We start from the raw sequence: 72,089 nt of genomic DNA, 5'->3' as shown, positions 1-72,089 counted from the left end.
ATCCCCAACCCTTTTTTTATTTTTATTTCAGACAGAGTCTCACTAGGTTTCCAAGACTGGCCTCTAATTTGCCATCCTCCAGCCTTAGCCTCCAAAGTCTCTGGGATTACAGGAGCAACCACATCTGGTCCAATGTTTCTTAAATATGTTCTACAAGACTTAGAAAGCACCATGAATATTGAATCTCTAAGTCTTTAAATAAAATCAAAGTTAATTTTTAGCCTAGAAGCTGTAAATTGAATAGTTGGAATTTGTAGGGTGACTCTTCAGTGTGACAGCCACAATAATACGGCCAGCAACAAAAATACTGAAAATAATAGAACAGTAGATTAAGGTTTGACTTGGGAATCAGAAGAGCTGGGTTCCAGTGCTTCCTCTGTCAATAGCTGCCCATGTGAATTTGGGCAAGTTGCATCACCTCTCTTGGGTTTAGTTTTTTCATTCATGAATGGTGAGTAATACAGAGGGTTCATTGTAATAAAAAAGAAAATGAATGTGAAGACTTCTTTCTAGCATCTGACACATAATAGATATTTAATAATTAATTTGTTGGTGTACATCCCTGCGTTCCATTTTTCTCAGTCTTTGTGGGACTCAATTTCATCACCTATAAAATCAGAGTTCTCAAAGTGTGTGTCCTAGAGGAGTAACATCAACATCACCTGGGAACTTGTTGGAAAATTGGGAAAACCCACTGAATCAGAAACTCTAGGAACAGGTCCAGGAATCTGTGTTTCAACGAGTTGTGATAGTCAAATCCAAGATGGCCCTGTGATCCCACCTCCTTGAATTCACACTCTTGTGTACACCTTTTACTAGGGTTGTCTGTTTGATGGCTAAACTACATCAGAAGTAATGGATATCTTCTCCAAGATTAGATCATAAAATATACTATAGTTTCTTCATTCTCTTGATCTCTTTCTTGGATCACTAGCTTTGAGAAGGTCAGTGGCCAGGTAAATGGTGAGGAACACAGACCTCACCTCTAGCCATGTGAGCACATCCTTTCGGAAGTAGCTCATTCAGCTCTAGTCAAGCCTTCACAGGACTGTAGAACAACCCTTGATTACATTCTTTCTGTGACCCTGAGCCAGAGCCACTCTGCTAAGCCACTTTTAGATCCTGACGCACAGAAACTATGCAAGATAATAAATGAGTATTAATTGTAAGCTGCTGTTTGGGAGTAATTTGATACACAGCAATAGATAACTAAGGCACAAGCCCTCCAGGTGATTCTGATGCACACGTAAGTTTGAGTACCACTGGCATAGATGAATTCTAAGCTTCTTTCCGAATCAAAAATTTTGGAATTTTGCGGCTAACATTGGGAATTTAAAACCAATTATGAAATGGTTCCTCTCCTTGCATGGAAGAAAAGTGCCCCTAGAGACTGGTTGCAGGTCTGACTGTCACAATTAAGAAACATTGAAGAGAGTTGGAGAAATTCCAGAAACGGAGAGAAGATGCAACTGATTCCCCACATGCCGATGATAGTAAAACAAAGAGCACTCTGTGGTTGGAAAAACTCAGAGATGATATTGCCAAAATCTACAAAATCACAAGATACATAGGTGAGACTGTGGGTGTACCAAGCTCAGGAAAGGCAGAGTTAAGAGAAGCAGTTAATGGTCATGTGGGAAAGGACCCAGAATCCAGAACCAGATAGATTGTTCTGCTCCAAAGAAGCCACTCACCTGAGGAAAACTTGGCCATCTCTCTGAATCTCAGGTCCTTCATCTGTAGAAATGGGAATAAGAGTACAGGTGGCCAGTCAGGCAACTTAATGAGACCCTACCACAAATAAAATAGAAAGGACTGGTAATGTGGCTCAGTAGTAGAGTACTTGCTTAGCATGAACAAGGTCTTAGGTTTGATCCTCAGTATGAGGTGGGAGGGAGGGGGATAGGTTGGTCCTCCGTTTCTGTAGGTTCTACATTCATAGGTTTAAACCAACCATGAATTGAAAATAATTTTTAAAAAAAACTGTCCTGGTCATGTATAGAAATTTTTACTTGTGATTTTTTTTTCTAAACCATACAGTATAATACTACTTACATTATATTAAGTATGATGAATAATCTAGAGATGACTGAAAGTATATAGCAGGGTATGTGGAAGTCATGTAAAAATGTTATCTCATTTTCTATAAAGTACTTGAGCATCTGTGGATTTGGGTATGCCTGGGGTTGGTTCTAGAACTAACCTCCAAAAAATACAAGAGATGACAATTTGCTTGGTGAACCTAAGATGAGAACACACATTGATCTGCTTCAAAACCTGCCACAAAGCAGATTTTCAAGGAGTGTAACTATCATAGGTAATTATGCTAGAAAAGGGGGCCTTTTGTGAGTATCACTTTATGAGTACCTTTATCTGTGCTTTCCTATTATTAGAGGCAACATAATCTGAACCCACGGCTAGAGTCAACATGGGTTTGAATGGGTTTGTGAGTTAGTTTATAACAGGCTGTAAGGTAAATGACAGATGTTTGAGTAATGCCATACATTTTGGAGGTTGACATCACAGAAATTAAACATCCCAGCCTCAGGCAACTATACTTGGTACCCTCCTATCCCCCACCCATCTCCATTATGAAAGAGAGTCCTGAAGCATCAGGGTTTCTAAGGATCCATCAGACAAGAGACAGGCGGTAGGAAGGATGGGGCAATAGCCCACTAAAAACCAAAGGATGAATTTGCAGCTCTGGACCCACCTGGGTCCAGCCACTGTTCTGGATGGTAGGTTTTTCCTACCTCCCAAACTTGGGTTGGAACTGGGGAGCAACTTCTCTAATATTCTACACCCTCTTTACTGGCAACCTGAATACAAATTCCTTCTTGAATGTTAAAATGTACTCCCCCAAACCTGTCCATAGTCCCAAACAATGCACTTCCCTTTGGAGACTATTAAAGATTTAAATAAGTAATCACTCCAGAAAGAAGATAATTCATTCTACTTTCCATTGCTGCCTGCCTCACGGCTGTCCCCCTAACATGCCTTAGCTGTTTTCTGCTACAATGCTATTGTTTGGGAAAATATTCTCGTCTGCTTGCGCGACTGTTGAGACTTGCCTGTGAAATGATGAGCCATTTGCCGCACAGCCGCAGCCGAGGGAATTAGTCGCTATTAAAATCGTGTTCCAACCAGGGCGTTGTCAAGGTGCCGGCATCTGGGGAAGCTGCCTGGAGGGCTTTGGCTGCCTAACAAAGACTTGGAGATGGCAGGATCTCAGTGGGGTTTCTAAATCATGGAAGGACAGACGATTGGAGGCCAGAAGTCGCCTGGAGACCACGCCAAGCCCCTGAGTGAGCGAAACCGCCTGGGTTTTAAAAGCTTTTAATTCACAAAAGCCAGATGTGGCCCTATGTGGGCAGGGAAAGTAGAGAAGCTTCCAGCAGGAGACAGGAGGAAGAAAAGAGGTGAGAAGGAAGAAAGGTGGAGGAAAGTATGCCATTAACCCGTTTTTCACTTTCTCCATTAAAAGCAGCTGTTCGTCAACTCACAACACTTGTCTAAATGGCAATTAATACACAAACTAGCATGCTCCTGCTTGTAACTAAGAGTTGTAAATGTTGTCAAGTCAGCCGTGTGTGAATGGTGGCGTGACGTGTGTGCCACATCCCAGCACAAGACATGCCCACACTTTTCGCTTTTGTCAAGTCTGGATTGGCCTGACACAGGGGACCGGCGCCATGAATAATTCTGTTTGCCCAGGACCTGAAGTCCCTCCTGTTTAGTCTGGGATGCCTCAGAGCGCTGGCCCCAGGTTGCAGGCTGATGCTTCCCGCGGGGTTTGCCTCAGGGTAACGCTCAAGTTCCTTTGCATTCTCTGATCCCACCTGTCCTTCTCTCCAGATGGGGAAGGGCCACTAGGGCGGTGGAAAGGTTGAGTCTGTCAAGACACTCCCCAGACTTGTCCCTGGGAAAGTGGCCTCCACATTGTTCTTTCACTGACAGACCTTCTAAGATGATGTTGAATATTTTTAAATGCACATTTTAAAAGTTGACGTCTAAAATATTTCACCATTAAATAGCTGTGTGTCACGTAACGTATGGTATGTTGTCAATATTCATTTAAAAAATTGAACTGATAGAATTATTTTAAATGAGTCCAGTGGTACACTAATATCATACACCTTAATTTCCACCATCATCCACTTCAAGAAATACATCTGCTAATCTCTTTTAGCTTTCCAACAGCTAACACTGCTGTTTCCACTTCTTAAACGTGAACTTCCATTCCTTTACACTGACTGTATTTTAACTGAATAAATCATTTTATCTATGATTTTTAAACTTATCACTCAATACTTTTTCTGCAGCAAAATAATATAAATTGAAGGTTTTGTTTATTTTGTTTCCTGTGAAATAAATGTTAATTATCTACTATTTGTTTTCCCAAAGCAAACAAAAAGGAGTCTAAGCACGTGTTCAGAAAAGTATAAAAAGTTCTTATGTGTTTTTACAAAAAAAAAAAAAAAAAAAAAGTAATATTTCTTTTTGGAGATAAACAAGAAATTTGTCACCTCCTTTTCCTTGAAATGCAAAATATGTAAATGAGTCATGGATCAAGTCCAAAGGAATAAGAGTTCTTGCCAAGCTCTTTCCCTTTACCGAAAATGGAGAAATACAGAGAGGGCATAATTCCTGGGTTAGTCTTTTTCCCCAGCATGCTTTGCATGAATGTTGAATATTCTAATTCTATAGGAGGAGAGAGGGAAGGAGAGACACAGAGAGGGAGAGATCAGAGCTCTACCCTGAGTTTATTGGGTAGAGAGGAGATGAGACTCAGCTTCTTTCCTTACCTCTCTGCTGTAGTGTCACAAGTAAGGGAGCCCTTGACAATACTTGGGGGAGATCAAGGGAGGTGTGTCAATTAAACTACTACTAAGTAGTCCTTCCTACTATTACACTCTAAAATATGTCTGAATTTATAACATCCCAATGTGTTCCAAAACACACCTTTTCTAAAACCGCACTTTTTCACTTAATGGAAATGTATATTAAACAGAGGAAGATATAAAGCATATAACAAATTGATAATTAAATAACAATAACAAATAAAGATATAAAGTTCAATAACAAAACACTTGATTAAAGTAGTTTTCACAGATACTACTATTTCAAATTGTTTGGAACCCAGGAGGATTTTCACTCCAGGTCAAAGACAGGTAGTTAAACGTTGGGTTAGGGGAAACTGACAGGTGCCCCTTTCTTCTGCATAGTAACAGGAAGGTAGTTGTGGTCTCTGTTCAAATGCCAACCACAGGCCCAACTCAGATGCCTGGTGAGCATGTGTGCCAGCAGAAGCAGAAGCAGCAGGTCCAGGGCTCCACCTCACCATGCTTCACTCCTGCCTTTTGACTCTGGATAGTTTGATTGGCAGAGCCTAAATCTCATGAAGAATCCTGGCTGTATTGATATAGGATTCTTCTCCCTTCTTCTTCTTTCCAGCCTCTGCATTGTCAATATTCCTTCCTTTTTTCAATTTTTTAAAAATTTTTTACAGACTGCATTTTGAATCATTGTACACAAATGGGGTACATCATTTCGATTCTATGGTTGTGCACGATGTAGATTCATACCATTCATGTAGCCATACATGTACATAGGGTAATGATGTCTCTCTCATTCCACCATCATTCATACCTCCCCCCTCATTTCCTTCTACATGATCTAAAGTTCCTCCATTCTTCTTTCACCCCCACCTCCCCACCTCCATTATATATCGTCATCCACTTACCAGGGAAAACATTTGACCTTTGGTTTTGGGGGATTGGTTTATTTCACTTAGCATGATATTGTCCAATTCCATCCATTTATCTGTAAATGCCATAATATTATTCTTCTTTATGACCGAATAATATTCCATTGTGTATATATATCACAGTTTCTTTATCCACTCATTAATGGATATGTACAGAGACGAAGGGCACAGAGACGAACCCACATAAATACAGTTACCTCATACCAGACAAAGGAGTCAAAAACATACAATGAAGAAAGGATGGCCTGTTCAACAAATGGTGCTGGGAAAATTGGAAATTCATATGCAGTAAAATGAAATTAAACCTCTATCTCTCACCCTGCACAAAACTCAACTCAAAATGGATCAAGGATGTAGGAATTAGACCAGAGACCCTGCACCAAATAGAAGACAGAGTAGACCCGAATCTTCATCATCTTGGCTAGGACCAGACTTCCTCAACAAGACTTCCAAAGTGCAAGAATCAATGAATGGCATGAACTCAAACTAAAAAGCTTTTTCTCAGCAAAGGATACAATCAATGATTGAAAAGAACCCACAGAGTGGGAGAAAATATTCCTTCCTTAAAAAAAGAATATTGGGGAGGATATTGAGCAATCTGCTTCTCATTATCCACACAACCGGAGAAATCTATAAAGTGATGACTAAACCTTGAAGGAAGGGAAAACTCAAACGGGCACCTCAAACTCAACAAGAAACCGGTTGAACTTACCTCCACTCCTGCTTTCCCAATTCTTCACTTTGCCCTCAGCCTTCCTTCTCTGTGCTTCCTATTTTGGTGACAGCATCAGCATCTGCTCAAGAAACCTGAATGTTTGGCTAGTGTAGGTGGCATATGCCTGCAATCCCAGTGACTCGGGAGGCTGAGGCAGGAGAATCAAAAGTTCAAGGCCAGCCTCGGCAACTTAGTGAGGTCCTCAGCAACTTAGCAAGACCCTGTCTCTGAATAAAACAATAAAAATTAAAAAGGGCTGGGATGTGATTCAGTGGTTAAGCACTCCTGGGTTCATTCTCCAATGCTAAAATAAAAAAAGAAACCTGAATATCTGTTTTTGTTCCTTCTCTGTCCTCCCACCCCGTCCCACCATTTCTGCCCCTGTGATGCATTTCAAATCTGTTCCCGCCCCTCCTGCTTGTTATCAATGTCTCACTGGAAGCCTTCATCCTCTCTCACCTGCACCTTCATACTCCGTCTCTCACTTGCCTCCCTGCCATCAGTCTCTGACTATATTACTGCCAAAGTAATACTATAAAAACATAACTCAATTAAATTACTCAAGGGCTTTTCATCTCCTGGAACAATGTTTATCAGTTCTGGCTGCACATTAGAGTCACCTGGGGTGCTTTTAAAGTCCCGATGTCCAAATGGCTCAGCAGACCAATTAAATCAATGTTTTTAAAACTGCCCAACCAATGCTCAGACAAGTCTGGGAACTGCTGTTGCATGGAGACCATTCTTAGTCTAGCTCCAGACTCACAGCTGTTTCTCAAGGCACCCGGGCTCCAGCCACACCAAATACATACTGTGCCTCTCACCTGCGACTCTGCAGGCGTGTTGCCTGTGACTCGCTTCCGACTCGCTTGACCTGGAAAACTCCTACGGGCTCATGAATGTACTTCAGGGTGTGCCTTCTGGATGGGTGCGTGCTATTATTCCAGCACGTCCTCCACTGGGTGAGAGTGGGTGACCCTGGGCTGATCGAAAACAGAACTAATCCACCTCTTGCCTCCAGTGCCTCGCACACTCCCGACGAATGTGCTGGATGAGTGAGGAGCAGATGAATGTGGGAGGCATGGATTCCATGTCTCATCTGCTCCTCCAGTTCACCACGAGGTCAAAGATGTTAATTATGAAAAGGCCCAGACCCAATTTTGTCTGCATCAAATATTCCATTCACATCTCTGGGGCTTCAATGGATTATGAAAACAAATGAAAAAAAAAAGCAATTAATTAGATATTAATATCAAATACCTCATCTTTAGGGGAAAGGCATATTCCTGTTTGGGTCACAAGGGAAGGCTCATCCTCACTATCATCACTAGATAATCGTAATCCGGGTCTCTTGCATCAGAACGCACACCTCTAGAAGTGAGGACTTTCATACTACTCACAGGGGCTTCTCAGTCTCTCACCTGCGATCTTCAAGCATCTTTTCTCTGTAATCCATTAGTTCTGGCTATCCTTTGCAAGCTCCCTATGGACATCTCTGGGCAATTAGAGAGTTAAGGTTTTTCTCCTCCAAGAGCTGCTCCCTGACGCTCCTCCTGTCTTTCTTGTACCCTCTCCTTACTCTAGCTCTTCCCTCAGCTCAACCTGCTCCACCCCACCTCTCACCTGAGGACCCCATCCTCTCCCGGTATACTGCTTTGCACAGGTTAGGTGTGGAAGACAGCTTGCGCAAGCCTTCCCAACTTGCAGAAAGCATACTCTGAGCGCTCCCTTGACCTGCTCAGACCTCTGACCTGCAATAATGACCTGGGGCTTCTCTGATTAAGCATTTAGTGGCCATCAGATAAGGATGACGTTACAGGACTGTGTAAAGGCCATCTCCTGAGCTAATTTCAGGAAGTCCAGGCTCACCTTTGAAGACCCCAATAGCAGTCTCAATGTTGGCAGAGCACTTTAGAGCTTTTGGTGAATTTTTCTTGATTGCAGAAAATAATATAATCAATATTCTTCAAAACTGGAAAATGCAGGAAAGTATACAGAAGAAACTACTAAATTCAGTAATTTTTTCTATTTCTATTTTTCCTCTAAATAAATACCCATAGAGTAAATAGGGGTTTATATAGTTCTGTTTCCTGATACTTATCATTGTAATCTAAATATTTACCCGTGCCATTGACGTGTCTTCAGAAACACAAAAGAAACTGACTTACAGTCTTCCAGTAGGAGCAGACATCCTAATTTCCCACCATTCTGAGATTGATGAAAATTTATGATGTTTCCATGGTGTCTATAGGGAACTTCCTACATTATTTTTTTATACTCATTTCTCATCGTTTCCTTAGGCTAGATTTCTACAAGTAGAGCAACTGGTTCTAAGGGTGTGAATGTTTTAAGACAATGGATAAATATTGCCAAATTGATTTCTAAAACCTTCTAGCCAGTTACTAGGTAAGCTGTGTGTGAAAGTGTTCATGTCACCAAACTCTGCATCATCCATAAAACGAGCTTGTGAACACTGGTGCACATGAGTGGGTAAGAAATCGGTAGAGACTTTTAAATGGGTGGTCTGTAAAGAATCCATTCTATAAACCCTGGGGTTGGCAATGTTAAGTCCTGTCTGAACCCTGTTCGTAGGACTGGCTGTGGTAACAACAACAACAACAACAACAACCCTGTGTCACTCAGTGGTAAACAGCCCCATCACAGTGGGCCGGGTGACTCTCTCAGGCAACTCTTTTCCAAAGCATAACTTGGGAATCCAGAATGTTCTGTCTTATAACTCTGGCTTCCTTAAACCCTTTCTTTCTCCCTATGAACAGGAAAGAAAGAGCCTGAGGAAGGGGCACTTCTATTAGCTGCCCCAGACTAGATGTCACCCTTTGCTTTCCTATGCTGAACAGCAATTAATTCAAGCATCTATCTGGTGTGAAGCAAAGCCTAGTTTCTGGGAGTTTTCTTTCCCAACATTTTCTGACAATCTGCCAAGACACACTCAGACCTCTTTAAGTCCATTTTGGTGGTCAGTTGCTTGCTCGGCTCGTCACTTTGACCCAACTGTTGCTCCACTCGATATGTGGTTCCTCCTGCAGCTCAGCATCAGAATTCTTTAGGACATACGGATTCGCCCCACGTGGGCACAGGCTGTGCCTCTCCCTGGATGAGCACCTCCAGCATTGCTGGATCCAGGGATCCCTCCTGTGCAGCCTCCTTCCCTCTCTACCCTGCTTTCGTCTGTCTCTGTTTCTCGGCCTGCTCTCTCCACACGGATGCCCCTGTCAGGTAACATGCACTGGCATAGTGGCCCCGATGGTAAAGGAATGCCTCTTTTCTACTAGTTCCTAGACAGGCGGCAACTATAGATGTCTGCTGCTGTGTCCAGGCTAGTGGGAGGCATTCAAAGATAAGCTGATCTGAGCAGAGCCAGAATCAAGCAAGGGTGGAATTTTGGAAGTCACTGGACCAGAGATGGCAAATATTTGACAAACATGCTGTGAACACTGCCTTCACCCATAGCAGACATGGTGATTGATCACTACCCTCTTAACTGCAGGTCCCAGAATTCTTTCAACACAGACTCCACCAAAGAGTGGTTGAAAGGTATCTGCCATCTCTTCATTAAACGCTATTTGCAGTCAGTAGAGGGCTTAGTCCATGATGGATACTAAATATTCAATTCACAAAACTGAATCAAAGCTATATTCAAGGTGCTGGGGATATAGCTCAGTGATAGAGTACTTGCTTAGCATGTGCGAGGCCTGCATTTAATCACAAGCATTGCAAAAGGAAAAATAAAAAAGCTACATTTGACCAAGGTGTGAACTTACTAAGGAGGATAGGTCTAAAATTAAGCGTCTGAAGGTTAAAGCATTTTATAGAATTGAGTGCAGGTGCAGCACCAAATTCCAAGACGTCAAAGGGTCAAAATCCAGAAAACATGCCAACTGGCCTCCCCACCTCTGATCTTAATGCTTCCCAATCCTAACAATGCCTTCTCATGCAGAAGTCACCACTCACCCCTTTCTTTAAACTCTGACCTGACTTCCCATTGCTTTGGGGATAAAGACAAATGGCTTCCACGGTTGCCAAGCTAAGATACTGCCTCTCTCTCCAGCCTCACCTCCTCCATGTGTCCCCCTCGGTCGGAGCAGCTCCTGTGCTATCACACACAATCTCTCCTCTCATCTTCACCATCCAATCATGGACCTGGCTCCGTAGTCCAATTTTGGAGGTGAGGAATTCTTACCTGATCTTCCAGGAGATGACAGGAGATGATGTGAATTAGCCGAAGTGATGGAGCTGCCAAGTTTCTCCAGCGGCATCTGAATCCATTCCTGACCAGTTCTGAGGTCTGCATGCAGGAACACAGGAGACACTTATAAGTAACTCAGTGCTGTATGTATTAGGTTCTTTCTTTCTTTCTTTCTTTCTTTCTTTTTTTTTTTTTTTTTTGGTACCAGGGATTGAACTCCGGGGCACTTAACCATTGAGCCACATTCCCAACCCTTTTTATTTTTAATTTTTATTTTGAGACAAGGATCTCACTAGGTTGCCTACAGCCTCACTAAGTTGCTGAGTCTGGCTTTGAACCTGCACTCCTACTGCCTCAGCCTCCCCAACTGCTGGAATTACAGGTGTGCACCACCACATCTGGCTGTTTTACCAAAACAGAAACAAAACAGAACTGGCTATTGGTTCTTTGCAACTCACACACACCAAGAGAGAAAGGTAGACACAGAGATAGATGCACACACACACACACACACACACACACACACACACACACAGAAAGAGATTGAGCTTGGTGTTTTGTTCACTTTCAGCCTTTGTGTTGGCACAGTGTAGACTCCATAGTTAATGAGGGCCAACTTCCAAAGAGGAAAATGGCCAGACCTACTGCTTTCCTTTATTTTCTATTCTGTCTTTCCTAGTTGTGTGTGTGTGTGTGTGTGTGTGTGTTCATAGTTCTTCAAATCTTTATGCCTGAAAAGAAGCAACTCCAAGAAAGTGACCCCTCACTGAGCCAACCACTTCTGAGGTGTTACTGGAGAACAAATTGGAATTTTCTTCTCTCTTATGCCTGTCTCCACCCTGACCACCGGCAGGTTTGATTCTGAGTGAAATTTTGCTCCCACTGCACAGGGAGTCACAGCAAAGTCCTCTCCTGTCAGGCTGGATCCCCACTCAGAATGTGAATGCCCAGGGCTAAAAGTGCCTCTCTCCCAAAAATGTCCTAGCTGGAGGCTCTCTGGTCCTGACGGATAAGATCATCTACACATTACAGGCAGCTGCTTCTTCTTGGCACTGTTATTTGGCTGAGCTGCAAAGACTAGAGAAACCAAGCCTCAAAGGATGGACGGTGTCAGTCTGCTGGACGGAAACCAGCACTGACCACATGAAGGGCAACATTTCTTCCCGTCCAGAAGCCCACTGGGGCTCTGCAGGCCAGGACGTGACTTGAAGCAAGAAGCTGCACATTGGGTAGAAGAAACGCAAAGAGGGTGTGGAGCTCGCCCTGAGCACTCAAGGCACCAGTACCAGGTGCTGGCTGGCGGGCTCAAAGGTAAACAGCGAGCCCTTTCCCAGCAGGGGCTCAGGAGGGTTGCAACACATCGCAGCTATTAATCCCAGGGAAAGGGTGCAGCAGGTCTGCCCATTCCCTGCTCCCAGTGGAGGCACGCTTGCTTTTAGAAATTCAGTGTGACTCACAGGAAACTGGACACATTTGAGCAGGGTTCTCATTTGGGGAGATTTTTCCTGGTGCTCCTTGAGGGAGCTTAGTTTTCAACTGCGCCAGGAGGGTTCTGATCAAAAGAAAGGGCTTCTGAGTCTTTCTTAAAAATCAGTCAAGGGGGGAGTGGACAGGGCAGAGAAAGCAGATGTGGATCCCAGGGCTCTGGGTCCCAGTGCTAAGAAATGACACCAGGTCTTGGGGTCAGCCATAGTTCACCATTCCCTCTAGTTGACAAAACACCAGGAGGCCGTGACTAAGGGTTGCCAGGGCAAGAGAGCTACCCAGGAGGCCAGTGTGGGTCTGAGTCTTAAGGAAGTTCTGTGAAAGTGTTGGTCCAAGGATACGACGTTTCAGTTAAGCAGGAAGAAGCCATTGTGAGATCAATCGTGTACTTGAAACTTGCTAAGGGAGTAAATTTAAATGTTCTCAACACACACACACACACACACACACACACACACACACACATGCACACGCACACACACTATATAAAGTGCTGGATATATTATTAGCTTGATCAACTCATTTCACAAAGTATACAACTATCAAAATATTATGTTGTACTTCATACATATATATAATTTTTATTTGACTATTATGCCTTAATAAAGCTAGGGATGGGGAGAGAGAAATGAATTTGGTAGAAAAAGGAGGAAGAAGAAGAGGAGGAAGAGGAAGAGGAAGAAGAACTTGGAATGAATATCCAAATACCTGTTTTTTAATTTTCTAAAGCAAGCTGCCTTCCAGCTCTGTTCATGAGCATGAGGAATCCAAATTCCATCTGGGTCATCCTGAGGTTGTCTCTAATAAAACTCTAACTTTAAATGGGCTACAAAAAGGATTAGCTAACAATGCATAAACCTACCTAAGAAAGTATATAGGATAATTACTTAAATGTATATATTGTTTCAATTCTCAGGGGGAAAAAATCTATGAAGGAGACCTTGCACAAACCCAAGATCACCACTGTGTACTTTTGAAGGCACCATCAATAATAGGATACAGAGTGATTGGTGCTCACTGCCATGCTGGCAGGAAAACTATTCTTTTTAAAAAAATTTTATTTTTTATTTTTTACAGACTGCATTTTGATTCATTGTACACAAATGGGGTACATCATTTCGTTTCTATGGTTGTGCACAATGTAGATTCATACCATTCATGTAATCATACATGTACATAGGGTAATGATGTCTGTCTCATTCCACCATTTTTCATACTCCCCCCTCATTTCCCTCTACGTAATCTAAAGTTCCTGCATTCTTGCCTCCCTCCCACCCCCATTATGTATCGTCATCCGCTTAACAGAGAGATGATTCAGCCCTTGGTTTTTTGGGATTGGCTTATTTCACTTAGCATGATATTCTCCAACTCCATCCATTTATCTGCAAATGCCATAATATTATTATTCTCCTTTATGGCTGAATAATATTCCATTGTGTATATATATCACAGTTTCTTTGCCCATTCATCTGTTGAAGGGCATCTAGGTTGGTTCCACAATCTAACTAACTATTGTGAATTGAGCTGCTATAAACATTGATGTGGCTGTGTTACTGTAGTATGCTGATTTTAAGTCCTTTGGGTATAAACCGAGGAGTGGGATAACTGGGTCAAAGTGTGGGTCCATCCCAAGTTTTCTGAGTATTCTCCACACTGCTTTCCAGAGTGACTGTACCAATTTGCAACTCCATCAGCATTGTACAAGTGTGTCTTTTCCCCCACATCCACGCCAACACTTATTATTGCTTGTGTTTTTGATAATAGTCATTCTAATTGGAGTGAGATGAAATCTTAGGGTGGTTTTAATGTGCATTTCTCTAATTACTAGAGATGATGAGCACTTTTTCATATATTTATTAATCACCTGTATTTCTTCTTCTGTAAAGTGTCTGTCCAGTTCCTTGGTCCATTTATTGAATGGGTTCTTTATATTTTTAGTGTAAACTTTTGAAAGTTCTTTATAAATTTTGGAGATTAGTGCACTATCTGAAGACATGTGGGAAAGATTTTCTCCCACTCTATAAGCTCTCTTTTCACATTATTGATTGTATCCTTTGCTGAAAAAAAGCTTTTTAGTTTGAGTCCATCCCATTTATTGATTCTTGCTTTGATTTCTTGTGCTCTGGGAGTCTTGTTAAGGAAGTCTGATCCTAAGCCAAAATGATGAAGATTTGGGCCTACTTTGTCTTCTGTTTGGTGTAGTCTCTGCTCTAATTCCTAACTCCTTGATCCATTTTGAGTTGAGTTTGGATAGGCAGAATTACTACTGTCAAAATGGCCTTTCTACCAAAGGCACTATACATATTCAATGCAATTCCAATTAAAATCCCAATGACATTCCTCATAGAAATAGAGAAAGCAATCATGAATAAGAGACCCCGAATAGCCAAAACAATCCTGAGCAGGAAAAGCAAAGCAGAAGGTATCACAATACCAGACCTTAAACTATACTACAGAGCAATAGTAACAAAAACAGCATGGTATTGATATAGACAAGCAGATCAATGGTACAGAATAGAAGACACAGAGACGAGCCCACATAAATATAGTTACCTCATACTAGACAAAGGAATCAAAAACATACAATGGAGAAAAGATAGCCTGTTCGACAAATGGTGCTGGGAAAACTGGAAATCCATATGCAGTAACATGAAATTAAACCTCTATCTCTCATCCTGAACAAAACTCAACTCAAAAAGGAAAACTATTCTTGACTCACATAAGTAGAAAACAAGGCTCAGAGAATGATTTGAATAAGGATGCATGGGTAAAGAAAGTGCTAGAATCTGGCTCAGTCTGAACCCTTGCCTGCTGATATCCCTACCACATCTCATAGTCCCCTGGGATCTGATGCAAGGTCTTATAGGCAGGAAATACTCCATATATATCAAATAGATCTGAGGACTTTTGTAAGTTTCTGAATTTCAGATGTTTATCTCATCTCTCAGTTTTACCTGGAATTTATAGTTAAAATTTCTTTGGTCACCTTCAGAAAACTACTTTCATTTTTAAATGTTATAAATTTTTGCTGCATGCCTCCTACATGCTAAGAACGAGCTACTTACACCTAAAATACATGTCTCTTCCTGGGTCAATCTTCCAGGTAGTCAAGTTGGGAAGAGGAAATGGAAGTTCTATGTATTTAAGAAAAACAGAGAAGGCCAACACAGTCAAAGAGAAATGGCAAGGGTGGTACCAGATGAGATGATGAGGCAGGCAGGAGCCAGTTCATAGAGGGCCCTGCAGGGAACAGGTAAGAGTTGGTAGGTTATTACAAGTGCAAGGGCATCCTTTAAGAACTCTTCAGCTTTGACCTTGCCTGCAGTTTAAAATATGAGTTGGAAATATTAGAGGAGACTGGCACACACCTGTAATGCCAGGGATTGGGAGGCTGAAGCAGGAGGATTACAGGTTCAAGACCAGCCTTAGCAACTTAGCAAGACCGGCCTCAAAATTTTTAAAAAGTAAAATAAAAAAGGGAGGCTGAGGGTGTAGTTCAGTGATTAAGTGTCCCTGGTTTCAATTCTGGTACCCAAAAAGAAAAAAGAAAAATGAGAGGCCTGACTGCAGAGAACATTCAATTCTGCAGTGAAAGGTTTTGTGTTTGATAGGCAGGCTGCAAGTACAGACTGGACATACAGTTGCATAAGAGGAAGTTGGGATGATGCAATCTTTTTCATCATGGTACCCACCGATCTGTTAGAACAGGCAGCTGCAGTCATTAGCAAATATCAGCAAATATTTACTCAAATTAATATGGTAAAAGGGAAGAAGGATTGAGGTGGCTCATAAAGGAGGTGGTGATTGTGGAGTTTTGTTCTGTTTGGGGCTCCTGAGACACCATCTACCTTCATGAGAGGTAGAGAAAATGTTGGAAGGTGGAAAGGAGGGCTAATATTGGGTGTTGTGGGTGATGAAGTTCCCAGGGAGCCTGCAGACAAACTCCTGCCCCTCCAGCAGTGCCTTGGCTGAGCTGCAGCTTCTTCTACCCAGACGGAAATGTCAAGAGTGGTCTTTGGTCTTTGGGGAGCAATAGAGGGATGGCCAGATATTCCTGCAAGTCCAGAAATTTCCTATTTCCTCTTGCCCACCTACTTTCTTAAGGATGTTAAGTCAAGAGAGAAGTAGATGGGGAAGAGTTTCTATTTATTTTAGCTCAAGGAACAGCGAGTATCCTGTGGCACTTTGTCCCATGGGGCTGACCCTCCAGGTCCTTAGCAAGTACTGGCTGAGTTCTTTGCTCCTGTGGGGAGAGCAGAGAGATCTGTTTATTCTTAGAAGTGTGTCACTTGGTTGCAGTGTGACTTCTAAGACTTCAGGGAACAAAATCTTGTTCTCTTTCCGTCTCTGCATTATTCACTTATTTGCCAACTTGTTACCCTGCTTAGAAAAAGAAATAATTATACCCCTTGCATATATTTATTCATATATTAAATATATTTTATTGTGTGTCTCCTATAGAAGGCATGTGATAGACCCTGCAGGATTGACAGGCGAAATTTGCAGTCCCAGATGCAGAGTGGAGTGAGGTGGCAGCAAGAAGTTTAACTGGACACTGGATTCCCTCCAGCAAAGGGAGGCAGTTACATCCCAGGCCTTGACATTCCAAGCCCAGGGCTTCCTGAACCAAAGACAGCGGTCCCTGGGCCCAGGCACTCCCTCTGCCTGAGTGCTTGTCTCCAGCCTGCCCCTCCTCTGGCTCTGTGGGGCTTCCTGCAGGTGAGCTGCAGGGCTGCCCAGCACAGTCTCCCTTCTCCTCGGAACCCACAGTGCTCTTTTTCTAGCCCCCATCCTGGCCTCCCTGTCTGCACAGTCCCTGTCTGGGAGACTGGCAGCTCCTGGAGAGGAGGAGGCAGGGAGCAGGCCTCTGCATCTTCAGCACCTAGCCACAACAGACGGTTCATCAGCACCATTTACCCAAAGAAGAGCGGCATTTACTCTCTGAATTGCTTGGAAGCTGCTTTGATGAAGCCCAGGCCATGAATTTTCCCCTTCCCAGCTCTGGCCTCCAGGGAGGGTAGAAAACTCAGCCTCCTCCTCAAACCACCTTTGTTAATCAACTGGTCATCCTGTTTATCAGTAGAAAAGTCCAACTCTGGAACCAGCCTTATCTGCCACATTCGATTCCCCAGCAAGGCCTCGTTCTACCTCCAAAAATTCTGAACCTGCTTCTTACTTTCTTTACTGCTGCCTCCAGATCAAGCTCCCATCCCTTCTTTAGGTTACTATACCAGCCTATGGTGTGGTCTCCCCACTTCCATTCTGTCCTCTCCCCCAGCCCAGTCTCCCCGCAGCAGCCAGCATGGGCCTTCAGAGACAAAAGTTAGTTCAGGGCCTTCAACGCTCCAGCCTCTAATGCACCCGCCACCAAAAAAATAAAAAACAAAAAACAAAAAAAAACAAAAACAAAAACAGAGAACAAGCGCTAACTCCTTTCCATATTTCATTTCTTTCGAGTCACCCCAGAAAGGAAAACCCAACTTCATTTTTATTATGCAGACACCACTGGACTTACGAATGGCAGAGGGTAAGGTGTTCCATGAAGGCTAGTGATACGCAGGAGATGAGGCTAGTTTTCGGGTCAGCTGCATCTGATGCCAGGGCACTGTTCATCCCTGCTGCCTCCTCCTTCACCTAGGTGTGTCACACACAGCAACCTCGTCCTTTGACTGAGGTCAAGGTGTCTGTGGGGCGCTCATGTTAGTCATTTGACCAAGATCGCACGATGCACTCATGAGCTGGCCATGGGGTTTGGCTAAGAAATGAGCTCACTGCAGTGGGTGGTCCTTTGGTCATTAGAGATCATTAAATATAAATGATAGTTTAAAGTTGAAAATATGATGATTTTTTTAACAAAATGGATTGTACTGATTTGCTAAGGCTGCTATAACAAAGTGCCATAGACTGGTTGACTTAGATGCCAGAAATTCTTTGTTGCATAGTCCTGGAGGCTAAGTTCAGGGCAACTGCAGGGTTGGAGTCTTCTGAGAGCTGTGTGTTTTCCTAGCCTCTGGCAATATCTTAGTCCATATGCACTGCAATAGCAAAAATACCACAGACTAGGTGCATAAGCAACAAATCTGCTTTTCTTGTAGTTTTGAAGGCTGGAAATGTGAGATCGAAGTGCTGGCAGATTCAGTGCCTGGCGAGGGTCAGCTACCCGACTCAAAGGTGGCCATCATCTTGCTGTATCCTCATGTGGTAGAAGGCTCTAGGGCATTCTCTGGGGTCCCTTTTATAAGGGGACTAATTTATTCATGAGAGCTTCACCCTCATGACCTAATCACTGCTCAGAGGCCCCACCTCTTACGACATCACACTGGGAGTGAGGATTTCAGCATGAGTCTTGAGCAGACGCATTCAGTCCATGACAGGCAGTTCTCTGGCGACCTCAGGCATTCCTTGGCTTACAGATGTATCACCCTGGTCTCTGTCCTGATGTTCACATGGCATTCTCCCCATGTGCCCGTCTGTCTCCAAATTTTCTAGTCATATTGGCTTAGAACTCATCCTAATGACCTCATTTTAACTTGACTGCCTCAGTCAAGATCTTAACTCACAGTACTGTCACATTCTGAGGTACTGAGGGTTAAGAGTTTAACAGAACACAACTTACCCCATAACATAGCCTATCACAATATCATATAATCCTTGAAAACATTTTAAAAAATATGAAATATTGGTTGAAAGAGAAGGAACAGAAGAAGGCAAGGGGGAGGAGGAAGAGGAAGAGAAAGAGCAAGAAAAGGAGGAGGAAGAGCAGTGTACAATGGTACAAGTCTGTTGTGCAGATTAAATAAAATAATGCACATAAAATCTTGTTGCTTAATAGGTACTCACTATCCTTCCATATTGCCTGACGATTTTTTCTTCAGTGAAAAATGCTAAAGGGTAATTTTTTAAAAGATAAAATCATGATATACAAATATAAAATGAACATGTATTTTATTTAACCTATTAGTTAAAGAGGGACCCAGAAAGATATTACAAGTCTCCAAGAAGAATTCAAAGAATGACATATCTAGGCATAACAAATATTATTGAAATAAATTTGCAAGTGCAAAACTACTTTATCCACCTGCTTCATTTGCATTTTAAAGATAAGAATCATTTGCATTAACATCTTTACAATTTAAAAATTTGTAAAGTGATTCAAACATAATGGAAGAAAGAGTTATCCAGAAGAGTCACTAGACAGGACAGCCCATACTGGTTTGTTGTTGTTGTTTGTTTGTTTTTATCACAACAATTTTTTGACAGAAATGGCTCTTGAACAAGTAAACCTTTTTGCATTCTTCTACTTTTCAAACAAGGTAACAATTAGCAAAACTAAATTTATAAAGCTCCCAATTATACAATTGTTTAAAAATGTGTTTTGAAACCAGGCTATCATCTCAATTTGAAGGAACAAAAATGTCATTAAAAAGTTGGGAACATGCCCTGTGTGGAGGCCTCCACCTGTAATCGCAGCAACTCAGGAGGCTGCAGCAGGAGAAGTGCAAGGTCAGCTCAGAAACTTACTTAGTGAGATCCTGTCTCAAAATAAAAATAAGAAGGCCTGAGGATGTAGTTTTGTAGTAGAGCGCCTGAGGTTCAATCCTCAGTACTGAAAAAAGAGAGAGAGAGAGAGAGAGAGAGAGAGAGAGAGAGAGAGAGAGAGAGAACATATTGAGAAAAGACTCTTTTTTATAGAAACATGATAACATGATAATATTGGAGTGCCATCTAGTAATGACCCGCCCCTAGGAATGGGAATGAAAAACAGCAAAAAGTATCAAAAAAAAAAAAAAAAAAAAAAAAAAAAACCAGCCTCAATTCTCCTGGTCCTCACAAATCCCTTTGCTCCCTTGCACCTAAAATGAGAACCAGCTCGGAAGAAGATACCTTGTGTTTTCTCCCCTCCAGGATTTCTTGTAGCCTACCTCCTCCCACTCAGTGGGACTTGTGTCTGTCTCCCTCACCGAGTTCCAAGAGGGTAGAGGCTGTGTCATGGTCATTTCTGTATTCTTTGTACCTGGTACTCTGTCCAGCATCTAGCAAACCTCAGTTTGGGGAGTCAGGTTAAAGTGAAGTGAATCTACTTGAACTCCTTTCTGAGTGTCAGCCTACATGATTTGGCAGCACTGCTAAAGCAGTACAGTCTTTTAGCCTCACCCACAAACTCAGCTTCCTTTCAATTGCTAACTCCTACTTAGCAGGCAATTGTATAAACACACCTCTAGAAGAGAAAAGTCAATTGGCTCCCCTTTGACTGCACTGCAGCATGTAAAGTTTGGAAAGTCACAGAGGTACCACTTAGTGGAACAAAAGGCCTACACAATTAATCTGATTTTCAGCTACTAATTACATATTAGTGGTAAATAACAATTCCCTTTTCTCCCTGGGCATAACAGGGCATCAGGCTTTCAGGGCTTCCATAAGTGCCACCCTTTCCACGGCAGAGACCGAGAACTTTGTGGGAAAGGAACCCACACATGGATGAGTTAGAGTCCTTATAGCCCAATAATGTTAATAATTACCAGCAGTTGCAAAGTACTTTATGGTTTGCAAAGTATTATTCATACACATCATCTTGTTTAATTCCTACAATCATCCCACGAAGGGTGGATCATCTTTCCCATTTTAAATACAAAGGTGCTATTGGCCAATGAGGGGAGGCTTCATGGTTATGGGCAAGGCTTAGACTCAGACCATCCAACTGCAGAACAAATTCTCTTTTCCCTTCCTCGCTCCTCTCTAGAGAGGGGTAAAGCAGAAGGATGTGCACAGAATCATAGACACTCAAGTTAGAAAAGAACCTTGGAAGCTCTATATTTAGGACTCTGTTGAAGGGATCTACCTATGTAATAACCATACAAAATCAACTATGACCCCTTTTAGCTTTTGAACATAAATGTCACATTTCCTTAGCTATGCCAACCCTCCAGTACCTCACATATAAAATAGAGGACTGGACGAGAAACCAGCTAAAGGTCATATAGAGATTAACGCATGCCAGGCCGTCTTCATTTGAATCCTTTACAAATATTAACTAATTTAATTCTCAGAACCATCTTTTACAAACAAAAACATGGAGAAAGAACAGGAGTCAGCAAGCAACATGCAGTAGACTAAATTGGCCTACTGATTGTTTTTGAAAATAAAGCTTTATCGGAACACCTGTTCATTTACATATGTTCTATGGCTGGTTTTATAACACAATGGCAGTATTGAATAGTTGTGCCAGAGACAATTTGGCCTACAAACCCTAAAATTTTACTATCTGGCCATTTACGGAAAAAGTTTACCAAACCCTGGCTTAGATACATATCCCTATCTTAGCAAATACTTTATAAAGATATTTTATTTAAGCGTCTGACCTTCCCACAAGTCTCTTTTCATCTCTTTATATGCAGTGAGTGACCTTCTTATTCTGACAACTCAGCACTTAGCCCAGAGGCTGCCATAGAGCCGGCCTAGAAAATGAATGTTTGTTAAAATTGTGAAAGGTATCAAAATGAAAAGAAAATCACTGCATGTTCTTTCTAGCAGATCCTTAGGGATCTGCATCAATGTAGAAATAAAATCTGATGTTTAGATCATTGGCGTTTCAGCAGAACACATAATGACTGAAAACTCCCCAAATATGTTAAAGACATAAACCTACATATTCAAGAAGCTTTCCAAAAGGATGCAGCCCTTCCTCCCAAAACCCACATGAAGAAGATAACCACCTTCTCCCCTCCCCGCCCCCAAAATAACACTCCTCATGAAGATATGTAATAGTCAAACTTCTGAAAGATTTAAAAAAAAAAAAGTTTCTAAAAGCGTGTAGGGAGGAATTATCTATAGAAGAAAAACAAGGATTTGTTATTGGAAACTGCAGAGGCTGGAATGAAGTGGCACAATACTTTTCAAATGCTGAGAGAAAACTGTCAACCCAGAATTCTATACCCAGCAAAACTGACTTTCAGCAGTGGAGGGAAAACCCAAATATGATCAATTATCTAAACTAAAAGGAAACGATAAAAGAAGAAATCTTAGAACATAAGAAAGGGAAAAAGACTTTTTTTGTATTTTTGTAAGTATGTAAGCAAAATATGAGTAAACACAATGGAGTCTAAATCTCTTCTTTAGGTTTCTTAATTATATGGTTGAAGCAAAATTTTCTAGCAGTATAATATGTTTTAATATGCATTTTCTAACATTCTAAATGTACTAGAGAAATACTTAATTGATTGAACCATTAACAGTGAGGGTAAAAGAATATAAAGTAAAATAAGGTTATTACACTTTACTTGAACTTGACAAAATAATGACATTATATACAATTACAAGTTTTATATATAATGTAGTAGCTCAAGCAATAACTAAAAAAGCAATCAAAGAAGCATACTTAAGCTGGGCACAGTGGCTCACTCCTGTAATCCCAGAGGCTCAGGAGGCTAAGGCAGGAGGATCCTGAGTTCAAAGCCAGCCTCAGCAATGGCGAGGTGCTGAGCAACTCAGTGAGATCCTGTCTCTAAATAAAATACAAAATAGGGCTATAGATGTGGCTCAGTGGCCCAGGGCCCCTGAGTTAAATACCCAGTCCTCTACTCCCCCCAAAAAAGAAGCAAACTCAAAAACAGAATAGATAAACTAAAATGGCACTCTCAAAAATGTTTAAGTAACCCTCAGGAAAGCAGAGAAAATAAAGCAGAAAAAAAGAAAAAGAAAAGAAAATGGCAAACTTAAGTTTTGACCTATCAACGATGTTAAATGTTAATAGTCTAAATTCACCTACTAAAAGGTAAAAATTGGCAGAGTAGGTTAAAAAACTTGACTCAACCACATACTAACTGGAAGAAACTCACTTCAAAAACAGCAACATAGGCAGGTTGAAAGTAAAAGGATGGAGAAGATTATAATTAGTTTTCTACTGCTACTGTGACAAATACCTACAAATTCAGTAGCTTTGGACAACACAAACTTGTTATCTTACATTTCTGTAGATCAGAAATCTGACCCAGTTCTTACTGGGCTAACATTCGGGTATAGGAAGGATGCACATTCATTTCTGGAAACAGAAGAGAATTTATTTTCTTTTCGCCTTTCCAGTTTCTAGAGGTCACCATCGTTCTTTGGCTCAACGCTTCCTTCTTTCACCTGCCAAGTCTAGTCTTTCTAATAATGCGTCACTCTGATCTCCTCTTCTCCTTTTAAGATACTTGTGATTACATTGAGTCCGCTTGGATAATCCAGGACAATCCATCTATCTCAAAGTTCTTAACTTAATCACACTAGCAAAATCTCTTTTGCTGTGTAAAGTCACACATTCATTTTAGTTTGAATCCATCCCATTTATTGATTCTTGATATTACTTCTTGCACTTTAGGAGTCTTGCTAAGGAAGTCAGTTCCTAAGCTGACCTGGTGAAGATTTGAGCTTACTTTTTCTTCTAATAGGCACAGGGTCTCTGTTGTAGTGCCTAAGTCTTTGATTCACTTTGAATTCAGTTTTGTGCAGGGTGAGAGATAGGGGTTTCATTACATCTTATTACATATAGATTTCTAGATTTCTTAATACCATTTGTTGAGTAGGTTATCTTTTCTCCAATGTATGTTTATGGTGCCTTTTTCTGTTATGAGATAACTGTATTTATGTGGGTTTGTCTCTGTGTTTTCTAGTCTGTACCATTGATCTACACGTTTGTTTTGGTGCCAATACCATGCTGTTCTTATTACTATGACTCTGTAGTATAGTTTAATGTCTGGTATTGTGATACCTCCTGCTTCACTCTTCTTGCTAAGGATTGCTTTGGCTATTCTGGCTCTCTTATTTTTCCAAATGAATTTCATGATTGCTCTTTTCCTTTTCTATGAATAATTTCATTGGGATTTTAATAGGAATTGCATTAAATCTGTATAATGCTCTTAGTAGTATGACCATTTTGACAATATTGTCTGCCTAAGACAATAACATGGGAGAACATGGGAAGTCTTTTCATATTCTAAGTTCTTCTTCAACTTCTTTCTTCAGTGTTCTGCAGTTTTCATTGTAGAGGTCTTTTACCTCTTTTGTTAGGTTGACTCCCAAGTTCAATACATATTTTTTAAGTTGAATAATATAAAGTGTATTTTCTGACCACAATGGGACCAAACTTGAAACAGAAAGATAGCAGAAAAAAATCTCCACACTCAGAAACTAAATGACACACTTTTAAGTAATGTATGGGTCCAGAGGAAGTCTCTGGGAAAACTTACCAAAAAAATTGATGTAATTAAAAATGAAAACACAGCATACCAAAATTTGTGCGACAGCAGTGCTGAAAGGGAAATGTATAGCATTCTGAGCAGATACTGGGGAAAAAGAAAATCTCAAATTAATAATCTAAGCTTCTCCCTCAAGAACTTAGAAAAAGAAGAGCAAAGTAAACCCAAGGCAAATAGAAGGAAAAACTTAATAAAGATAAAAGCAAAAATCAATGAAATTGAAAACTAACAGAGAAAATCAACAAAACAGAGCTTTTTCAAAAAAGAGATTGATAAGACTCAAAATTCAACACCCACAGATAAACACAAAGAATATTAAAAAAAATTGAAAATCAATGGAAAAAACCTCTAGCAGGACTAAAAAAAATTTAAAAACAAACGAATATCAGAAGTGAACCGAGACTATCACTACAGATCAGGCAGATATGAAAAAGATAATAACAGAACTCTATAAAAACTATAGACATAAATTTGAAACTTAGATAAAATGACCAACTTCTTGAAAAATCCAAACTATTGCTGTAAATTCAAACTATTACAGACATACTGAAAACTACACCACAGTGATGAAAGAAGTCAAAGAAGATATAAATAATGAAGACAGATACTCTGCGGATAGAAGAGTCAACATAGTGAAGATTCAATTCTCCTTAAATTAATAGACAGGTTTCATATAATTCCTATAAAAATATCAGCAAAATATTTTGTATATGAGATTATTTTAGAATGTATCTGGTAAAGGAATTAAAATAATTAAAGTAATTTTGGAAAAAGAAAAAATGGGAGGAAGCAGTCTACCTGATTTTAAGACATACCATACAGTTAAGTAATCCAGACTGCATGGTATTGACAGAAGGGCAAACGCAGATCAATCTAAAAGAATAAAAAACCGGGGGGTGGGAGGGAGGCACGAATGGAGGAAGGAGGGACTGTATAGAGGGAAAAGAGGGGTGGGAGGGGTGGGGGGAAGGAAAAAATAACAGAATGAATCAAACAACATTACCCTATGTAAATGTATGATTACACAAATGGTATGCCTTTACTCCATGTACAGAGAAACAACATGTATCCCATTTTTTACAATAAAAATAAATTTTAAAAAAAAAGAGTAAAAAACCCAGAAATTGACCCACTGAATAAGCCCAGTCGATTCTGACAAAGGTGCAGAAGCAACTCAATAGAGGAAAAATTGCCTTCTCAGCAAATGATGTCCTGGAGAAATTGAACACCCATAGGCAAACAAACAAAAAGAACCTCAGGACACACTGGATCATGCAGTGTGGCAGTGACAGTGACAGTCAGAGATGGGAGCTGTGCTGCTGCAAGCCTAGGGATGCCAGGGGTTGCCAGTGACAGGGGAGCCAGGAGAGAGGCACATCTAGAGTCCGCCATGCAGTCTTGGAGAGAATATAGCCCTGCTGACACCTGGATTCTGGACTTGGGCCTCCAGAACTGTGAGAGAATACATTTCTGTTTTTCGAAGCCACCTACTGTGTAGTAATTTGTCATGTCAGCCCTGGGATATTAATATGGCAGCCTTTACTATTTCCTAAACACCCAGAAACTCCTGCTTGGCATCTTCACATAGAAGTGCTATCCAACCATTGGGAGAAGTCAAAATTCAAAACTTTCTGAGTCAAAGGAAGCGGCAATGACCTTCAACTGCCTGGGTCATCTTCATGAGCCAGGATGCTTCCAGGACTGGAGCCACGAGACCCTGCTGCCTCAGCAGACACTCAGAAGCCACTCTTAGGTGAATGACCGGGAGAGAAGTAACCACGATGTTGCCCACTGAACCCCACTCACACCTGGCACACCAGGAAGAATTGTAATGGAAGTAGTGATTGTGACATGCTCTAGACATCGTGAGAACTTACAGCCTGACAAAATAAATGTGAGTCCAGTTTCCCATTTACCTTTCATGGAGAGGCTACTGGTAGGGTGGGAAGGAAGTTTCTCATCCTACCTTTGGGTGAAGTTGGTACCTCCTGCTGTCACTAACTGCAGTGACAGGTTAAAAGTGAAAGTGAGAACCTTGCTCATAAAGAAAGAATGCAAATCAGAGCGACAAAGAATGCCATTGTTCATCTGTGAAATGGGGGAAAAGTTAAATTAAGTGTTGCTGGGGACAGAGGAGGCAGGTGGCATTTGGCATTCAATCTCATAAAGTTGGTTGGAGTGGAAATGTTTGCAGCTACTTTGGAGGATAATTTGGTTATGTCTATCAAAATATTTAATGTACATGCATGTTGACAAAAGAGTTATTACCCTGGTAGCAATTTACCCTCTGGTTAAGCTTGCAACACTTTGCTAATTATGTACAATAATATTAATGTGAGAATTTAAATTTAACTTGTAATTCCTAATTTAATAATTTGCTAATAATGTGGCATAGTAATAATAATAAATTTTGCTAATAATGTGCAAGGATGCTTATTGCAGCAGTCTTCTACAAAGCAAAATAAAGCTTTTCCGCACAACCTAGGGAGGGGTCCATAAGACACTGTTCTTGATTCCTGTTGTAACTTAAAGGGAAACTGTCACAATGTCCGGAGCCCTTGATGTCCTGCAAATGAAGGGGGAGGATGTCCTCAAATTCCTTGCAGCAGGAACCCACTTAGGTGGCACCAACCTTGATTCCAGATGGAACGATACATCTACAAAAGGAAAAGTGGTGGCGTCTACATCAGGAATCTGAAGAGGACCTGGGAGAGGCTTCTGCTGGCAGCTCGTGCCATTGTTGCCATGGAAAACCCTGCCGATGTCAGTGTCATATCCTCTTGGAATACTGGCCAGCGGGCTGTGTTGAAGTTTGCTGCTGCCACCAGAGCCACACCTAGGCTGGCCGCTTCGCTCCTGGAATGATCACTAGCCTGATCCACGTAACCTTCCAGGAGCCACATCTTCTGGTGGTTACTGATCCCGGGGCTGACCACCAACCTCTTACAGAAGCATCTTGTGTCAATCTGCCTACCATTGCTCTGTGTAACACAGACTCTCCCCTGCTCTGTGTGGATGCTGCCATTCCATGCAACAATAAGGGAGCTCATTCTGAGGGTCCCATGTGGTGGATGCTGGCCTGAGAAGTTCTGAGCATGCGTGGCACCATTTCCCGTGAACACGTATGGGCAGTGTTCCTGATCTCGACTTCTACAGAGATCCTGAAGAGGTTGCAAAGGAAGAGCAGGCTGCCGCTGAAAAAGCTGAGACCACGGAGGGATTTCAGGGTGAATGGACTGTTCCTGCTCCTGAGATCACTGCTGCTCCCTGAGGTTGCAGGCGGGTCTGAAGGTGTGCAGGTGCCCTCTGTGCCTATCCGGCAGTTCCCTACTGAAGACTGGAGTGCCCAGCCGGCCACTGAAGAGTGGTCTGCAGCTTCCACTGCTCAGGCCACTGAGTGGGTAGGAACAACCACTGAGTGTCTTGAACTGTTCTCCAGACACTTATTAAGCAAAATGGAAATAAAGTTACTGAAAATAAACACTAGTTTCTTAAAAAAAAAAAAAAAAAAAAAAAGCTAAATAAAAAAATTGTAAAACTCTGAACAACCAAAATGTTTTCCAGTAGAAGTTTGGAGAGTTTCGTGATGTACATCAATAGGATGGATACTAAAACAGACTGTGATGTGTCTTCAAGGATAGTTTTTTTGTTTTTTTTGTTTTTTTTATTAGCAGCTTTCTTTTTTTTTCTTTTTCTTTTTTTTTATTATTGTAAACAAATGGGATACATGTTGTTTCTCTATTTGTACATGGAGTCAAGGCATACCATTTGTGTAATCATAAATTTACATAGGGCAATGATGTTTGATTCATTATTTTTTCCCTTCCCCCCCACCCCTTCCACCCCTCTTTTCCCTCTACACAGTCCTTCCTTCCTCCATTCTTACCACCCTCCTTATCCCTAACCCTAAACCTAACCCTAACCCTAACGCTAACCCCTCTCAACCCCGATTATATGTCCTTATCCGCTTATCAGCGAGATCATTCGTCCTTTAGTTTTTTGAGATTGGCTTATCTCACTTAGCATGATATTCTCCAATTTCATCCATTTGCCTGCAAATGCCATCATTTATCATTCTTCATTGAGGAGTAATATTCCATTGTATATATATGCCACAGTTTCTTTATCCATTCATCAACTGAAGGGCATCTAGGTTGGTTCCACAATCTGGCTATGGTGAATTGAGCAGCAATGAACATTGATGTGGCTGTATCTCTGTAGTATGCTGATTTTAAGTCCTTTGGGTATAGGCCAAGGAGTAGGATAGCTGGGTCAAATGGTGGTTCCATTCCAAGCTTTCTGAGGAATCTCTATACTGCTTTCCAGAGTGGCTGCACTAATTTGCAACCCCCCTCCAGCAATGTATGAGTGTACCTTTTTCCCCACATCCTCGCCAACAGCTATTGTTGCTTGTGTTTTTGATAATCGCCATTCTAATTGGGGTGAGATGAAATCTTAGGGTAGTTTTGATTTGCATTTCTCTTATTTACTGGAGATGTTGAACATTTTTTCATATATCTGTTGATTGCTTGTACATCTTCTTCTATGAAGTGTCTGTTCATTTCCTTAGCCCATTTGTTGATTGGATTATTTATATTCTTGGTGTAGAGTTTTTTGAGTTCTTTATAGATTCTGGAAATTAGCGCTCTATCTGAAGTATGAGTGGCAAAGATATTCTCCCACTCTGTAGGCTCTCTCTTCACACTACTGAGAGTTTCCTTTGCTGAGAGAAAGCTTTTTAGTTTGAATCTATCCCAGTTGTTGATTCTTGCTTTTATTTCTTGTGCTATGGGAGTCCTGTTAAGGAAGTCTGATCCTAAGCCAACAGGTTGAAGGTTTGGACCTACTTTTTCTTCTATAAGATGCACGGTCTCTGGTCTGATTCCAAGGTCCTTGATCCATTTTGAGTTGAGTTTTGTGTAGGGTGAGAGATAGGGGTTTAATTTCATTCTGTTGCATATGGTTTTCCAGTTTTCCCAGCACCATTTGTTGAAGAGGCTATCTTTCCTCCATTGCATATTTTTGTCCCATTTGTCTAGTATGAGAAAATTGTATTTATTTGGGTTTGTGTCCATGTCCTCTATTCTGTACCATTGATCTACCTATTTTGGTACCAATACCATGCTGTTTTTGTTACTATTGCTTTGTAGTAGAGTTGAAGATCTGGTATTGTGATACCCCCTGCTTCGCTCTTTCTACTGAGGATTGCTTTAGCTATTCTGGATTTTTTATTCTTCCAGATGAATTTCATAATTGCTTGCTCTATTTCTGCAAGGTACATCATTGGGATTTTAATTGGAATTGCATTGAATCTGTATAACACTTTAGATAGTATGGCCATTTTGACAATATTAATTCTGCCTATCCAAGAACATGGGAGATCTTTCCATCTTCTAAGGTTTTCTTTAATTTCTTTCTTTAATGTTCGTAGTTCTCATTGTAGAGGTCTTTCACCTCTTTTGTGAGATTGATTCCCAAGTATTTTATTTTTTTCGATGCTATTGTGAATGGGGTAGTTTTCCTAATTTCTCTTTCTGAAGATTCATCACTTATGTATAAAAATGCATTGGATTTATGAGAATTGATCTTGTAACCTGCTACTTTACTGAATTCACTTATGAGTTCTAAAAGTTTTCTGGTGGAATTTCCAGGTTCCTCTAAATATATAATTATGTCATCAGTGAACAGGGATAGTTTGAGTTCCTCTTTTCCAATTCGTATCCCTTTAATTTCTTTGGTTTGTCTAATTGCTCTGGCTAGAGTCTCAAGGACGATGTTGAATTGAAGTGGTGAAAGAGGGCATCCCTGCCTTGTTCCAGTTTTTAGAGGGAATGCTTTCAGTTTTTCACCATTTAGAATGATATTGGCCATGGCTTAGCGTAGATGGCCTTTATAATGTTAAGGAATGTTCCCACTACCCCAATTTTTTTCTAGTGTTTTGAGCATGAAGGGGTGCTGTATTTTATTGAATGCTTTTTCTGCATCTATTGAAATAATCATGTGATTCTTAAGTCTGTTGATATGGTGAATGACATTTATTGATTTCCAGATGTTGAACCAAACTTGCATCCCTGGGATAAAACCCACTTGATCGTGGTGCACTATCTTTTTAATATATTTTTGTATGTGATTTGCTAAAATTTTGTTGAGAATTTTTTGTGTCGATGTTCATTAAGGATATGGTCTGAAATTTTCTTTCCTCGATGTGTCTCTGTCTGGTTTAGGTATCAGGGTGATATTGGCTTCATAGAACGAGTTTGGGAGGGTTCCCTCCTCTTCTATTTCATGGAATACTTTGAGGAGCATTGGAATGAGGTCTTCTTTAAAGGTTTTGTAGAACTCGGCTGAGAACCCATCTGGTCCTGGACTTTTCTTTGTTGGTAGGCTTTTGATGACCTCTTCTATTTCATTGCTTGAAATTGATTTATTTAAGTCGTGTATGTCCTCCTCGTTCAGTTTAGGTAATTCATATGTCTCTAGAAACTTGTTGATGTCTTCGAGGTTTTCTGTTTTGTTGGAGTATAGATTTTCAAAATAGCTTCTAATTATGTTTTGTATTTCACTCGTGTCTGTTGTGATATTTCCTAGTTCATTCTGAATTTTAGTAATTTGAGTTTTCTCCCTCTTTCTCTTTGTTAGTGTGGCTAAGGGTTTATCAATTTTGTTTATTTTTTCAAAGAAACAACTATTTATTTTGTTAATTTTTCTGATTGTTTCTTTTGTTTCAATTTTGTTGATTTTGGCTCTGATTTTAACTATTTCCTGTCTTCTACTACTTTTGGTGTTGGTCTGCTCTTCTTTTTCTAGGGCTTTGAGCTGTAGTGTTAAGTCATTTATTTGTTGATTTCTACTTCTTTTGTTGAATGCTCCCCATGAAATAAATCTTCCTCTAAGTACTGCTTTCATAGTGTCCCAGAGATTTTGATATGATGTGTCTTTGTTCTCGTTTACTTCTAAGAATTTTTTTATTTCCCTCCTGATGTCTTCTGTTATCCATTCATCATATAATAGTGTATTATTTAATCTCCAGGTCAAGGATAGTTTTAACAGTGGTTGGATTATAAATCAGTAAAGTCACTTTGGAAAACTATTGGCATCTACTAAGTCTGAACAAATGCATACCCTATAGGTTAGTGAGTCTGCTCCTATATGGACACACACCAAAGGGTATGCTATGCCTGTGATCATCAAACACCATCATAAAAATTCCCTGTATTAGGTGGAACTGTAAGCAACCTAAATATGCAAACATTGAATTGGATCAATAAATTATGGAATTGGCATACTATTGGAATATCACACACCAATGAAAATAACAAACTACTGCTCAATGCAACAATGTAGATGAATCTTACAAACCTAACATTGAGAAAAAGAGGGCAAATAGAGAAGAGAACATAATAGTATATACTATAGGATTCCAGGTGTCTAATTCCCCAAAGCAGGCAAAACTAAATGAGAATGACTGTAGTCAGGACAGGGCGACTTGTTGAGTTAAGTAATGATTGGGACAGGGCATGAGGGAACATTTTGGGGTGATGCATCTATTGATATGGGTGGTGATTATTCAAATGTGTTCACTGTGAAATTTATCAAGTTTAAATATGTACCGTTTTGAGAGAAAGTATACTTAAAATAAATATATGTAATTGAAAAATCAAAAACATTGAAAAACAATAGAATGTTAAAATTTCAATATCCTTGAGAATTATAGTGCTATATAACTCAAAGTGAATCACAGACTTAAATGTAAAATGTTAAACTATACAACTTATAAGAAAAAAAATCTATAGGACTTATGACTAGACAAAGAGTTCTTAGAATTGACACCAAAAACATAGAACCATAAAGGAAAAGCTGATAAACTCAACATCATTAAAATTGAGGACTTTCACAGCATGTTGTTGCATGCCTATTGTCCCAGTTACTCAGGAGTCTGAGTCAGGAGGATCTCAAATTCTAAGCCAGTCTCAGCAACTTAGCGAGACTCTGTTTCAGAAGTGAAAAATGAAAAGGGCTGGCAGCAGGTAGCGGGGGATGGTGGTGTGGTTCAGTGGTAGAGCACCCTTGGGTTTAATACTAGTACAACAACAACAAAATTAAGAGCTTTTGTTCTGTGAAAGACCCTGAGAAGAAGATGAAAAAGACAAGCTACCCACGTAGAAGAAAATATTTGCAAATCATCTGACAAAGTAGTAGAATCTAGAATGTGCTGTTAAAACCAGCAAAAGTATCAATATCCACAATAGCCTAGGTGAATCCCCAGCATTTATACTGAGTGGAACAAGACAATCTCAGAACTTATACAGATTGCATAATTCCATTTATATGCAATTTTGGAAGTGACAAAATTACAGAAATAGAGAATATATTAGTGGTTGATAGGAGGGTACAGGAGCAGGTGGCAACAGACATGACCCTGGTGGTGATGGAAAGGTTCTTTATTCTGACTTTATCAATGTTAATATCCTGATTGTTCTATTATGCTATAGCCTTGCAAAATGTTGCCACTGGGAGAAAATCAGTACATATGGAATCCCTTTGGATTATTTCTTTTTTAAATTTGTTATAATTAATTATACATGACAGTAGCATGAACTTTGACCCATCATACATAAATGGAGTATAACTTTTCATTCTTCTGGTTGTACGTGATATAGAAACATGCAGGTCATGTGGTCATATAAGCACATAGGGTAATAATGTCAGATTGCATGCAGTCATTGAAAACCTCTGTATCCAGCACTGCTTGAGCTCAGATTGTAGTTTTAAACCTACAGCTCCTTCTCTCAAGGAGCTCTCAGGAGCTGGGGTTGTAGCTCAGTGGTAGAGCACTTGCCTACCACGTGTGAGGCACTGGGTTCATTTCCAGCACCGCATATAAAAAAATAAACAAATAAAGGTCCATTGACAACTAATATATATGTTAGGTCAGCAGGCCAGATTCTATCATCCCTGTTTCATAAATAGGAAAACTGAGAATCACGGTTTGTTCGACTTACACAAAGCCACATGGTAAGTTCACCATGGGGTCGGCAGTAGGGCTGGAGGCTCTCATTGTCTCTGCTCTTTCACCCACAATAAAGCAAAATGGTGGAAGCTTTGGGTTGGTCTCACTCCCACCCTCATGAGCTGTGTTCCTTTGGAGGTGCCCCTTCGTGGTTCTGTCTCCAAGTCTTCCTCTATGGAATAGGAATGGTAACAGTCTACATCTTATGAACTCTGTAAGATTTCAATGCACTAATATGTGTATCATGCTTACCATAGGGCACAACACATAATAACAGCTCAGTAAATGACTGTTGACATTAAATATTGTCCTTGTCCGAAATAAATAACATGATATTGTAATAATAACTCAAACGATTTCTTCCATAAGTCTCCCAACTATCATCAAACATCAGTTAATATTCATTTATTGCTATAAGCCAAATGAGTAGAAATAGTTCAGATTTCTACTTGAGGGAATGGAGAATTAGTATGAATTAGTATGCTTGGCTAGAGGCTCAACATGTCTCAAAGACAGAATTGGAACTAAAGTTAAAAGGTCTTTTTCTTCATGAATATATTTGAGAAATTTTTAAAATAAGACCCATTTCAAACCCTCTCAGACTGATCACCTAGGGAAGCTGTAGTGTCTGCTCACCATTATTTGCCCCTTGAAATTCTCTCTTCTCTCCAGCCATTGGCCATATGTCAGGATGCACGAATATTTTCCTGTAGCCAGATGGACAAGGCGTAAAGACCATAATCAGTTCCCTTCTATAACAATACCCCATTTTTTCATCTGTCCAACAATCATAAATTAATTATCAGCCTGTCTCCCCAACAGATGGCACCTATGATCACATGAACATATCAGACCCACCTTCAAAATTGAAGAGATAAGCAGTTGTTCCAGAACTTCTAATATAAATGCTCATCAGCTGTGTGTACAGTGGAGTAGGGCAGGAGAATTCTTTGATTTACCAGACTGTTCTTTGATTTGGTATTTTAGTGTCCAGTGTTTGTAAAGAGTGTTGATGAAGCAGTTCTAAATAGCCCCATCATGGAATGTCAGTTTAAATTAGATCAGAGTATGTCTTACATTCGAGATTTGCCTGTTGGAAAGTGGAAAACCAGCAAATTCACGTCAGTCCCTGATAACTTCTAGGATTCACGTGGCCCTCACCAGTTTTCCTGGTGGACACATCAGGAATTTTAAAAATGGTTCCAATTTCAAAAAATCTCTTGTTCAACCACAAACTAACAAAGCCATTGAACCATATCCTTCATCTGTCTCTTGTCCCTCGAAATGACACAGAAATCCTCTTTCGATCGAGTGTTCTGATGTGAGATTCAGAGAATAAAGCCCCCATTGTTTAAGGTCCAGAGGTTAGGAAAGGTTGCGGCTAGATGGCAAGGGAAAGCAAACTATTTTTCATCCATGACATTGCTATAAAGGCCTACAGAATGCCACACACTGAGGACAAGTTCATCTATGTGAAGGGTGCGACTCAGTGGCTTAGCTCCCTGCTTTCTTCCAGGAGAACCACTCATCGTTGAAAGACAGACAAACAAACTATGGACATTCAAAGTTGGGTATTTGGCAGACATTTTCTTGAAAACTAATGAAGTGAACCTGTCACTTCCAAGAAATAAAGTAACTAAATGATTTTTGTTCATTTGTCAATATCCAAATTTGAGTGGGTAAACTAAAGTTGGAGTTTGGGAAAACTTGTATCCACAGTTATGTGACTTATCTAAATATGAGGTATGAACTTTGGGATCTGAGGGTTTGCATGAGATCCCCCCCAAGGGGACAGAAGGGAGGGGGGAGGCAGAGAGCAAAGGAGATTCAAGATAAGCAGTCAGAGAAGTGGGAGAAGAACCAGGAGGAGGTCTTGGAAGGCAAGAGAGAAGAACAGGGAACGTCAGAGGTCACAGAGAGTGGGCAGCATTTGTCCACATAGAGGACTCGACCAGCAACCTTGCAGTGGGAGGGTGTGGCCCAAGGTGTGTAGAGACCAAAGGGAGCCTGAAAGAAGGCAGCGAGTGTCACATGCTATATTTGAGAAATGTTGAGACATCTGGCTCTTAAGCCAAAAGGGTCTTGAGCTGGTGGCCTGGAGAAAAAGCAGGACCCAGGGAAGAGGTCTGTTGTTTGTTTGTCTTTGTTGGTTACAACTCAGGTGAGACCCAGAGCTCAGAATGGCCTCCTTTCCAGTCCTGGACTCCATCCTTACTGGTATCAGAGCTGTCAGAACTGTGCCTTTTGCTTCTAATATTTCCAATGAATTATGTGAAACTTCTTATTTCCTGCTTGGAAGTGAGTTAATATATTAACCATCCACTTCTCAGATGCATTTTGAGGAAAAACTACTCAATGTGATACAAAGTTAGAACATGAAAATGTGTAATACAACTAAACTCGGTCCTACTTCTTCCAGCCAAGGGCCAAATGAAAATGAAAGACATTACTCTGCCTTCCAAACACCTTGATCACTAACCCAGACTCTCACTGAAAATCTTTTCTTAACTCTTGGGAAGGACCTTAGAAGTGGTTTTACAAGTACTTCTCACACCATCTGGGCTGAAGGACCAGGACTTTTACATCTTCAATCCGTCATGGACTGGATTTTCTAAAATGCAATAAAAAGTGGATAATTAGGAACTGGGAAGGAAACTGAGTGGTAGAGGGCTTGTCTAAAATGTGCAGGTCCCTGTATTACTTCCCCCATACTTCACCCGACAAGTGTACATGCACACACACACACACACACACACACACGAGTGAATAACTAGACGAAGAAATTTAAAAACATGTAATACAAGTCATATTTTATGATTAAATCCAACCAACAAAATTGAATTTCAACAATGTGATCAGAACTAGCGTAACAGAGGAATAAGAAATCATAGAAATTACACATGGTGATTGACATTGTGAGAGTGTGTCTGTGTGATTTACAAAGAAAATGAATATTACATTTGTAACTTTTGTTGTTCAGTAATTGTAACTCTTAAACAACCAAGCAAGAGTAAAATAACAATTACCCCTTATAGACTTCTATATTTGCTTTGAATGAACATGAACATGATATAATTGTATAAATATTTGAACTTTTCAAAAATGAGTTTGCTTCTTCCATATTAACTTAATCTAGATTAGCTTGATGACACATTATTCACAAGTGATCATTTATACCTAAACTCTCCCCATATTTTATTTTAATATCATTCGTAATAGAGACATCAGTTTTCTAGGTGTATTGGCAGGACGGAAGATAAGATTTAAAGACATTCAGGAAGCACAGGATCATCATTTTTAGCTTTTATACAAATGAAGTAAGTGATGCTGTATTTACAACATTCATCTTCAATCCTTCAGAAGTTGTCCATTCCAACAAAATATCCAGTGGAACTGTAGTTAAATTATCTTTTCATTAAAAAAGAAGAAGAAGAAGAAAGGAAAGGATTCTAAATTGATTGATTTCCTTTGCATGTGTCTTCACTCAGTGGAAAATAAAAATTTTAAATGTACTTTCAAATTTGATTAAGTATTCAGTGATAACATTTCATGGACGTGCACTAACAAGATCCAGGCTTTGTTGATAATCACTGTTTACATTATGGGATGTGTCATAACAATCTGTAGACACTTGGTTCTTCCAAACTTCACTTATTTATGTCCTTAGATCTTATCTGCTGTTGAAAAAATATGCTTCATACCCTTCTTGCCAGAAGTATTATGATATTTTAAATTATCAAAATCTCAGACAAATAAGTTAGTCCAGTTATCGACTTCACCTCTTTTAAAAGTCATCCCAAAATAGCTTGTCTTGCAGAAAACATAAAGAGCCCATTCTGTAGTTCAAATATGCTGACAGAGTTTTCTCCTCAAAAATCCTTTTACTTCTGTATGCAGCACAGATTCTTTAAATCACCTTCCATATTTCCACATAATGAGAATAATTAGTGAAACATATTGGTCCCTACATAATTCACAATTTTCACTCCAAAACTAAGAAAGAATACTTAGTTCATCTGACTTTTTAATGTATTTTTTAGTTGTTGATAGACCTGTATTTTATTTTTTTATAGGCGGTGCTAAGAATCGAACCCAGTGCCTCACACATGCCAGGCAAGCGCTCTACCACTGAGCCACAACCCTAATCCTTCATCTGACTTTTTCAACAGCAAAATTATTTTGTTGGTGAAGGAATCAGTCTATTGATTTACATTCTGGCACAAATCTCCTTAATCTGAGTAACTGTGTCAAAATGGCATTGCAAGAAACCTACTTCTCACTAAAACTTAAGCTCTAAATCATATTGGTTTATAATGGGATCCTTCATAATTTTTTCATAGCTCGAGGTTACTTGTTTTTTTTTGAAAGATGAAAGAAAAAAAAACTATTCCTTCATATCACCATCACATTCTTCATATTACCACCATACAATACTAAAAGAATTTACCAGGTTAGTAATGTCTGTGTATTTGTCAAACTTCAGTGAAAACTTTTTTTTTTTTTTGCAAACTTTTGTGTTCTGAATTGGATTTCCAGATCATTAGTTTTTGCACATGTTGAGCAATGATATCATTTTAAAATGTCACTTGCACCATATTCTTTGCTACAAATTCACCCAGCATTTATGAGTGAACCTCATCGGCTCTATCTCCTAGTCATGTCTCAATACTTGTCTAGGGAGCTGAGGACAGTGGCACATGCCTGTAATCCCAGTGACTCGGGAGGCTGAGGCAGGAGGATTGCAAGTTCACATTCAATCTCAGAAACTTCGAGAGGCCCTAGTCAACCTAGCAAGACCTTGTCTCAAAATAAAAAAGAAAAAAGTCTGAGGATGTAGCTCAGTGGTAAAGCACTGAGTATCCCCGGTACCAAAAATAAATAAAATAAAATAAAAATTTTATAGGTTTTTTTTAGACTTAGTAACCTTAAGTGCCACTTTATCAAAAGCCTATAAAGTACTGATGATAATATGTGAAATATTGAACATTTTCTTTTCTTGGCTTTTTAATCATTACATTTGTTATTTCAGCATTATTTCAAAAAATTTTTTTTTTGCTTTGTATGTAAGACCACTTGAGCTTTGAAGAGTTTCTTTATTATATAATTTCTACAAATGAAAACTCTATTTTTAAACACTTCACCATCAATGAAGACAACAGATGTGTGCTTGGTCTATGAGGTATAGTATTCCCAGGTCAAGTGAGTATGGATGTTTTCGGTCATCAGTTTTTCAGATGACTTCCACTATCGTCAGTGGGCTCACCACTGTCACATTCACTGAAGTTGTGTCTTTTCTTGATCAAGCAGTCTAGTAGGCTTCTTATGCCATCTGTGAATTACAGTTAGTAATAAGTAACCCAAATTTTACCTAACTAAAATGTAAATCTTAAAACAGACTTGATTAAAATGCAACATGATTATAAAATGACCATTTTAATAACTTACATGTTTTCTGCTTTCTTGGAATTTCAGGGGTGCAATCGATGGACCCTACGTATTGCATGTTATCCCATGGTGCTAGGCACTACTCTTGTGCTTGCCCACACTCTGTTCTACAAGTCCATGGATTGTGCAGTTGGGTGTTGCAGCAATGTCAAATTGTTATAAAAGTTCCCAAATGTTTGCTTTTAGTTCTTACATTTGCTCATCACTGACAGATCAACAGTTTGGTGAGACACAAGTGCAGCACTAGTTTCCATATTGCTAATATTTGGATCTTGATTTCTCCCAAAGGCCCATGTTGTAAAGGCTTGGTTCCCAAGGTGGCACCATTGGGAGGTGGGAGAACTTCAGGAGGTAGAACCTAGTGGGGGGTACTTAGGTCACTGGAGGCATATCCTTAAAGGGAATTGTAGGAACCTGATCCCTTCCTTCCTTCCTTCTTCTTTCCTTCTTTCCTTCCTTTTCTTTCTCTTTCCTTTTTTTTCTTTTTCTTTTTCTTTTTTTTTTTTTTTTTTTTTTTTTTTTTTTTTTTTTTTTTTTTTGTCATGCTGGGCAGTGAACCCAGGGGCACTCTACTGCTGAACGACATTTTTATTTTTTATTTTGAAATAGGGTCTCACTAAGTTGCTGAGCCTGGACTCAAACCTGTGATTCTCCTGCTGTCTAAATCTCTGGTGTATGGAATTACAGGCATGCGTCACTGTGTCCAACATCCTCCTCTTTCTTTTGCTCCCTGGCTATGAAAGAAATGATTTTACTCCTCCATGGTCTCCCACCGGTTAGTGTTGCCTTGCCACAGGGCCAAAGCAAGGGGGCCAATCATGTGCTGAAACTTCTGAAACTGTGAGCCCAAATAATCTTTTCTCTTTGTGAGTTCATTATCTCAGGTATTTTGTTATAGTAAACAAAAATTGACTAACACATGAAAACTTTATTAAGATCTTCTTTTGTCACTAAGATCCACTTTTTTCCTTCTCGAAGTGCAACTTTCTCATCTTCTTTATCTTACAATTTATTTCTCTAATATCCCTGAGCAAATCAAGCTACCTTCTTTATGAAGTAAACTATTCCTTATATCTTCAGCCATTTATAATGTTTTCTACTCCCCTCAGCACAGCAAAGTGTCTTCTGTGGACCTTTTCTTCTCAGAGACAGAGACCAAATGTGTGTTGCAGGGAGGAAGAGAGAGTTGATTAATTATATGACTTGGGAATTGGAATACAGTTGTAAATACAAATAACTACAATTTGGATTTATGTCCTTGTAACACTATTATTTACCCTTGAGCAAAATAAAAATAAACTAACTGAGGAAGCATTAGAAAACAGACAAATGAGAACATACCCTGACAGAACAGTTTTTATTTATTTAAATAATTTACTTAATTAATAAATCAAATAAATACCAAATGCCTTTGAGAAGTGATCTTTTTACTTTGCATATAATAAATATATATTTCCTTTACATTTAAAAAGCTCTATTTTTAAATACAAGATGATTTAACAGAATATAATTCAATAAACATTTTTGAAGGCTATGCACTATGCTAAGAAACTCAACTGATGAAACTCAGTTGTGCTCTCCCCACATCCCATTTGGGATTTAACCCCGAGCTTCACACCTGATAAAGCAAGAACTGGGCTATATCCCAGTGTTTTTATTTTATTTTGAGATAGGGTCTAGATAAATTGCCCAGGCCGGTCTTGAACTTGTGATCCTCCTGCTTCAGTCTTCTGAGTAGATTGGATTATAGGCTGTGGCACCACGCCTGGCTAATACCTGGCTATCACTTATGGAAACATAAGGAGGATGCCAATGATTTATGAAAAGTCCTTTATCAGAAGTTAAGAAAAAACACTACCAGGGTTCAAATAGAAAAATGAGCCAAAGATACAATCTAACTACCCATAAAAGAAAATAGAAAAATATTAAGGTTCACAAGAGAAAAATATTCTTCTTTAGTAACCATTAGATGCCAGTTAAGCAACTGGAGGTACCAATGTTTTGTCTTTAAACTGTTGAAGGTGCCAAGCAGTAGGAGCCCTGAGTGCTTCAGTGAGGCTCGTTCCCAAGAGACTGCGAGTGGCAGGGTCACCTGGAACGGACATTTACATTTCAGAATCTCTTCAAATTTCCACAAATATTTATGAAATACCCACTTATTCTTTGGTAATGGAATGGAATTTGCACCTACCTCAGTTCCAGTCACCAATTTAGATGTAACCTGAGCTCCAGTCAGAGCAAGCTGACTTTTCTGGATTCCACCATGCTTCTAGTTGCAAACTTTATACTGTTTTTAAAATGATGCAATTTGAAATTATGTCAGGAAAATTTGGCTTCTTTCATTTTCTTCACTTATCATCGAATCGATGACAGGCATAAACGTGGTCAGAGAAATGTTCCATTAGGATCTGGGCACTGGGCATACGCATGGTGCTCAAAGCAGCCAGTTAAATATTGTCCCATATTTTCTTTTGGAATTTTTTCCTGACAGGAAGCCCTAGTTTCTATGAAGAAACAAAAACTAGTGATGTAGGCATATTTTAGCCAAAGCATTGAAGAAAGTCATTTCTGAAATTCCTGTTTTCTTCTCCGAAGCCAATTTGAAAGATAGTATTTCATAATTAACTTTGTAAAGTCTGCCCTCTACTGTTCTTCATAGTAAACGCAGTCAATATATACTGAGCACCTCCACGTGTCCTGCAATGAGTGACACAATGTGTCAAGCCTAACAAGTATGACGTGCTTGACTCACACTTCAGACTTACTGTAATCCCATAAGGCTAGCAAAGTGCTATTATTTCTATTTCACATTTGAGGAAACCTGCTCAGAGATATTAAGTAACCAAGGAGGATATAGAGTTGATTAAGGTCCTGGATTGTAATCCTGGTCTGTCTCATGCTAAAGCTCTGTCTTTCCTTTGATCACATAACCTCCAACCTGCTTACATCCTGAAAATTTAACTAGTAGTTATATCTATATGTTCGTCAGTGGCCATTTGCAGAAACCCACACAGATACACATACAAATACAAAATTGGCCAAAACATATATTGAAGATGTTACAACCTTTCAAATGCTAACAACTCGAGGACAGGTTCGGACTTTATAAACATTCTTTCAGTTTCATGTAATACTTCCTGGTCAAATGGACACAGAGGTCATAATAGCATCTCAGGGCACTGATGAGATATGCCAGGGTTACACCATTTCTAAATATCATTTGGCTCCACGCAGTGTTAATATCTGAATACTGGGTACTGACTTTGTTGTAGGAATTCAGCAGAGTCATACTGAAATCTTCAGCTGGACAATTAGAACAAAGCAATCTCACCTGTAGGCAGTGTGTTTCCAGAAACTACCAGGTTGTCAGAGAAGAACCAGAGCGGTCTGACAGAAAAATGTCCAGAGTCATTGCTCTGAATGAAGTTAATCATTTGACTGATGTATCTACGCTGCTGGGAAACCCATGGATCATTTAAATCAGTACTTCCAACCTTCCTGGCTACCAGAGAACGGCTCTGGTCTCCTTGGAAGGAAGAAAGAAAGAAGGGCAGGTGTAGCTTTTATGAGATTCACAGATGACAAGAATCCCCCATTACATCCTGCAGATCACAAGGGTGTGTCTTTACCCGGTGGATGAGGACATTTTGTTGTCTGTGGTCTGGGTTGCTGTGTATTTGAAACATTTCACTGTAGAAACAGTGTTAGGTCATGGTGAGTGTTTTAGTCAGCTTTTTTGCTACTGCAACAATAAGACCTGATCAGAACAGTTGTAGAGGAGGAAAAATTTATTTGAGGGCTCACAGTTTCACAGGTATCAATCCATAGACAGCTGGTTCCATTCCTCAGGGCTTGAGGTGAGGCAGAACATCTTGGCAGAGGAGAGTGGCAGAGAGAAGCAGCTCACATGATGATCAGAAAGCAGAGAGAGAGAGACACCACTCACCAAATCCAAATATATACTCCAAAGCCATGCCCCTCAATGCCCACCTCCTCCAACTACACCCCATCTATCTTCAGTGATCACACAGTTAATTTGCTGATTAGGTTAAGACTCTCACAACCCAATCATTTCTCCTCTGAACTTTCTTGCATTGTCTCACACTTGAGCTCTTGGGGGACACCTTACATCCAAATTTAACAATGGGTAAAAAAATCATTTATCATTGAATGCTGTTCTTCAAGTTTCTAAAACATCACCCTTTGTGATGGAAGTAAAGTGTATGCAAAAATATTTCTAGGGGGCTGGGGATATAGCTCACCTGGCAGAGTGCTTGCCTCACAAGTACAAGGCTCTGAGTTCAAATCCCCAGCACCACAAAAAAAAATTATATATTTCTAGGAAAAATCCACTCAGGATTCCACCCTCAGACCTCAGGAGGGCAGAGTCCATCCTGTGGTGAAACAATGAGACCCCTTGTGTCAGCTGCCCTCCTCCTATATCTGCTGGCCTGGACAGCAGGGACTTTCAGCTCCAAGCCACAACTGGGAGCTCCCTCTGCCTGGGGCATGGACTGCCATAGTGTAGGAACAAGAGGGTAAGGAAAGGGAACAGGTGGACTGAGGACAAGCACTGAGGAGCTATGGTTTGGGACTTTGGGCACTATGATCCCCAGTAGGGTTAACTCTAAGTCTTGGACCAGTGTCTAAGCCCTTCCTTTATCTCTTACTCTGGTTTTAAATCTGGCCCACTGCAAGCTGGCCAAACCTAATAAGCAAGGAGGCTCTAGGTTGGATTGTTCAGGGCACCAGCAAAGAACAAATATTATGCTCCATCCAACAGGTTAAAAAAAGAAGATTTAGGGATGAGAATATTTGTAAGGGTTCAGGGGATCCAGAAGGTGATATACCTGGGACTTTCAAAAGAAGGAAGCCATTACTACCCCTGGACCTACAGAAACCAAGGAGAGATTGCAGAACCCAAAGAGAATAGCTGCAAGAAAGGGTCATTGACATGCAGCTGTGGCCATCCATTGAAGGGTACCCTGATCCATTGCTCGGCAGAATTTTAGAAGAATAAACACCCTGACACCCCACCCCGCCTTTTGATGTCTTACCAATGCCTCTCATTGGCCAAACCCAGCTAGAAGCCAGAGGGCAAAGGGACAAAGGTTCACACAGGTCAGCCTCAGATAGCACAGAGTAGGAAGAGCATGGGCTTAAACAGATTGGCTGGACCATGTGAAAAACTTGGAGCATGGGCCTTTCTCCACCGGCACTGACATGTGAGCTGGTATAGTGGATTGGCAAAGGACGCAGAGTTTGTGCTGAAAGTGACTATTGCCCAAATACTGGCTCTATCACTTTCTGTCTCTGTGACCTTGAACCAACCACATAAGCTCTGTAGTCCTGATTTCCTCATCTATGTAATGGGGATATGGTTCCTTACTGTGTGGTTCCAGCCAGGTTAGTGTGCTGGGTTCTTCTTTTTATAATATCATCACACTTCAGTTTTTCCAGTAACCCATTCTTTATCCTGAAGGGACTACAAGTATCCTGGGGGCGTCCACATGGGACCAATCAGAGAGACATCTTTGAGGTCACCTGACATAAGCAGGCATCTCTCTTGGTCATTCTAGGTATGACATTCAAGAAGATCCTTGCTTGCCTGCATGGAGAACATCTGCCACAGTTTCATCCCATGGTACGCTATAAACTCATGTCAATGGCAAGGGATCTGGAAGCACTGGCTTGACTTCTACCCAGCTCCATGGTACTGGTCACAGACTTGGGCTTGGCTGTTTTTCAATAAAGAAGCCACATCTCCCTTCCCGACTCTAGTCTAGTCCTCTCTGTGTCCCCAGCCCCATCTCTTCCAAGGGCTTCTTCTCTCTGCAGATCCCTAGGGGCAGGCATGAGTGTGGGAGAAGGAATTTTGTTCCCTCTTATCTATCATTTTTCTATTCTACTGTCATAGAGCAAATGAACTTTTAAGATACCTGCATCTGTGGAATAGGGACAGATGATTGTTACAAGGAATGTTTCACCACGCTACACAAGGTTTCACTTATGGATATTCGCAGGTCACTAGCATCCCTTCAGGGATCACTCTTGGCTTCCTAACTGAGGAAGGAGCTAAGGTCTAATACATTCTTCATTCAGTCCAAGCCACAGTCTCTGGGGCACCTCGGGTTCCCAAGTGTTATCCTCAGTGCAAACTCCTCACTTTGAAAGTGGTCGCTACCTGGAAACTTGAGAGAGTCTCCTTCATTCTTTTGTTCCCCAGAATGCCACCAACTGAAGGTCATTTAAAAAATGCTAATAAAGGTTGGTGGCTAAACCTTTGGTTTGGAAGCTAAGAGGGTTTCCAAACCCTTCATCCATGAATTAGATACACCCACCTTGACAGCGCTGGGAAACCACAGGCCTCCTTTAGAGGCTGGAGGTGGAAGACAGTTCATGAAATCATATCATGGAGAAGCAAATAGAACATGAGCTTGTTTTATAGGAAACTGATCCCAGAATAGAAAAGAGGTTTAGAAAGTTGCTGGGCTACACATGACCTTTCCTTCTTCCTAACTCATCAATCAGATAACCTGCACCTTCTCTTCCCTGAGGAGGTCGGAGTGGGAGGCTAAGAACAGCCAGGCACAAGTCTCTAGGACCATGCCTCCCACTTGGAAACACGTAGCCGGGAGAGACAGGTTCCCATCTTCTCCGATGCCCATTCAAGGTACACTCACTGTGAGTCAGCTTCCCTTTGTAGAGTTGAAGCTTCTGTCCCACACCAAGGTTTGCAAACTCAAATTTACATAATTTTTAATTTAATGAATATTATTCAGAGCTAACTATGTGCCAGGAAAGGTTCTAAAAGCTAGGTTCAACAGTGATCAAAACAAAGTTCCTGCCTTCATGGAACATTCCATGAGGGATACAGACACATTTATGATATACTGTCAGTTGGCTACAAATGCTACAAAGAAAAGTAAGTCAGGGTAAAGACGGGGCCAGGGACATAACTGAGTGAAGTGAAAGAGGAATAAGACAAAGAGATTGGCCGGGATGTGGCAAATGGCAAGCCACAGGCTGCCTAAGGGAAGAGCTTCTCTGTGGTCCCAGCCCGTTACGAAAATGTGGAGCCCAAGTTCCTGACCCTCTTGTTACAGAAGACAAACAAGCATGTAGATTTTATGTAAAATCTTGCAGCTTCTAAATATTGGAAATTAGTTTAAAGACACGTTTTAAACATTCTACAGATTGATTACATTGTCTGAGAAAATATTTGGTCATAGTCACTAGTTTATAATTTTTTTCCAGACCAATGGTTTTCAACCTTATTTGCAAGTTAGAATCATTGAGGAGGTTTTTTTTTAAAAAAAATAGTACCAATATTTGCTCTCCTCTCTAGACTAGTCCAGACCATAGGACATAGGGCCAAAACATTTTTTTTTTAACTTAATCTCCATGTTACTTCTGTTTCTGATTAGGAGACACCAACTTGAATCAGACCAATCATATTTACCTAAACAACTTAAGAACAAATGAACTCACTCGCCCTCCTTTTCTTTCTTTCTTCCTTCCTTCCTTTATTTATTTCTTTCAATATGTATTTGAAGACATCAGAGAGCTAAGCCAGCGAGGACTTTAGAACATCTAAGTTAAGTGCTCTACACTGAGATTGATATTTTCCACTTGACTCATTTGCTTCTGTGTAAGCGATGAATGGTCAGGATGTTAAATACATGAAATAATCAGGGCTAAATGTCTGAAAAGCCCAGAGGCAATTTCAGAGATCTTAGTATTATGGGGAGAGAAATATTGGAGTTCAAACTCAACAAGAAGAAAGACATCAAGTTCTCAGCTGAGATAACAAGTTATCTGAGCTCCAAAGTTATAGCTAATGAAAAATAAATCAATCCTCATGAAGACTGAAATCCAGGATCTAGATTAAAAGTCCTCTACCCCTACTCTAATTGCTAGCCATAAGTGAAATTTTAATTTTCTCTGAAGAAGAAAGCATGATCTGGTGCCCCAAATTATCTCCAAAGTTTTTAATAGATAATATCTACCACTGAGTCAAAACTTTCTAGGCATGTTAGAAAATACTATTTTTTAAAACTTCAAATCAGAAGAAGAAACAGACCCACAATGTGGTCATATAAGTTATTAGACACAGGTTTGAAAATGACTATGATTCATAGGTTAAAGGAAATAAGTGACAATGTAGAGATTTTTACCAGGGAACTTGAATCTGTAAAAACATAATCAAATGAAGATTCTGTAACAGAAAGATAATATAAAATTTCAGTGATTTAATAGCTTATCAGATAATGCATAACAGAGACTACTCAATGAAAAATATCTAGGCTGAATGAAGTAGGAGGAGAAAGGAAGGATGGAAACACAAAAAAGAGAGTAAAACATGAATCGCAGCCAACAAGTATTTAGATTATGTATACTTGGAGTTTTAGAAGTGAGAAGAGAATGAAGCAGAAGCAATATCTGAAGATATAAGTGCCAAGAATTTTCAAAAATTAACGAAAGAACCAGTCTACGGGCAAGCACTACAAAGAAAATGGCATATAAAACCTACTAAAGAAAAAAACAATAATTTTAAGCCTGCCAGAGACATAAAAACATATTATCTTTTGAGCAACAAGATTAACATCAGACCAAAAACAAATCATGGAAGCTAAAGAGACAATGAATGGGATAATTTCTTTAAGGCATAGAGAGAAAATAACTTCTCATACTTAGTTCCATACCCAGCAAAGATATCCTTTGAAAACAACTAACCAAAATAAAAGAAAAACAATCTGACAGAATTAATCACCAGAAGACCTACAATGAAAGAAATTTTAAAGAGACTATTGAGATGAATAAAAACCAGTTCCAATTGAAACCCAAAAATGCAAGAAGAAATAGGGAGCAACAATAAATAAGTAGGTGACGAATCTCAGTGCATATTGACAACATGAAAACAATAATTTCTTGTAGAATTCGAGATTTTGTAGAATTACCTTGAAGGAAGAGAATAGTTTCTGGGAGGGGACACAAAAGGGGTTTCTGGACTGGCAATGTTTACTTTCTTCAGGCATGTTACTTTGTGGAATTCCTTCACGATTTGTAAGATTTTCTTTATGTATGCTAGACTTCCATCTTTAAGTTTTATTTATTTGTTTCTGTGATGCTGAGATCAAACTCAGGGCCTTGCATGTGTTCAGTTTGTACTCTACCACTCCGTCACATCTAGCCCCAAATTTTATTTTTTAAAGTCTTAAAAATTGAAGTCCCCATGTAATTTTAATAAATAGCCAGGATGGAAGAAACATGCACCTTCTTTTCCCTCTCACCCATATCTTCTTAAGGATCCAGCAGAAGACAACTCCAATTCCAAAATTATATTTTTACTCTATTGTACAGGATAATTATCTCCCCCCACTCTGTGCTTACAATTAGTATTAATATTTTTTACTAAAACTCTACCTATTTGATTATACTCAGGAAAGCCTCCACTTTAATAGCCAAGCGAGTCCATTAAAGTGTGTCCCTAAGAAAAGGGCAGGTCCCCCCATCCCCATGGGTTTCTGCCACCTTTCTAGTCTAACAAGTTTAAACTGCAGCACTAGATTTTTCTTCCCATTACATACATAACGTTCTTAGCACATAATAAACATGTAAAATGACTTCCACATAATAAACATGTAAAAATTAAGGAAGGAAGACCTGAGATCAGGGACTAAAGGTCCAGAGCAGGAGCAGCTGCTCAAACTTGGGAACTGGAGAAAACAGGCTGTCCAAAGGGAGGGGCAAGCAATGCTGGTCCACAGCAAGCAAGCCTCCTCTGAAATTCAGACGAAGCAAAAAGTGACATTTGTTGTCCCTTTTCCTGGGTTGATTGTGGAGGGTGGAGTCTGTGGGGGGTTGTCTCGAGAACATTGTGACACTTTAGTTATGGATTAAAACTGCCAGAATCCAGAAAGTCGCGCTCGATTTGCATTCCTTTGCATGAGAAGCGTGTGCAGGCAGTCAGGCTTCATTCCTCTCCGTGCTGACCCCTCCTGTTCTCAGGCTGATTGACTGAATTGTCAACCCTGGTTGACAAGGCTTGGGTATGCCAGCAGCCATGTTCTCCTCTTCCTTGGAACATGTGCTATTCTTTGTTTCCCAGTCTTCCTTGCATTTAAGTGAGTACTCATAACCGGTTTATTAGTCAGGGTTCTGTAGAGGAACAGAATCAACAGGAAGTATGATTATGAAAAGGGGATTTATTAGATTGGCTTACATGACCAGAAGCTGGATAGTCCACAATGGCCGTCTGCAGCTGGAGAGCTGGAAGAACCAGCAGTTGCACAGTCCAAAATGCAGAAGCCCCAGAAAAAGAAAGATCAACAGTACTACCTTAGTCTGAAATTAAGGCTTCTGGAAACTACCTGGAGAATCACTGGCAGAGTCCACTTTGGAAGAGTGAAGAAGCAAGAGTTCAATGTCCTCAGATGATTGAAACAGTATTCAAGAACCTGTTCAAGAAGAGTCGAGCTTGCATCTGCATCTGCTTCCTTGTTCTTCAACATTTATTCCGTCCAAGTCACCATCCTATTGGATGCTGCTGCCCATGGTTAGGGACAGTCTCCACTTCAGTTCACTATCCCACATTCCAATCACTCCTAGACACGCCCTCATTGACACACCCAGAAACCTCTTAATCATCAGCATCTCTTAATCCAATCAAGTTGACAATTAAAATTAACCATTATAACTGGCATCGGGATAGTGTAATATAAACAGAAGCGATATAGCCTACTGAACAGGCCTGACCCATATAAACCTCCCCTAATGTTCACTCGCTTCCATTTTGCATGGAGAAGACACCAATCACCTAGAATAAGGTGAAATCTAAGGCTGACATAGCCAGGATAACTCTGGAGGTCCATCACCCCACAAACCACTACGCGAGGAATAAATTGATGTTGCCATCTAGGGATGTTTGGTTCATTGTCTTCATTCAGCAAAGAATTGAAGAACAGGTCACAGAGTTAGAAAGCAATCAGCAGGTCTATTACAAAAGCAACAGAGTCAGACTTCTCTGAAGAGAAGGCGTCACAGAGCTGAGAATTGAATGGGGGAGTTTGGACCTGTTCTTTTTATAGTCTCTGGAATTTCTACCTTTCCTTATCTCCTCCCTGTCCTCACTATTATTGATTGGCACCCCCTCTGTCCATGTGTCTGTTTTAGTTTTTCTGTTGGATCCCCTGCTTAGGAGCATGAGCATGGAAGTGTCTGTCTGATTGGGTCCCCCACTTGTGTAAAGCAGGAAGTTGACCTCCTTAGAAGACCCTCTCCATGCTCCTTTGTCCTGGCCCGTTCCTGACCTCGCCATCTTGCCCTGGCTGCCTAAGCCCTTCTACATCTCCCTCACTTACTCATTGTGTTAGAAGTTTCATGTTGCTGTAGTTAACTCCTCCTGACTAATTAAGAGACTGGTTGTCTCTGTTGCTGATCTTGGTCCCTCTCCTTGATTTCTCAGTACCTTGTTCCCTCAACAGGTATCTGGTGACCCAAGTCTTGCCCATCTAAGTAAACCTGACTTTAGGAGATCCAATTACTATTCCCCTCTTCCTTCTGTCCCATTAAAGTAACTGATCAAGCACAAAACCAGAGGGATTAGGTGAGACAAGAATGGAAATCCATTCTAGAAGTGTTTATTAAGACTCTTATACTAGAAATTTCATTCATGGGAATTTATCCTGAGGAGATTAATCAACTGAAGCAAGAAGATATTCACTGAAGCATTAATCAGACTAACAAAATAATTAGAACCTACCTAAATATTCAGTCATAGGGGATAAGATTTGTAAATTGATCAATTCGCTCAATTAAATATTATCAAGTAGTTAAGCATGACAGTTAGAAAGTCTATAACAAGATGGAAAATTTACTAATGTACTGTTAAGTGCAAAACAGAATAAAAATAGAAAATTGTGCTACATAAAATTACACATGTATGTAGATAAGACAAATAGGCAACAAAAAGACACATTAAAACAACTGGATTTACCAAGATGCTTAAAATGTGGTGGGCTATTTCTTTTGTTTTGAGAACATTGATGCATTTATAATGTTCTTTATGTATAAAATAGAACTTTTTCTGGAAGGATATTAGTTATGGGCTAGAGAGATTATAAAATTGAAGTAATTCATTGAACATTAGTTTCCCAGTACATATTTATATTTCAGAAGAGGAATTTGGGGATTCAGATGTTTCAAGTCAATAGAAACACAGGACTATATCATTGGGCAGGGAAATCTGCCCTTTCTCTTTCTACTTCCTAGAAATAAAGGATAATTTTGAGACATTGGGGCAGAAATAGGATTTAAGGTTCAATTGCCTGGATGAGTTCAGTTAGTATTCAGTAATGCAGATGCATGGCAAAGTTCTAAGTCCTCAGTTTTGCCAGTAAGACTTTTCAAGAGCAAGTATTTTTTACTGATCAGGAAAACAGGAGTACTGTTCTAGTTATTTTAAGCAGGAAAAGATTCAATCAAGGGAATCTGCTGCTTAGTAAACAAAGGACTGAAGGAAAAAGTTGAGAAAAGCTGTGACTGGCTCTCAGGCTTACTTTTAGGTTCAGAGACAGGAAGTCACAGTAGCCAGAGGAAACAAGCACTGATCACAGCTACTACACTCCCAGGAGACGTGAGTCACAAGGGAAGGCCCGCCCTCTGAAATACTTTGCTTCTGTTCAAGCCATACGTCTGCTCGTCACTACCAAAGGAGTGATACAGTGGTTTCCACCTCTTTCCCACATTTCAAGTCTTGCTCAATTGCTTCTGACTAGTGGAATCTAATGCAGAACACTGGCAAGGGATTCTGGAAGATGGGCAATGGTGTTGAACTCCAGATAGAAAATCTAGTTCAAAGCTAGGCGTAGTGGCACACACATGTAATCCCAGAGACTTGGGAGGCTGAGGCATGAGGACCTCAAGTTCAAAGCCAGCATCAGCAACTTAGCAAGTCCCTAAGCAACTTAACAAGACGCTGTCTCAAAAAAAGAAAAAGAAAAAAAAAAAGTCTGGGGATGTGGCTCAGTGGTTAGGCACCACTGGGTTCAATCCCTGGTACAGAAACTAAAAAAGGAAGAAAACCCATCTCAACTATCCTGGCAGTAGGCAGAACCCATCTCTACTTCTCCAACCCATGAGTAATCCAAAATAAGCTTTCTTGACACTCAGGACTCCAAATTAAAAGTCATTTGCTTTGATTCAATTCTTAGATAGGAAATGTGATGAATTCCTCACACTCTCTTTCCCTCCCATTAATACAAGGTAAACTGATAGTTAGGACTTCCAAAGGCTCTTGGATCGTCTCATGCAAAAAAGAATGGATGCGAAGACAGTCATTCTCTGGACCCAGTGCTGGCTAGCTGGTTGGGATGGGTTCTCTTTTGTCATCTCAGGATTTGAATGAAAAAGCAGGGTTTGGTCTAACTTTTGTCTCTCAGAGACACTAACCACAGTGACCCAACTCTTGACTTGATTCAGGATAACTGGCTATTCCTTTGAACCTCCACTTTTTAAAATCAGAGCCAGGGCAGGGGCCATGTCAGTCTAGGTGGTACATAATTTGGGTTGTGCTCAGAGATGAGTATCATGGCCCCACATTGTCTTTGATCCCTTACTAGAAGTTCTCAAATACTTTATGAATAAAAAGAAAATAATACCATCATACCTAATATTCCTGAGAGCCTACTTTGTACAAACCATATTGATAAATTCTGTGTGTTTTACCTCATTAATTCTGGAAACCAGCTTGAGGTAGTCATTACTGTTACACATGTTTGATAAAACTGAGCATTTATCATTTGACCAAGATGTTACAACAAGTAGTGGTAGAACCACTGTCTTGTTCATCCAGAACAACTTTTGTTTCCAAGAAGTAGGAAAGACCTGGGCCTCCAGTCAACCAATGTTAAATATGAGTTGGAGAGTGCTAAACTTCATTTCCTTGACGCCACTCACACTCGATAGAATTTGAAAGGGATTCCTAGTAGAATAGAAATAGAGGTACTGAATCACTGAGTCTGATCAATGAAGTTCTTGGGGCTCCAAAACTTTCCATCACCCCCTAGGGCACTGTCAGCAGTGTGTGTATGGTGGAGAGTGTTCTTACAGCCCCCTCCCTACTCTGTCCCCCAAACACACAAGCGTACCTCCCCAGCCCTGAAGGTGGCCTGCCCCAGAGCTTGGGGTGGAGGGCCCTGCATTGCACAACCCCAGAAGGTGACGTTCACATCCAAGTTTGTGGTCATGGTTGTTATAGTTTGGATGTGAGGTGTCTCCCAAAACCTCACATGTGAGACCATGCAAGAAGGTTTAGAGGAGAAATGATTATGTTATGAGAGCCTTAACCCAATCAGCGAATTAATCCCCTGATGGGATTAAATGAGTGGTAACTGAAGGCTGCTAGGATGTGGCTGGAGGAGGTGGGCACTGGGGGCTTGTCTTTGGGGTATATATTTTGCATCTGGCAAGTGAAGTCTCTCTCTCTCTCTCTCTCTCTCTCTCTCTCTCTCTCTCTCTCTCTCTCTCTCTGCTTCCTGATCATGATGTTCAGCTTCACCTGGAGCCCTGAGGAATGGAGCCTGCTGTCTGTGGATTGAGACCTCTGACACTGTGAGCCCCCAAATAAACTTTACTACTCTACAATTGTCCTGGTCAAGTCTTTAAGTCATAGCAGCAAATAAGCTGACTAAAACACTGGTTGCCCCATGAGCTGTACAGCCTGCAACCTGGACCTGTTAGGAGGGGCGTACGATGGCCAGTCAGACCTATATTCACACATGAGCATCCTCAGCTGTCTGGGAACAGTCGTCATGGATGAGTCCACGATCCTTCCTGGAAATGCACCTACAGAAAAGACAACTCCAGACTAAGGAAGAACCTCAGCCGCCAAGAACTCTGTGCAGTAGCAGCTGGTTGAATCTTTGTTCCAGGAGAAATAATGAAAGGCAGCTTGGCATCTCCCACTAATGGGGCAGGGGGAACAAAAAGACACATCCCCACCTTCAGGCACAAATGCATCACCTTGAAAACCGCACCTGTGAGATGGCCTGTGTCTTTACCTCCCAGGTCCATGGCACCTGCTCTTCTTTACCTAAGAATGAAGAGGCCTTTTCTGTATCAATGGTCCAAGGGCTGAGCCATGTCCCAAGGACACAGCCTTGGAATGGGAACCAGTGTTGTCAATACCCTTCCTGGCTGTCCTGGGGTGAGACTGATATTCTGATGGGGACACAATCAGAATTAGTTTCTATGCCTGCCCAGGGCTGCACCAAACACCAGACCAAGTGGAATATTTAGCCTGAAAATCCGGAGGCACTGGAACATCTTGGTAAGAGAAGAAAAAGCGAAGGGTTTGGGTATCCAGAATGACAGAGGAAGCCAGAGGATGAAGTGTGGGGTAAGATGGCAGGGGGTGAGCAAGGTGGGGAGCACAGTCAGGGTGCTCCGAGGTGCAGTCATGAGCACTGTGGGGACGGGAGGGAGCCCGGGTGCTCCTGGGAGGTGAGAGTCGTGTGGTGGGGGAGGGCAGGCACAGCCACTTACCCCTTCAGCCTCTCTCCACCATTCCTGCCTGCAGTGTACGCCCCAGCCTGAGACAACTGCTCCCTCCTGCTTCCCCTTCTTTCTCTGCCCGTGCGCTTTCTCTCCTTATCTCCCTTTTAAGACTTAGCTGATACCAGCTCTGAGAGTGATTCTTGCTAATCCCCTCTCCTCCCACCCCAGCCTGGATAAGGGCTTCCTGCTCTGGGTCCCCACAACACCAGCCACAGACCTCAGCTCAGCAGCTATCACACTGCGTAATTATTTTAAATGCTTTTCCCCTCTTCTAATCTGTGAGCTTCCTGGGGCAAGGAACATGTTCTATTCATCTTTTCACCCCTTGCATGGGGCCTGACATATAAGATGCATTCAAAAAGTCAAGTGAATGAATTAAAAAAAATTTTTTTTTCCCTTTGGATTCAGCTGAAAAGACAACAGCAGTCATTTGAGTTGTGCAATCTCCATTGTGTCCTCTTTGAAAAACAGTTTCACTTTTCCTCCTCCTCCCGATGACTCATTTCTGGGGCGGATAACACATTTCTGAGGTGTAGAACTTCACCTCGTCAAAGCCGTTGAAAATCTGTTTTTGAATATTCCTGTCTAAAGACAAAAACATGAAGGGCGTTTGGAATCTCTCAATGCGGTGTTGAGTGATAGAGTACTAAAGACGTTTTGGATCCCCTTTGGTTACTGCAAAGCATCCAAAGAAAAAATGGTGGGTGAATAATAAAAGCAAAACACTCCCATTGGCCACCTGTACAGATCACTTAATAAATGGTAGTCAATGCTGAGTATTTGGTTAAGTGATCAGCAATCATTTTCTTACTTGGTAGAAATAACACCTTATTGTCTTCACTCAAATAAAGATGCTGAGAATGGAAAGACAGAGGTAAATTGCTGGTGAGGTGGTAGAGCCAGGATTTGAACCCAGGTCTGTCTGTTTCCAGAGTGGTGCTATTTCTAGACTGGGTAGAGAAGGCACACACAAAGTCAAATCGATTTTTGACAAAGCAGGTGTGGGCAAGGACCTGACACCCAGGCAATCCTGAGTACACATGGTTCCTAGTGGACAATGGTGAAGAACATGGGCCCCAGATGAAACTTACACCCTCACTACCTGGCTCCCTCCAGCTGCCCCTCTCTGCACCACAAGTGCAGCCCTGGTGACCTTCTCCTGCCCCCACCTATCACCCACCCCACAAGGGCATAAAAGCTTTTCTGTACCAGGAGCAACGATTCTAGCTCACTGCTTAATTACAACTTACTGCTCCTTGTCCCAGCACTACCATGGCAACAAGTAGCATTGGCACAAGAACCAAAAGGGAGAAGAGTTGCCTAGCAACAGATTAGTAGGAAGCACTTTAGGATTCTGCAGACCTGAGTTCTAGTTCTGATTCGGACCACCTGGAGCTGAGTGCATAGGACCCAGCACCTCTGAGCCTTGTTTTGTTTTCATCTTTTGTTAGCTGTACAATGGAAACAACGCCTTAGAGAAATGTGGCAAAGACGTGTAAAAAGGAACTTATTCCATACCTGTGGGATTACTATCCAGGTCATTATTTTAGGGAAAGAAAAATTATTCACAGGACTAAGCCAGAAGAGGAAAAGGTGAAAGATTTGCTAACGCATGACCTAGGTACCCTCAGAGGAGTGTAAACTGATGAGGCTTCAGAGAGTCATTGATTGTCATCAGTCAAAATTCAAATATACATACCCTTTGGTTCACCAATTTCATGTCTAGGAACCTGTGCTACAGAAATACCCGCTCATGTCACCAAGATACCCATGCAAGTTAAAAAACTGGAAACCTAAAATGTCCATTAAAGAGGGACTACGAGAAATGAGCTCACTAGAAAATGGAGAAGCTGAAAAGAATGAGGTAGCTTCTTATTCACCACATGAAGAGGTTTCTAAAATATGATGTTTCGTGAAAGAAAGCAAATCACAGACACACACCCATTTGAAAGTACACACATTAAAATGCATCTCAAAGCCGAAGAGGTCCTATAAGGGAAAATTAACAGTTGTTCCTAAGTTACTTCTTGCTGCTTCTGAAAGAGGCTACAGATATTTTGCACACACCACCCCCCCACTGTTTTGCCTATACCATTCCACCTGCTAATCCTCTTTTCTACCTTGCGGAAACCCCCCCCCCCCCCCCCGCGGGGCTTCTCCTCTCTGAAATGCTCCCTGTTCTCATCAGTGAACCTCCCATCCTGCTCTGTGCCTGTGTTGTCTCTGCCATAACCTGGGTCCTCTTCCCCAGTAGACTGCAAGTTCCTTGGGTAACAGAATCACATCACACTCATCTTTTTAATCCTGGGCCCATCAAGCTCCACAGTACATCAGCTGAAACAAGAAGTTAAAACCTTGGTAAAAATAAGAACAGGTGGAAGCTCTCGGAGCCCCAGTTTTCCAAACGTTACTCCCCCCAGCCCTGGCTTTATGTTCATTCAGAACTCAGAAGGTGCATTCTAAGGGGGGAGAGGAGAAGAAAGTCAGAAAGCTACAAACAGGGAGTGAGATGGGTAGAAATCGCTGGAGACAAAATCCCAACCCAGGTAAGGATGTCTGCAAGCCATTCACAATCTGGGCAGCAGGTGGCGCAAGGGACCTAAATTTCTTATGCCATCCTGAGGGAAGCCACACAGGAAAGGAGGTGGGGGAACAGGGAAGATGGGGGTACCGTCTGTGCCATCTTTCACCTGCTCTGTCGTGGTGCAAGACATAAAGGAGGCAGAGGTGGAGTTCTCCACCCTAGGATCTCAAGTCCTTGTCTTTTCCCTGTCCCACCTCGGCCATCACCCTTTCAGCTCATCCTCACGGTGGCCAGTTTGGTTCCTTGAGAATCCACCTTCCTCATGGAGGGCAATGAGCACTTCCACCCTCAGCTAGTGGGTGTTAGTAAAACCTCTCTGAGGGGCAATTTGGTAGTACTTCCAGAAAGAGAACACTAAACCTGGGTAGACAAGTGACAGAAGTCAGTTAAAAGACAGCTGCAACCACAGATTGGATGCTTAATCATTATGCAATTTTCCTCTTCTGGGAGTAATCAATTAGTAAGTTGTTTTAAGGATAGATAAATAAGTGAACAGGTTACGGTGACTGTTTTTATAGTAATGTTTCAATTTATATATTAAGGTAGTTATTTTGGTAAGTTTAGTATTTGTTGTTGTAACTTTATATAACCGTATTTATTGTTATAACTTTATATAACAGATTTATTTATGGTGAATTCAGGCATGCAAGTACATAATAGCTAGATGGGCTAATTAGATACCATCCTGTTGCTGGGGAGGTTTGTTGTTGTTATTATTGCATAAAATATATTTATTCTTTCAAGAAATATTTATTAAACACTATTTATGTTTTTAAAAAACTTATGAAATGGCTACCAACTGCCAGGCACTGTTTCTGGTGCTGGGAATAAAACACATCAGTGACAAATTCTCTGTGCTCATGGAACTTTCAATGTAATGAGAGAGATCCATAAATGGCAAGTGGTTCTAACTGCTGTGAGAAAAAATAAAACTGTAAAAATATAAAGGAGTGATGGAGGCTTTTATCTTTATTTGGGTTCTCAAGTCATTAGATGACTACTCCTAAAAGGGGCTGCAGGTGTTCTGTGGGGACCAGACCAGAAGGACTTGGACTGGATATCGAATAATTCAGTTAGGAAACAATAGTAATCATCCTCACAAATAAAAATGTTGACTTGACCAGGGCTTCTATTAGTTGAAGATCCGGAGAGATCAAGAAGTAGATGAACTTGAGAAAATTTAAGGAGGGAAAAGAAGCAGCCCTGGTGATGAATTGAAGATAGGATGTGCGAGATAAGGAGTTCCAAGAATGGCTCTTGGATTTCTGGCGTGGGTACCTGGATGGATGCCACCCTCTAAAACAGAGAACTGAAAGAGGAGCAGGTGGGTGGAGGAAGACTGTGGGTTTGGTTTGAAACTTGTTGAATTTTCAGTGCCTTTGAGACTTCCCAATGGAAATACCAAGTCAAGAGCTGGATCTAAGGGCCTGGAATTCAGAAAAGAGGTCAAGTCTGGAGATAAAAATTTCTAAGGTCTCTGTAGAATCTCTAGAGAACAGAAGCTGTGGGTGAGGCAATAAGCACCTAGGGAAAGATACAGAATAAGAAGAAGAGAGGAATACAGCCCTTGATAGTGAGAACGAGAAGGGTAAGCCTGCCAAGGATACAGAAAAATCAGAGAAGAAACTAGGAGAATATTTTATTTTTAAAGTCAAGGAAAGAAGGTTTCCAGAAGGAGTAAGTGGTCAACACTGTCAGTCTCTGCTGAGAGGACAGAGAAGACGAGGCCAGAATGACAACTTGGATTTGACGATGTCACGGGTGACTTAGCTGGTAGCCACTTTGGGTGGTATGTGGGGCTGACATCCTGCGTAGAGTGACCGAGGGGACAGCAGGAGAGGAAGGGAAGTGGAATAAGTTGAGTTGACTCTATGGAGGGGCTGTACCAGGAAGAAAGAGAAAGAAATGGATGAGTCCACAGTGTGGAGTGAGCCATATGGGCAGAGCCCGAACTCCATCAAGTGGAAAGCAGAGAATGTGTGAAAAGAAGACCTTAAACCAGGGGCCAGAGTCTTCAGTGGTGCTGGGCTAGGAGAGGATGAGAGCATGGAGCCTACAGCCTCACCCTGAAAGGACACAGAAACAGCATGGTAGAAGCAGCACTTGGGAGCAAGGAATCCAGTCCCAAGACTGCAGGTGCCAGAGACTCATCAGCCAGGCTGGAGAGGGCTGTGGGCTGCATGGGGTCCCAAAGGCCAATCAGCCTTCCACGCCTGAAAGGAGTAGGAAGGAGCACTTAGGAGGAAAGTGGTTTGGTAGCTGGGGAACAGCAATTACAGAGGGCTGAGTTACAAGGGTTTGGATGGTCAGGGGCTGGGTCAGAGGCACAGAGGTAGGTAGGCAAGGGAATGATGGGAAGGATGGAACATCAGAGAAGCAAAGGTCAAGAGGACTCACACTTTGGTTCTTAACTGATTAAAACAGGGATGGCCAGCATGGAGAATTTTGTGTCTGTCTCTTCAAGGAGGGTAGACATCAGGTCTAATCGCTGCAGATGGGACTCTGTCACACCCTGAAGCTCTGGAAACATCAAGTGAGAGGTGGATCGAAAACAGCCTTGGAACTCTGGCTACCAACTGTCCAGCCCCGTGACTGCAGACCCAGGGGACTGTGTCCATGACACAGAGATGCTGCTGAAACCATAAATTTTTTAAAAGTCACCCAACTTCGAATCTCACAAATCAGAGCTGTTCAGTCTCTTCACTTGCCTTCCTTCCAGATTTGCAGTGACTTTTATGTACTTACATTGATCACATGGTTTGAGATTCTCCCTTTTTTTTCCCTTCTGAATATTACATCAAGTATTTTCCACTTTGTTTCATCTTATTCATAGTTAATCTTCAATATGGTATGAATAATTGCTGCTCTCACTAGGGATGTTTTTTGTAACATGAATATCTAAAGCACTCCCTGCCTGCCCCCAATATGCTCACGCACATGCGCACGTGTGCAAACACACAAACACACACACACACACAAGTACATGCTTCCTGCAGGCATGTACCCCTGCCTGCATCAGGATTATCCACAGCCCACTAAGGTGTCTCAAGATCTGTAGCCCCGTCTTAATCTTTTTTAACACTGAGAATAATTATCAGCAAGCTAGTTTCAACCCTTCCTCTTTCTCGCCCACTCAGGAAAACATGCAAGTGAGTGAAAATGACATCATTATAAGAATAACCTTGAATCCACCCCAATTTAAAACACAAGCAGCTCCTTTGAAAACTTTGGTACGATTACTATTGATGTTGCAATACTTGCTACACAATTCAGGCCCGAGTGGATCTTGCCATTGTTGTGGAGGGTCCTGGCTGCTGGGAAGGCAAGGTGCCAGCGTGGCATGATGGGAGCTTGGCCAGCCCCACTGTGGGCCAGGGGGGATGCACGCCTGCTCAGAGGAGATGGTGTTTGACTTGCCTCCCAAGAGAGATTACCATTCCCATCAGGAGAGAAAGCTATTTCCTGGGGAAGGAGGAGCCCCTGGAAATCTTGGTGCTGCCCTGCTGGGGATAGGTGAACCTTCTGCAGTGACTTAAACTTGATGCACCGAGGAAAGAGCTGCACACGCTGCCGACCAAGGATTTGTTGAAAGACTTTTGACTTCTCCCAGGTGTTTGGGAGCAATGGAAGGTTTTTAAGCTGATGATATTACATGAATACACCCTGGTTTGGAAATTCCAGTAGGAAGAGTGCGAGAAAAAAGCAGAGAGCAGGGAAACGGGAGGCCAGGCTTGAATGATTAATGACTGTTCTCTGAACTTAAGAACTGGAAGAGAAGGCAGTGGCCTGATCTACAGCTTTCCGTGGGGTCTCCGTTACAGGCTGCTATGCAATTTGGCCCAGCAGGAGACCATACCCTGCACATAGCTCATAGAACTGTGTCATCACATTGCCAAATATCACTCCATGACAGATCAGGGTCACAGAATCTATAAAAAGCTTTCCTAAAATGAAGGACTTCCAGGAGGAATTATTATTTTTTTTTAAGAAAAATAAAAACAAGGAGGCTAGGGGTGTGGCTCAATGGTAGAGCCACTTGCCTAGCATGCATAAGCCCTGGTTTCAATCCCCAGGACTACTAAATAAATAAATACAAGCAAAAACAACAGGAAATGAGAGAATCCCCCAAACAATTCCCATGCCAATTTGCTGGTTAACAGAATTAGCAGAGAAAGGAATCACGTGGACCCCAACTTAAATCTTTAATTCACTTTGACCTTAAGCATGTCACATAATGTGTCTGACCCTCAGTTTCTTAATCTGGAAAATGGGATAATAATTCCCACTTTGGAGGTTCATGGTGAACACTCAACAGATAGAACATATACAGGCCCCTGACGTGGTATCTTAGGAACCTCCGTGCAGATTCCCTTCCTCCCGCGCTTCCAATGTGGTCCTGTAAGAGTTAACTCACAGATCGTAGAGCCACCAACCCATGCTGAAAAACAAAGGGTTTGGAAGGAGTACCTAGTGGGTGTACTTCCAGGCAGAAAAGGAAGGGAGATGAGATGCTACCCATTAAAGCTGACTAATTCCACTGGAATTATGTGCAGGACAAAGGAGTTTAATTCACTGAAATCTCTGGAGTGTTTCAAAGAAACACTGTGAGTGCCTGTGAGTCCCCTTCCCAAGCTCCACACGCCTCCTTTGGCAGAGGCGGATCCCTGTGGGTGTGACAAGGGGCTTCTTGACAATGCCTGAATTCTAGTCACTGGGAGTTGCTTCGCTGACAGGCACAGAAGGGGAGGGAAGGCAGGAGGAGTTGGGCTGGGCCCGGCAAGCTTCCCTGTGACACCCCAGCTCAGGGCTGCGGCACTGGGCTTGGGAGGCACCCAAAGCTCCTTGGCTGGCTGGATCCAGTACGGGCCATGGCTGACTCACTGCCTGAGAGGCTGGCAGCTTGTAGCAGACCAGCCGGCGGCCCAGGGGTGAGCTCATTAACCACAGGGCTCCCAAGGAGAGTTGTGTCATCAAGTTGAGCTCTGTCGGTGGGGTAGAGAGGCCCCGTGCCTGAGAGCAAACTCCCCATCCTTAAAGATCACTCTTTCCAGAGACAGGGACCCAAGGTTGCTTGCCCCTGTGTATCCCTGGTGGCTCTAACATCCTGCCACTTTTCCTTCCAAAAGGCAGTTTACAAAATGGCTAATGACAGATGATGTCATTTTTGTGCCTTGGTGAGAAGTTCACATGACTACATTCATAAAACAGAACTCAGTCCTTGGTCAGACACCGAGCCCTTATTTGGAGTTTGGAAAATATGGTTATCATCAATATGCTAAACAGAGACCTCCCCGTCTGTAGCAGAAAAATCCACAAGGCAAGGCTCGATTAAACCTAGGGAAAGTACTTCCAGCAGGGCTGCCTACCTGGCAGAAATCCTGCCCATTCCCAAGGCAGACAGCAACAGAGAAACACAGAAAACACTCATGCATGTATATACACATGCACACGCACACAAACATGCATGTGCACACTCATGACACCTATAATATCAAAAAAACATTTCCCTGGAAGAAAAAGGAACCATTTGAGTTTTTGTTCATCCTGACAATCAGTTTGGGTCACAGAATAATGGTATACTTATATAATATATATATTATATATATATTCATGTTGTCAGCCCTGACTGAGTTTAAGAGGGAGCTGAGTGTCGTGTGTCCTGTTGGGTTTCTTTTCTGTCTTTCCTTAGCTCTTCCTTTCTTTTGCCTCCCTCTTTTCATTTTTGCTTGTCCCCTTCCCTCCTCCCTCTATTCTTTTCATTTCTTTCTTCCATAAGTATCTAGTGAACATATGCTAATATGTTGCAGAGGAGGCTGGAACAGTCTTGAAGAGACTGAGGACGCAGATCCAGGACGTCCTTTTCTTCCTTCATGACTTGGGCATGATTTAAGACTGTTTCCAGGAAAAAAAAAAAAAAAAAAAGATCAGTATGGGACCTACCTTTTAAGGTTATTGAGGAATTTGATGACATGGAGAAGAATCTCTCCAGTTCCTGTTATCCCAAAATGGCCCTCCTGCATCATCATTGCCATTATGACAATGTGGCTGGGGGCTCAGTTTTCAAACTCTAGTTGGACAGCTCATATTCCAGTCCTGGTCACTGCCTACTAACAATGTGACCCAGGACAAGCAATTTCTCTGTGACTTAGTTTCCCCATCTATAAAAGGGGGCTATAATGGGAATCTACTTCACGGGGTTACTGAAAGGATTTCATGAGACAATATTTATAAGGTAATAATAAGCACTCAATAAATAAGAGTTATTATTGTTGTGGCTGTTATTATCCTTGCACAGAAATGTGAAAAGAGAAAAATGAGAAAGACATTCCAGTGGGAAAGCCAAGCACATAAAGGAATAAAGCCAACATGGTAGAATAAGCAGAAAACAGAAGTATTCCATGCTCTAGGGGAAGGCTTAACTTTTGGAAAGGATAAAGAAAATTTTGCCAAGAAGATGTCCAAAGTGGAAGTGAATAGCTCACTTGATGGACAGGTGATGGTAAAACCTCATCAGGAACTACTCTCTTATTTTCCTCTTCTCAATTTATTCATGAGTCTCATCTTAAATTCAGACATCTCTGGCATGTTCTCAAAGCTGTCTATATCTGGTCCAACCTCTATTTACTTGTACTCTGATAGATCAATAGTCCCTTTCTTGTCCCTCAATCTGACCTTCTTATCTTTGACCCCACCATTTCCACATTCTAGAATGCCCTCTCTCTCAGTTCACCAATGTACAGATTCTACTTGACCTTCAAAACCCAGAAGATCTCCACCTGCTCTTGGAAAAGCCAATTCCACATTGCCCTGGCTTCCTCGGCCTTTGCACTTCCTGGAACACTACATCCAACACTACAGTATCCCTCCACTTTGCTTTTCAGTCAGGACCATCATTTCCCTCCCATGACGGACTCTCCATTCACAGGGCCCCCATTTCTGACATTTCACACCTCCACGCCCTATCTTCAACCCCCAAGTGCTGCCCATTCCTCCTCCACAGTGACACAGTCCCACCAGTTCCCTGCCTGCCTTCCCACACTGCCCTCCCAAGCTCCTTCACCAGCCAGGGCTGCTGAGTGCCTGGCTCCTGGCTCTTCTTTCAAACCTCCCCCAACACTGGTTGTTATAGTTTGTCCCCCCATAGCTTCTGTGTTAATGCAGGAATGCTCGGAGGTGACATGTTTAGCTTATGAAAGCTGTAATCTCATCAGTGGATTAATCCATTTGATGGAGTGATAATTTGAAAGGGTTACTGTCCTGGGTGGTAACTGTAGGCAGATGGGGTATGGCTGGAGGTGGATCACCAGGGATTACATTTGAAGATTATAATTTGTTTTCCTGGCTTCTCTCTCTCTCTCTCTCTCTCTCTCTCTCTCTCTCTTTCTTTCTCTCTCCCAACCTCCCTCCCTCTGTTTCCTGACTCATGCCTAAGAAGTTTTCCTCTTTCATGTCCTTCCACCATGATATTCTACCTCATTTCAGGCCCAGAGCAATGGAGTTGGCCATCTGCAGACTGAACCTCTTAGACCAGGAGCCCCAAACAAACTTTTCCTCCTCTAAGTTGTTTTGGTCCGGTATCTCAGTCACAGTGACCAAAAGCTGACTAACACACTGGTGCTGCCACAGAGATTAATCAGGGCTCAGAATTGGAATTGAAACTTGCTTTCCTCTCTCTACTCTTTGGGACTTTTCAAATTTTATATTGCATGTATGGATTATTCATTCAATAAAATGAAAATAAATTAAAATAAATGAAAAATTAAAATATATTCAATATTCCTTATCTGTTTTGTCCCATCTGAGTTACTGACTTGGGAATCTAACCAATCTGGGGTCCAGGACCTCTTGGCTCTGCCATCTAGTACTTCCGCCCTCATAGGGAACAGACTTCATGGCTCCTTGGCCTTCTTATAGGTCTGTGTGTTCTTCCTGGAGAGTGACTACAGATAGCCTTGGGAGAATAGAGCCAGTAATGACAACAAATCTTCTGATTGAAGTCTCTTTTTGTTTAAAAATCCTGTTTGCTCGGCTTTTAAGTTCTTGAGAAATAGGAAGAAACTTTCATCCTTACCTAGATAAGACAAAAGAACTTTGTGTCATTCTGAGTTTGATTTCAGCTCTCAACCCAGGAAACCCTGCCAAGGACGGGGTCTGAGACAGTGCAGGAAGCAACGTGGGTGAGGCTGGGTGGTTGTTGGCATTGCGAGGAAACAAAGGGGGAGCAAACCCTCTGACCCATCTGCCCCTTGGTAGTCACAGCTCCTTTGTGATCAAAAGATTCCTAAGAGTATGGAGACTGTCACAGTTTTTCAGAGTTCAACTTGGTGAAGAAATCATATAATTGTCAGATCATCATAAACCTTGCACAAAATTAAACACAAACTGATTAAACAGAGGTGTGTGAAACCTCTGTTAAGCACTGATGTTTATGGGCATCCCACCAGTAGTGCCTGGTGGGGTCCCCTCCTGATCCTAACAAGGCCCAGCTCTTCCCAGACCCCATTCCCCAACCCCAGTCATGGCAGAGCCCCAGGGTCACCTCTATCCCTGGAAACTGAGAGATGCTACTGCTGAACTACAAGCCAAGTGCCGGGCAGGGCAAAGGATCTGGTGAGTGGAGACAACAGAAACAGGGCAGAGGCGGGATGTGGGTCTGGAGAAAAAATCCTGAGGTTCAGAAGGGAGGAATCTGAGCAGCCATCAGCAAGAAAAATGTGCTTCTAGCAACTGTCCTCCCCTCTGCTGCCAAGTTTTTGCAGCTGCCTGTTATCTCCTATCTTTCCCCTGAGTTGCCATCTGACATTTGTCAATCCAGTTCCAGGTCACAAACTTCAGCCAGTTAAAAGTAATTATCCCTGCATGGAGGGAAGCTTACACCCAATTAATGGGTCATTTGAAAGGGCTCCATGGCTTCTAAACAAGATTTTCTTTCCCATTATTGAATGCCCAAATAACTTTTATTTATTTATTTTTTTATAACAAGTGAAAGCAACATCCCCCATAGAAATGCCAATGGACTCAAGGCAGTGCAGGGAGTGCTTGTCCTGAGCCCTCAGGAACTGCGGGTTCAAAGGCAAAAGCAGGGCTCCTTGAAGGCTTCTACCACATATTTTTTCCTAAGGCAAGAAATTTCAAATTAGTGTTTGTTTTCTTTCACAATCAAGGGCTTTGCATTTTCCAGCAAGTGCCTTCTACCAGGAGGAATGTTATAATCCAATTCAAGGGGATTTTAGCTCATGAAAGAGGATTAGGAGCCATTGGGTAGATGACAAGTGGCAGCATATTTCCTATCAAGAGCCTCTTAAGACCCTCCCCCCCACACCCCGTCTGAGAGTTCTGCTCTCTTCACTGTAAGAAGCTCAGAAGAGACACATTAGAAACTCTGGGTAGCTTCTCTGCAGAGTGCTTCTGCCACCTTGCCTTGCTATTTGCTGAACATCATTAAAAAAAAAAAAAAAAAGTCCACGTTGCCTTTTCATACTTTGAGGCAAAACAAAAATCTCTGGAAAATGAAGACCAAAATCATCACCAACCTGCAGGCTCTTGGGCACAGGTGGTAAAACGAATAAGATCTGAATCTAATCTGTCTCCATTGCTGTCTCCACGGGATCAGCCACCCTGTCCCCAGAAAATGGGAAGACAAAGGACATTCTCAGTACCCAAACCTCAGTGGTGCCCCAGACTGGCTTCTCAGGCAGGAACTGTCAAACAAGAGACAGAGACAGCAGAACCCAGGCAGCCGGAGCCCAGCGCCTGGCAGCCACCCGCCCAAGACTGGCTCTTCCCCAGGGCTGGGGCTTCCAAGGCATTCTTCTGTGGGATGTGTAACCTGGGAGGAAGGGTGAGTAGACAGCCTTTCCCAACCTCCCTCTGACTCACAGGACGAAAGAGGGCTAATCGTTTTTCTCTTGGCTGCCTCGCGATGAGAGTACCGACTGCAGTCAGCCACAGATGGGTCCCAGTCTTGCCCTGCCACATTCCAGCAGCGATGCTTCTCCAAACCTCATATCCTTCACTTGTCAAAGGGAAGAGGAATAATGCCCACGTAACGGGCCATTGTCAAGAATAAAGCAAGTATGGTACAGGGTAGGGCCAGGCCCAGGAGAGGTCTGCTAAATCTGAATCATCAACCTTGTTAAGTGGGCAGAGTCTGTAGCAAAAAGCCTCATTTGCACGGTTCAGAACTGCTTTTCTTTTACTTTTTTTTTTTGTACCAAGGATTGAACCCAGGGGACGTTTAGTACTGAGCCACATCCCCAGTCCTTTTTCTTTTATTTTAAGACAAGCTCTCACTAGGTTGCTTACAGTCTCACTAAGTTACTGAGTCTGACTTGGAACCTGCAATCCTCCTGCCTCAGCCTCCCAAACTCCTAGGATTATAGGCGTGCCCAACCTCTTTTATGTGATTTTAATGGTTTCTAACTCCTTTCTTAGAAGAAGTTAAAAGGAGATGGGCACTTCCTTCTGGATTTCTTCATCTTCTAAATAAGGCTCCTGTTACATTCTCAAGGAGAAAGGCCACTGTCTAGACTATATCCTCTTGTCACCCTGGAAAAAGTCACTTGTTTCATATGGTCAATTTGTCCTCAGAGGTAGGTTAATTTTCTGGATCCTGAGAGCTAGAGGGGCATCATTTCAAACTGTCCCACTTCAGGATTACGGTGACATGTCTGTATTTTGGTCCTCAGTCCCATTAGGCCTTTCTCTGCTGGTTCCCTTGCCCCACCCTCCACATGGTGGGCCACTCCTTCCCTCTTGCCCTGAGGCCTGGCTAGCAGCAGGACCCTGAGCCCCGCTCTCCTTGGACAGATATTCTAAAACAAGCCAGCCCCTCTGCCTGACGCTAAGGTGGAAACTGTCCCAGCATTACCAGTAGAATGATTACATTTCTGCTCACATGTTTTCCTCCCTTGTGTATTTCTGCCAACTCATTTTGAAAGGAACACTTCTTTTTAAAAAAATGCTTTTCTGCCCTGAAACCTTTGCCTCATTTTTTTCCTTCTCTCTTGCAGGTTTTTGATTTATTGATTTGATTTGATTATTACTACTCAGCTGTATTAACCCCAGTTACTAATGGGGTGTTAATGGGACATACTTTCTTATTGCCAGAGCAAACTAGAGTTAAAATAAAGAAGTGACTGTTTTTCACTCAAATTCCCCAAGGCATTCATAATTTAAGAAAAATGGGATCAGGAAGCAAGAGTGGTCTAGAAGGTACCAACATGTGAGCAAATCATTGAGATGCAGTTTCTAGCAGTCATCCTTGATTGATTGATAGTCTCTTTTTTCCCCACTTCCAGTCTCTCAGGAAGTCCTAGTGGCTTTACCTTGAAAATGTATCATGACTTCATCCTGCGTTCACCACCCCACTGCCCCACCCTGGCCACGGCGTCATCTCTGCAAGGAGCATCATCCCACTTATCCCTACACTGTCCTCTTAACCCCACACAAGACAGCCTGAGGTTTTTAAAGAATGAAGCAGATCACTTCACTCCTCTATTCAAAATGCACCAAATGCTTTTCTGCTCAGGCAGAACAAACCCCCAAAGGCCTTATATTCCCTAGGCCCCACCTGCGCTGTTCCTGACCTTGTCTCTGACGTGCTGCCTCTCACCCACTCCTCTCCAGCCACATTCTCCTACATCCTGGTAATCACCTCAGGGCCTTTGCAAGCCATTTCCTCTGCCTGAAACTGTCTCCCAGATGTCAGCTTGAGGGGTTCCCCTACTCCATTCAAATCTCTGCTCAACTATCACTTGACTAAAAATGTCTTTCAGCTGGGTGTGGTAGCACATACCTGTAACCCCAGCAACTCAGGAGGCTGGGGCAGAAGGATTGCAAGTTCAAAGCTAGTTCCAGCAACGTAATGAGTCTGTAAGTAACTTAGAAATATCCTATTTCAAAACAAAAATTAAAAAGACTGGGGATGTGGCTCAGTGATAAAGCATCCCCTGGGTTCAATCCCGAGTACCTAAATAAATAAATAAAGAGTCTTTCTTATCTACCTTAGTAAATACAGCACCCTACTTTGTCTCAATCTTTGGTTTCTTTTTCCAGTGACATTGAATTATGCATCTGTTTATTTGCATGTTGTCTATATTTATATGAACACACACACAAAAATGCAAGTTCCTTGAGAGCAGGGGCTATGGCTCATCACTTTATCTGCAGCACCCCTAGAATGGTACCTGATATATAGCAATGGCTCAATAAATATTTGGTGAATGAATAGGTGAATGAACCATGCCTAAGTGCAAATGCAGTGAGTCAACTACAGAATGCCACAGAAGCTCATGGAAGAAGTCACCAATGCTGCTTTGGGAAGATGAAGGAGAGGAGATGGCTAGGTAGGGAAAACTTCCACAGGAGGTGATGTTAAAGGATGAGGCCAAGTCAGGGCTATGAGAAGGGTATGCCAGAGAGTGGCAACTGAATGGAGGGCATGGAAAAGCACAGTCTGTTGGGAACCACAAGCAGCTCAGTGTTTTCGAACATTTACCCAGGAGTAAGTCAGAGAGCAACTGGAAATGAGATGGAGCCAGGGACGGGGCCTGGATATCAAGAATGTAATATGTCTTGCTGAATGAAGACTTCAGATTTTATCCTGTACGTGACAGGGAACCAAAGACAAATTTCCAGCAGTATGGGATGATGCTAAGAAAAATTACTTTGCAGCCATGGGCAAGAGGGATTGGATCTCAGAAACTTAGGCAGGAAGCTGAGTTAGCAGACCAGCATTATTGATTATTGCTTAGGAGACACCAGGAGGCCAGAACTCAGAAGAACAAGAACAATAGAGATGAAGGGAAAGGAGTGAGAACTAGAGAAACAAGACCCTAGAACCATGGCATGTGAATGGTACTAGGAAGGAGCCCAGGTAACTAAGGCTCAGTTAACAAACACATGGCCCTAGCTAGGGTCACCAGCCCCTTCCCACGACCATCACTAACCATTGCACACTCTCCCTCTGAGGCATGATCAGGCCTCAGAACCCTCCTCAACATGGAGTCCCAGGCAGCTATTGCTAATTTGGGGTAAGGGGTCTCACTTTCTCTCTCTTTTTTTGTTGTTGGGGTTACAGTGCTGGGGATGGAACCCAGGGTCTCATAAGCTAGGGAAGTGCTCCACCACTGAGCCACACCCCACCCCTAGCTAACTGGTTTTATTATTCAAGTATAAATCTATTTGACATCCCTGATTTAAGATTTCTAGTTTGAGTGACAGCATGCTGCTATTGTGAATTGAAATGACAGTATAGAAAAAGGAGGTTTCTGTAAGGAAGATGCAAGTTGAATTTGACCATGGGGAATGGTGGGGGGAGTCCAGATGGAGAGGTGTGGCTTGGAGGAGGATGGGGAGAGGATAGGGAACACCTCCCACACATACTGTAGCTCAGCACCCCACACGAGCCCCTGCCTTATCTGTCACCCTCCCGCCTAAGGACCAGGAGCAAAGACTTACCAGCCTCTGCTAGTCCTCACTCCTCTAGCCTCAACCACAAGGTCATTTGTGTTTGGGGTCTGCCATGGTTTGAGTATGGTTGGCTCCCTCTGAAACTCATGGTGGATCTCAGTCCCCACCCTAAGGTGATCAGAGGATATAAAGAATCTGACGGTGGTGTGTAGAAGCGAGGGCTTTGGGAAGTGATTGGGGTTAGATAAGGTCATCAGTGGAGACTATCCTCGTGGCTCTTTAAGACAAGGCAGAGAGACCCGAGAATATGCACATGTTCCCGGCTTCCATGTGATGCCCTGAGCAGCCTCAAGTCTCCGCCTCGACTTTGAACAAGAACCATGAGACAGCTTTTTTTTTTTTTACAACTTATCCAATATGTGTTGTTACTTTATAAGCAACAGAAAACAGGCTGAGGCAGGATCCTTCTCTCCTCTCCAACTCCATCAGATGTCCCCTCATGCCTCACCATCTATGCTGCATGCACTTCTTCCTTTTCTCTCTCTCTCTGTCTCTCTCTGTCTCTGTCTCTCTCTCTCTCTCTCTCTCTCTCTCTCTCTCTGTCATGACATCCTTCCCCTCTTCTCTGCTCCTGGTCCGTGCAGTGCCTCTTTGTCCTCCCTCTGCCTGGTGGACGCTAGTTCCTCCATGAATCCCTCCCTAACACCGTCCTAACACTGTAGGCTTCCTCCTCACAGCACAGCTCTGTCCCATGGTGCTGCAGTTGCCTGGCTTTGTCTGCTCCTCCCACAGCCTGTGAGCCCATGAAGGTGGAGGCACGCATCTGGACACAGGGCAGCTTTCCTCACCTGTTGTTTCCTCCTTTACATTCCTGGGCGTCGCCTCCACGTGCAACCCCTGACCTGCCAACATCGGCCTGCCTCCCATGGGACACCCTCACCTCCTCCTGATGGAGGAGGAAGGAGGTCAGGATGGGAAGGGATTTGCCGGGGGTGGGGGTGGGGGTGGGGCCAAAACAGTTTCTAATTTGCAAGACTTAAAGAGGGCGACACTCAGGGCTGCTGCCTCTCCACCTCCAAAGGGAATAAAAATGTACCAGTGACTGTCCAGTATCTCAGGTTTTGTTTCCATAAATTGAGTTGATCTTCACTCATCAGTAGAGCAGAATTCGTAAGGTCTAAGGCATGACGCAGAGTTTGTGATCTGATTGGTTCCTTGGGAGAGGTTTGTTTTTGCAGGGGACTTCTCCAGATCTGAGATGATGGCATCTTGTGTTTTATTCTGCTCAGGTAAGTGCAGAATAAAGGTGCCTATTGGGAAAACAGATGACAAGAAGCACAGTTTCTAGAAACTGCCTAGCACTCCCCACCCCCCTGTAATTTCTGCAAGGAGGCATTTCTCTGAGCAAAGTTGATTAGGAAAAAGACACCAGAGACCTTGGGCTGCCAGCAACTAGTGCATTTGGGCACTCATTACACGTCTGCAGAAAAGAGCAACAGAGAAGGATACTGCTTTGGGCTGGGGAGGACATTTGGGGAGAAGTAGGGAGAGTGGAGGTTATATAGAGACAATGCCATGGAAAGTAAAAAGAGAAAAACTGGGTGGAGGCTAAGGAGTCACTGAAATTAATGGGGGTCCTGAGCGACTATCTAATAGAAGCCTATCTTGTGTGACA

The 72,089-nt window shown here is 41.8% G+C and overlaps 1 pseudogene; it reads left to right on the top strand.

Moving 5' to 3' along the window:
* Window positions 1-26,949: 26,949 nt before the first annotated feature.
* LOC124959493 (40S ribosomal protein SA-like) lies at window positions 26,950-71,213 on the top strand (annotated as a pseudogene).
* The last annotated feature ends 876 nt before the right edge of the window (window positions 71,214-72,089 follow it).

The sequence above is a fragment of the Sciurus carolinensis genome, chromosome 11, assembly GCF_902686445.1.
Source record: "Sciurus carolinensis chromosome 11, mSciCar1.2, whole genome shotgun sequence".
Lineage (NCBI taxonomy): Eukaryota > Metazoa > Chordata > Mammalia > Rodentia > Sciuridae > Sciurus > Sciurus carolinensis.
The sequence above is the reverse complement of the archived record's forward strand: the minus strand, read 5'-3'. Positions and strand labels throughout refer to the sequence as shown.